The sequence below is a fragment of the Paroedura picta genome, chromosome 13 (genome assembly GCF_049243985.1).
Source record: "Paroedura picta isolate Pp20150507F chromosome 13, Ppicta_v3.0, whole genome shotgun sequence".
NCBI classification, from domain to species: domain Eukaryota; kingdom Metazoa; phylum Chordata; class Lepidosauria; order Squamata; family Gekkonidae; genus Paroedura; species Paroedura picta.
Window position 1 is genome coordinate 19,457,006 of NC_135381.1, and position 67,217 is coordinate 19,524,222.

The following is a 67,217-nucleotide window of genomic DNA, read 5'->3' on the forward strand; positions in this document are numbered from 1 at the left end:
CTTTCTGAAGATGGTTTACCTGAAGTGCCTTGTTTGTTGGATGGAGGGTGGTTCCTGAAGGATTCCCTTGCTAAAAATGGCATCATTCCGATTTGGAGAGGTGCTCTTAATCCAGCAGCAAATAAAGCAGAATGGTCACAATGCAACAAGAAGGCAGCTCCACAGCTTGGAAGGGGAAGGAGATGGTTTAAGGGAATGAGAACTTATTGCTTAGCCAAGCCTGCTAAACAAAAATCTCAGAGCCACATTTTTAAAAGTGGGACCTGCAGCCTACACAAATTATCTGGCACTGAGAAAACCTTCATGTGCCGGCCTGGCAAAATGCCCTCTTCTCATTAGAGGATTCTGCTGCCCCCTTATGTTAATGTTTAGCCTCCCCTACTGGACCCTGAGTTCCCATTGAGCTTTACTTTGTCTTCTTCGCTCCAAGAATGAGACACCTGATTTAAGAGGGAAAAAACTGTCTTGGGATGCTGAATTCCACATGCAGGACCGAGCCTGGTGCTTGCTGAATGCCCCTGCTCAAATGTCTTAGTAGCACAGATCTCACTGCACCAAGAAACAGCTCCAGTGTGATACAGATGGTTAGAGAGAGCCATGGAGGATGGACTTAGGGTTTGGTCCTGGAAGGCATGGCCCCCTCTAGCACTTCTGAAAAAAAATCTGTAGCCTAAGCTTTCCTTTCCCCAAGACCAGTCTAGCCAGCTTAGAGGGCCTTTCTCGTTTAGTACTGCTTCCCCTGGTGCATCTCTTCCCAAGCTTAGAAGTTCAGCAGTACTCGTGGCTGGGGCTGGTGCTGATGAATAGCAAGTTGTCCTTTCTGCCAAGCTTGTCACAATCAGAGATGTCCCTGAGCACAGCCCGTCCCTGCCCGCACCACACTTCTTGCAGCAGAGGCCAAAAGAACAGTGTGGAGGGTAGTGGCAAATGCATTTTAGTCAACAGGAAACCATCTTCAGAAAGGTCAGCTTACCCTGGACAGAACTGCCCTGTTGATAAAATTGAACCATGGCCCCTCCCCACTAGTCCAAGGCAGGTCGCTCCTGGCACAGTGAGCAGGCCCCAATTGCACCTCTGCAAAGTCAACAGAAGCAGGACCCTCCCTTAAAGCCATAGACACCATTGGTCAATGCATCCCAGTACTGTCTACCCCACGGGTGGGCAAACTGTGTTCCTCCAGATGACCATGGACTACAATTCCATGGTGGAAGGGGCTCATTGGAATTGTAGTCCATGGACATCTGGAGGGCCACAGTTTGCCCACCCCTGGTCTACTCTGACTGGCAGCACTACCCAAGACTGAACCTGAAGCTTTATGCATACAAAACAGGCACTCTGTGAAGACACCACTGCTCTTCCTACCTGCTGCTCCTCTGCTCCCCCAAGAACCAGACAGGACGGCAGATGGTTAAAAATACCCCCTCCTTTTTATTTGGAATTCTTTACTCTGTGCAGGTGATTGACAGGGCTTAAATACATTCTCAGCCAGAAACTCTCATCTTCCATCCTTACTTTTGCTAGGTAGGATACTGCCCTCTACTGAAGGGCAGCAGCAGGGGCGGGGCGGGGGACATAGTGCAGAAGGGTCCACCACAACCCCTTCTGAATACTTGGGCTGTGGGGCAGAAGCTATGAGGCTTCTGAATAAGCCACAGTGAATCCTTTTGCCTCTGCCCCCACATGCTCCCACAGCTGCGTCTCTTGGGGGCCCCAGAGCTCCACGTTCTACTACTCAGAGAGACCACCTCCTGGAAACCGATGCATGAGTTCTCTGTGTGTTTCACATGGCTCTGGCCTTACTGTTTATCCAGTGGAGCCGGGTACAAACGAGGCCTGACTCCTGCCCACACCAGGCTCTCCCACAAGACTGTGACCTCTGCCACCTTTCTGGAACTCCGCCCCACATCTACCAAGCCTGACCCCTGGTTATCCGGCTGCCTGTCACACAAAGACATTTCTTCTGTCACGGAACTTGCGGCCCCCTCAAAACCTTGCAGTGGACAAGGCCACTCCCTAAACGGCTGGATTTTGCCCAAGGACCTCTGGGGCCAGCAGTGTGAAAGCAGATCCCCTCTGTTTGACGTCTCAAGCCCCACTGTGCCCCTGGCCTACTCCCGGGTTTTTCCTCTTCTCCACTTGGGCCACACCCTGTTACAGTGAAGAAGCCACAGCACAGTCCAATCTGGGAAGAGGAGGAGGGCCTGGGAGGCAGCCCACCGGAGGTCAGAGAAAGTCACGGGCTGGCAAGGAAGCAGGAGAGGGTCAGGCTGGCGGGGGGAGGTTCGGACAAGCTGAGAAAGGGTGGAGATTTGGCACAGCGGGAGACGAGGGGCGTGGGATAGCATGGCCAGAGCAACGGGGACATTGGCAGAAGGGAGACAGGGTCCAGCTCATCCTCAGATCCAGGTTGCTCAGGTGAGACATACGGATATGAATGGTGGCAGAAGGACGTATCAAAAATACAAAAGGACCTTGTGGCCAGCTCTGGCCTGCTCCCACCCCGAGCTAAGTCTGCTGGTTTCTCAGTTTGGCACAGGTCGATGCTGGAGGGGCCCGCAGCACAGACATGGCTGGCATATGTGTATGCGTGTGTGTGTGTATGTGTGTGCATGTGTGCACGCGTGTGTCTGTCTCACTGGCTTTATCAAGAACACTTAGTTTAAAATCTTTACAAAGGACCAAACACGGGCATCTCCGTTAGTGTTTAAAGAACTAAAGATCTGCTTTAAAAAATCTCTTTTGGAAAGAAACAACAGACAGAAATTTTCTCCGCGACACGAAGAGCGGGGAGGAGGGGTAGTAGGGCGGGAAGGAGTTGGGGACCAGACAGCATCTGCTGGACCCAGCACCAAGTCCAGGCTCTCCTGAAGCCTTCACCATTACCTGCGGGGGGCACCTGGGCCAGATCACACCTGTCCAGAGCTCCCCCAGGCACGGTGCCAGCAATTCTCTCATGGTGACTTGGCCTGCAGGAGCAGTTTCCATGGCACTTTGATTGGTAAATCTCTAGTGATGATGAGGGAATGACAGGTGGATGACCACTGGGAGGGTGCCTGTTAGAGCCCCTGTCCCCATGCAGGATCAACACGGCTCCATTTGACCCCTGGGAACCTTCTACAGGAAAGAAGGCCTCAGAGGCTCTGGATCTCCTCCTGGGCAGGGCAGGGCGTGGCTGGGCTCAGGAGCAAAGGGTGGGTTGGCTCTTGGAGTGCAGTTAGCCTCCTTTGCCCTTGCTGGGCTGTACTCCGTTTGGCCAGGATGGGTCCCGCTGGCCCTTACTGGGCACTAGGAGAGTCGAAGCACTTGATACAAATGAAATCCTCAGAGAGCGAGCCGGAGGGACTTGCCACATCTGCTCCCCACAGCGCCAGGTCCAGTGAGCATGGAGTATGCGCATGGGAGTGCGGGGCGCTTGGGCAGCTATACCCGCGTTGTGGAGTGTGAGTGTGGGAGCCCAGTGTTGCTGAAGCTGGCAGCAAAGGTGTTGTAGGGGTGCAGGGTCTGCAGGCCCACCAGGGAGTTGGGGATCATGGTGATCGTGTTGGGCGTCATGAGGGGAATGTCATCCGGTGAGCGGCGCAGGGTGAGCGTGTAGTCGGGCAAGGTGGTGAGGCGGAGGGCGTCGTGGGGCGGCACGGTCTCACAGTCCCCATGGTGAGTCTGGTTAGCCTGCAGTGAGGGTATCTCCTCCTCCGGCGTGTGGCCAATGTCATTATTGGTGGTGGCACGCTGGGGGCTGGGCTGGCGGTGGGTGTCCTGTCGCCGTTTGTCCTTGCGGTAATAGAGCGCAGCGAAGGCCAAAACATTGAGGAAGAGCAGGGAGGCTCCCACGGCAATGGTGACGCTCAGCTCGGTGGAGTAGTCCCGGGGATTCTCGACCAGCAGGGTGCCCGCCCCGTCCTGCTCCGGATTCCACTTCTCCTGGGAGCCCTCGCTGGTGTAGGCAGTGGAGATGGCCGGCCGCTTGGTGCTCCAAGCTTTGCCGTTGGGCCGACGGGTGATGTGCGAGTTCTGGGTGGTGTCGGGCGGCGGCACCTTGGTGGTGGTGGAGGTGTAATGGAACATGTCGTGCAGGTTGTACAGGTGTGGGACCAGGTGTTTCCAGAAGGCGACCTTGGTGGCCCGGTAGTGGTCGCGCACCCGTGGCTTGAGGCCGATGTGCAGGTAGAGCTGGTCGCGGGGATTGTATTTGGACCACGCCACCTCTTCGAAGCGGTTGGCCTTCGTGTGGATGAATTTGGTGTCTTGGGGCACAGGCTTGTTTGGGTCCCTGAGGGAAAGAAACAGAGAAAGAAAACCATATGCAGCAATGCTGGATGGCCAGTATGGTGCAGTGCTGTGATGGCTGGCCCAGGCCCTGCGAGACCCAGGTTCGAATCCCCTCTTTGCCATGCAAGCGTGATGGATTTCTTTGGGCCCATCGCTCACTCTCAGCTTTGATGGATCTCAGCAAGCTGTTGTGAGGCTAAAACAGGGGAGTGGGAAATGATGTAGACCCCTTTGAGTCCCCACTGGGTATATAAGTGAAACAGTATATACCCAAATGGTTATTTGGAGGGAGAAGGCCAATGCCCAAGCAATCAAAATCCCTAAAGAAAGACAAGCATAAAAGCTGTGCCTATTCAGGGGAGCTGGAAGCAAAACAGACACTAGGTTTGTTGCAGCAGGTGTGGCTTTCAAAACAAAGTGAATTTGAATGACTGGCCCTATCTTTATTCTGAATTAGAAGAAGAAGAGTTGGTTCTTATATGCTGCTTTTCTCTACCCGAAGGAGGCTCAAAGCGGCTTCCAATTGCATTCCCTTTCCTCTCACCACAACAGACACCCTGTGGGGTGGGTAAGGCTGAGAGAGCCCTGATATCACTGCTCGGTCAGAAGTTTTTATCAGTGCCATGGCGAGCCCAAGGTCACCCAGCTGGCTGCATGTGGGGGAGTGCAGAATCGAACCCGGCATGCCAGATTAGAAGTCCGCACTCCTAACCACTACACCAAACTGGCTAAACTGATTATACACAAGTCTAGTTCTGGGAACAGACTGGGATGCCTGCATGCCTTATTTCAACCCCTGGAGTGGCTTTCCTGCGACCGCAATGCCAAATCTCATCAGCTGATCTTGTGATATATACCAAGGGAGAAGGTTCAGTTTTGCTGTGGCCCATCCCTTTAAAAAGACTTGGTGTGTGATTCTGCACAAGAGCTGGCGGTGGGGAACTGCTGGAGTGGGCAGCCTGCACACCATCAAAAAAAAGCCCCTTCTCATTCCACCTCCTAACTCTTCCTATGCTTGGATTCTGGCTAGCACAGGAGGGTCAGCATTCCCTGTGTGGTATTCTAGGTGAGCAGAACCCAGAAGAGCTGGAGGAAGTGAACCTACCCTGTCTTGGCAAAGTTAGTCCAGTAGGTCATGACCACGGCACTCAGCATGACGTCATTCTTGGAGAAGTTGCAGGGGAAGAGGTCGGTGGGGCCGATCATGGGAATCCCAAAGACGTAAGGCACCTCGTCCCCATGGGCAGCATCAGACCAGGCTGGCTTCATGATGCTCTGGCAGTGGTGATAAAAGGCGTAGAAGTAAGTGGGGGAGCCGTAACGGGCGTGGAGATCAGCGGTCACCACTGAGGGTTCCACCCACTGGTGGTCAGTGAAGAGAGCCACCAGGGTCTTGCGGCGTGTCTCGGGGTTGTCACGGTCAGCCCAGTCAGTGTACATGAACTTGATGGTCTCGCGCAGAGTGTCCTTGCCCTCAGGGTAGCCGTACAGGTTATCCACAAAGTTGGAAACGGAATAGTCGAAATCGCTGCCTGACACCCCGTTCTCTTGGTCTACTACGGACTCCACGAACTTGAGGCCCTCGCCCTGGTTAACGCCCAGCATAATGTCATAGTTGAGAAACTCTCCTTGCTCCATCAGAATCTCTGGGTCATCTGGGATGACGTCCCCATCGATGACGGGCCCGAAGGCCACATGGTAGCGTGCTGGCTGGATGTCCTGCTCCACGAGTTCCTTGGCGCTCTTCTTCCGCAAGCAGTCCACCATGTCCACGGTGTCCAGGACGTTGCAGCCCACCTTGTCAGCCAACATGCTGGTGTATTTCACAGGCTGGTAGTTCACAGCCCAGCTTGACAAAGCGGAGCCACTCTGAATAATGGCTCTCTGGAAAAGGCCTGCAGGGGAAACAAGGGCAAACAGCAGACGTGAGCAAGTGAGCTCTCCCATAGGCAAAGAAGAGCCTTAAGACACCTCATTTTTTAGCCTCTGTGAAAAAAAGTGAAGATAGACAGACTAGACTTGCCTTACTCCTGAACTTTCTGAGCACCCAGGAGAGATCCTCCTCCTGGAAAACCACTAACTCAGTAGGAGAGGAAAAGAAGGGAGAGAAAGGAAGAGGAAAAGAAAAGCCTGGAAGAGCCAGACTGTCCCCTCTTAGCAGGACCCAGCCAGTGCTGCCTTTGTCCCAGGCCTTGCGGGAGGCAGGGCATTCTGGGCCGGTGGGATTAGTGTATGCCTGCTCCTGTGTCCATTGATCCATCGCCAGCCACTCCTATGCTCTGGCAGAGCCAAATCCCATCCTCACCCAAGCCACCTGCCGCTGTGAACAGTCCAATGAGGGACGACTGGCACAAGCAGAGCACGTTCATGCAAGGCTGCTGGAGGCTGGCAGCCAAGGGGTTAAGCCTGTGCCACTTAACCCTGCGTATTCCAGTTAGCACAGCACTTACTTCCTGCCCAGCTGGGCCCCTGCTCTGTGCCAATGTGGGCTCGGAGAGCAACACATTCCCCTGTGGCACAAAGAAGCCTTTTTGCTGAAGGGAACATGAGAGGCAGGGGATGCTAGGTCTAGGAAGCGCGCCCACAAAGGCCTTGGGGCTGGCAGAGGAATGCTGGGCCCTGAGCCAAGGCCTCTTCCAGGCGGCTTGTCCTTGGAATACAAAAAGACCCCAGGAAACGTGGCCTCTGCAGCTGAGGCTGGAGGAAGGGGGCAGGGGGCACTGTTCCCGGGCAGCAAAAGGCCTAGGATCTTGGCCTCAGCGCTTTGCACAGAGGCTTCGCACATGCCGGGACCCATGGCTACTCCTACGCCACCCACCATCACAAAGGAAGGGAGGGAACCACCAACCTGTCTAGTTGCTTTCTGCACACACACACCCCCCAAGCCATCAGAGTCCTTGCTTAATGGTAGCAGGTACTCACCTATGTTGCTCTAGTTCACTTGTGAAAAGTGGCATGTTTTTTTTTGGGGGGGGGAGGAGTTAAAGTGAAAAGGATTGCTTTTCCAGGACCCCATCACTGATTTTCAGGGCATGCCTGAATCAGCTGATCCTGAGTAAGTTCATGCATCTGAAAAACATACCCGGTGCTTTCTGAGGTCTGTCATAGCTCTTCCTAGCTACTGTGATGAACAGTGGCCAAACACTGTACACCAAGAAGATCCTGTTTCAGCTCTTGTCTCAGACACTGAGACAAGACACTCACTTAAGCAAGCCGTTTTCCTAGTCTCCCTGCTACTTCCGGGTAGGGCTAACACCTCCAGCCTACTTTACAGGGCTGTTGTAAAAAGGAAGTCAGCAGGAGCCACCTGGTGCATGACAGGTGACCCACAGGCATCCAACACTTATTCCCTTACAGAACTTAATGTTGAGAGCCAACATAGGTTGTCTTTGGAACTGCCAAGAGAAAAGGTCCTCCCAGCCATCATCTGGACACCGTCGTTGCCAGTCAGGTATTATATGACTGATTAGCACCAGCTAAACCAAAAAAGGAACAAAACCCAACCTTAACAGGTAGGAACTCAAAAGTTGAGCTGAACAATAAAAATAATGTAAAACATTAATTATTTATTTAGTGCACAGTGCACAGTTAAAAACAGAATAAAAACTTCTTAAAAACTATACTGAACTAACAACACATAGGACCAAATGCGTTTCGACCCTTCCGGGTCTTCCTCAGTGGTCAAAATTATAATAATACACCACATAGCACTCTCTATAATGTGTAGCTTAATGGTTGAGTGGGATTTGTGAATTATGGCTCCAACCAATATGTATAAATTATATCCTTTTTGGAGACCAATACCTATGTTATGTCCCTAAAGTCACCACTCTTCGCTATCATTAAGTTCTGTACTTAGAGTGTATTCTCATGTGCGTCAGAAAAAGCTATTAGCACCAGCAACAGCAAACAGCCCAAGCATTCCAGCTTCACTTTCTTGCTTGCCCACCTATTTCTAGGATACGGGCTTCATCCCCTTTCTTGGTGCTTGTTTGCTGTGACTCATCTTGGGCCTTTGCCTGGCTGGATTCAGGCCTGACATTTTTGGGCCTTTCCGGCATGCACAACTTTAGATACACATATGGCACTCAGTTTCCTGTAAGCTTGCCCTTTCATTTTCAGGCTGTTAGAAATCCCCTTGTGCAGCCACCAGGGTCTCAGGGGATTCTTCTGGATTTGCATCAGAATCACACGTGGGCTTCTCTCTGAAACTGTTCCTTTGAAGAACTGCCAGCTGTCTCTGGATTCCCTCCCCTGCATTGTTTTTCTACACACAGGGCCCAGTTCGCCAGGTAACTTAAAGAGGTTCTAGGGAAGCCCTTGCTTCCAACCTCACTGTCATGGGAAAGTACAGAACATCATGCTATGCACACTCATGTGACATTCACCACTGCCATTTTATCTTCTCCCATGTATACTGGCTTCATTGGAGTGACAGCCGTGCTTCCTGATTACATTTTAATTATTTTGACTTTCGTATTTAGTATAAGGCATCTTTTGGGTGGTTTGTTTTGCTACCATCACAAAAATGACACATTCCAAAACGATCTCTTGGCCGACAAGTTGTCCAACTCTCTACCAGGTGAAGAACTCTTCCAAAAGGTTATGCTAATCCAGGGACAGCCGCACTGTCACTGTACTGGAGGTTCCTCTTGAATGCACCAATGAAAACGGTGATCTGGCATACCTTTTGATGGGGAGGGGGGGAGAGACTACAGCAGTCTAGCCGAACGCTTCTCTGAGCTAATGCTGCAGGCTTTGAGAATAATATTTCCTTGGTAGCCTTCCTCAGTGCTTTACTAAGCTACTGTTTGGAAAATTCTTTCCACGGTCCAACCTATAACTTTGTCTGCTAGCAACACCGTTTGCTGCAGATACCTACCACACTCCTGACTTGCCCACAGCCAGCCACTTTCTGGCAGCTGATGCACAGTGAAAATCTCCTGACTGCTTCGTAGAATGACACGTATAAGCAGGCTGCCCCAGGGTAACTGGAAGGCCTGTGCAAGCTCTCTGTTCACATTCAACAAAGTGGTAAGGGGAGAAACCAACACCTAGACGTTTTAAACTGGTCTGTATGTTCCCCACCCTTACAGCCCCTACTGTTTCCTCCACTACTGAACAATAAGTCGTTTTTTTCCAGTTCTTGACGTAGCTGTTTGGTATTTTCGTGACGGGCTTATTTTGCTTCACTGCTCACAGGGACCCTTGTCCCAAACAGGCTCAAGTCTGCACCCTCTTGGCCTTTGCAGTGGACAACAGGAGCTGTTTCTTCAGGGGCAACACCAGAAGCCAGGGTCTGTCCTTTAAAGCAGGGAGTGACAGGAGAATGTATTCCAGCTCTGCCACTTTTATTCTGCCCGCCCCGCTCTGCAAAGGCTTCCCCATGCTATTAGCAAACCCACAGCAGGCTGCCTTCTCCCAGGGCTTCTTCTCGTCTGCTGCCGCCTAGCTCAGAAGGCCTGTGTATTTCCTCTGCCTCTGGGGGCTTCCACACGGTATGTCTCTTCCTGCCAGGTTCATTACCAAGCAAACAAAGGGTGGATCCCCATTTTGAGCTACAAGCTCCCCTCCCCCTCCATGAATAGGTTGTACAACAGGCAAGGGAAGTAGCAGAGCCCCTCCTCCTGCTCACTGATTAACAAGCATCTATAGCAGGGGTAGTCAGCCTGTGGTCCTCCAGATGTCCATGGACTACAATTCCCATGAGCCCCTGCCAGCTGGCAGGGGCTCATGGGAATTGTAGTCCACGGACATCTGGAGGACCACAGGTTGACTATCCCTGATCTATAGGGCAGCTCTGGGCCAGGCCTCTGCTCTGCAGGCAGGAAAGCACTTGAAGCTTTAACACACCAGAGCAACCGAGAGAGAGAGAGAGAAAGAGAGGATGCAGTCCCGGATGGACTGAGCATATGCAGCATTTGTGCTCCCTCCTTTTCTCAGCGCACAAATGCGCCACTCCCACCCCAAGCATTCTAGATGATCCTTGATTAATATAGCCGTCTGCCCTTGCTGCACACTCATCTCATTAATTCAGTTTCCATTTATATATTCCAGCAACACACACACCACCAAAGATTCCCCGTAGTGAGAGACAAGTTCTTGGGTAAAGAGACAAGAATGTGCTCATCCTCCTCCCACTTACAAGCCTCCTGTCAGATTTAAGGCAGAGGCATTTCTGGAGCCGCCTAGCAATGAGCCAGTGCAGCCGTCTTGCTAGCTCAGCACTGTGACTGGCCACAGCTCTCTGGCAGAGGAAGGCCTCTTTCAGCCAGGCTACCCAAGAACCTCCTGATGGGGATGGATGGAACTCAGGTCTTCATGCACACAAGGAACTGGGAGAGGTTTCATGATGATGTCACCATCACTCCTTTGAATGGACCACTTTTTTGGGCAAGGATGTTATGTGAAGGTTAGTGTAAGGCAGTGGTCCCCAACCTTTTTATCACCGGGGACCGGTCAACGCTTGACAATTTTACTGAGGCCCAGAGGGGGGATAGTCTTTTGCTGAGGGACATTGCCGTTGCTGCCGCCTGAGCCCCTGTTCCACTTGCTTTCCCACCGGCCCCCCTGACTTCCCGCCACCCATTGGGGGGCGCTGCCAGCAGCAGCTGCGCAGTGCCATGCCAAGGGGGAGCCCCAGCCATGGCAGCTGCTAGAGAGCACCAAAGGTGAGCCAGTGGCAGAGTGGCAGGGCAGCCCCTGAGGCAGCAGCCGGGGAAGAGGACGAGGAGGAGCCGTGGCCCACTACCAACTGATCCAGGGACTGGTACCAGTCTCCGGACCGGGGGTTGGGGACCACCAGTGTAAGGGACCAGTCACAGGCAAGTAGCACAATAAAATCAGAGTCCAGTAGAACCTTTAAGACCAACTCGAAAGCTCACGCCCTGAATAAATCTTTGTTGGTTTTAAAGGTGCTACTGGACTCTGATTTTATTAGACAAAGGTGGGGTCTCCTTCAGCATGCAGGGGGGGCATCCATTAGAAAATTTTAAAAAATCTCTCCCCATCACTAGCGTGATGAGAACCAAGCAAGTTCATTGTCCTTGAAATTTTGGAAGCAGCTGGGAGGGGAGGGGAGGAACTGAGGGAGAAGCGAAAACTGGCTTGTTCAAGCTCTTGAGAGCATATAATATCCCAGAGAAGGTGGTTGGGGTAGGAGTGATAGGTTTCTAAATAATTTACCCCCTTAAGGTTAATATTTTAAATTTAAATTTGTAATTCAGATGTTGTTAACCCCCCCCCCCAAGCCTTTGGGTAAGGTAGGCTAGAAATATAATATAAATAACAGGAGCAACAATTTGTATGTCCTACTGCTAAGTCCTAGACCAGGGTTTTTCAAACTGCGGCCCTCCAGATGTTCATAGACTACAATTCCCATGAGCCCCTTCCAGTGAATGCTGGCAGTTTGACTACCCCTGGGCCGCAGTTTGACTACCCCTGTCCTAGACCCTGCCCATAAAACCCTGTAGTCCATAGCTCATGCCTCACACCCCTAATAACCAACATCCTGCATCCTCTCCTCTTATCTTCAGTTACACTGGATTTGAATCATTTCAGAGAAGCATCCAGTCACCCAAGGCAAAGAGAGAGGAGGAGAGTCTAGGCATCTTTCGCTCTATTTCCCTATGTCAGCTAATCCACCAATCTCAAGTACATCAATGAAGCCATGAAATTAACAACACTGGTGTATTAAAGGCCTCTGGTTTTGTCAATTTCAACCGCAAGGCAAAGGTTAAAACGCTACTCTTGAAGGGTGAGGAGGATGTTGCATTTTCTTAATTTTATTCAGCCTTTTAAAAAGAGTTCTACAATCTCTGATTCAGTAAAGAGGATAAATACTCAGCATTTACTGTGTTAAAGTGAACAAAGCTAATCAAGGCCGGGGTGGGGTGGGGCTATCTTCAATGAGGTAACTGACACTGTCCAATAGGGGCCACTGACCTTTGTACACAGTCCTGTAAGGTAAAGGTAAAGGTATCCCCTGCGCAAGCACCGAGTCATGTTTGACCTATGGGATGCCCTCTACCGTTTTCATAGCAGACTCAATATGGGGTGGTTTGCCAGTGCCTTCCCCAGTCATTACTCATTTTACCGACCTCGGAAGGATGGAAGGCTGAGTCAACCTTGAGCCGGCTGCTGGGATTGAACTCCCAGCCTCATGGGCCGAGCTTTCAGACTGCATGTCTGCTGCCTTGCCACTCTGCGCCACAAGAGGCTCTACACAGTCCAGTAGATTTGCTGAAACAGTTCCAGCAAGGAGAACAGAGGGTTTAGCTGGTTCCCATACTGTTCCTGATGACCAAGTCTTGAGTTCAGCTTGTCTCTTTCTGGTAGCACCAGAACTCACTATGTCTAGTTGGCTCAGAAAATTGGGTTCCCTCCATTCTCAAGAAGCATTTCTGCCCCCCCCTCCCCAAGCTGGGATTTATATGCAGGCCAGGGAACACATCCTTTAGTCTGGGTACAGCATGAGTTAGCTCTTCAGATCTTTTCTGTTATTATTATCTTTATACAGCTTTCGCTGAATTCAAATTTGGCTAAGGACTAAGTGGGTGGAGAGTGGGTGGGGCCAGTCTGGGTAAGGGGCCAATCGGAAGGTGCGAAGGCCCCTCACCAGGACAGACGGCAGTTCTAGCCAATCGGGTGAGGGCACAATCTAGGCCCTCACCAGGACAGGCCAGAAAGGCTTCTAGGCCCTCACCAGGACAGGCCAGAAAGCCACTGGGAAGCGGCAGGACACTGTGAGCAAAGACGGAGGCCTTCCCCTCAGGCCTAGAAGCCCACCCAGGGCCTCAAAGTGGAAGACCGCGCCGACGCTGGGGGGGAGGGGGGGAAGCAGGCCTTTCCTTCGGGCCTAGAAGCACGCGGGGTGGGTGTGGGGCTTTCAAAGCCTGTTCTCATGAACGGGCTTTGAATCTAGTTGTTAATAATCAAGCAGGTGCTTTGCTTCAGGCTTCTTTAGCGATGGATGTTGAACTTCCAGCGCCATTTGCAAAGTCACTTGGAATGGACGGATGTGACCTTCTGCTGTCAAGCACAAAGACCCAGAAGCATTTCATCGTGGGCCAGTCCTGCAGCTTGTATCCTTCGTTTTGAAAAATGCCTCTACACCAGATTTAACCCCTCTTGGCCTTTTGCCATTTCATGAGCAATCAAGTTGTTTCCCATCATTGCAACTGACTTCTCCCCTTAGGCTAGTTTCACAGCTGCCAGTTCTTAGTGCGATGCTTCTGTCCTTCTGGATACAGTTGTGGCTGCCCTATGCTTTGAGAATGTTTTGTGTTCCTTCAACTAATGTCTGATGGGAATTTTAACTTGTCCAACCATTCAAACCACCCTCATGCCTCATTTTATTTTTGTGTGCTTTGTTTCTTGCTACATAAAAAGCCATCTCCCTGTCTATCCATCCTTTCTTGGACTCCTCAGACTGGAGATGCACTATTTTGCATGTAGAGATTTGGCTTCAGTCTCCTAAAGATCTGTCCTTAATAAAGACATGCAAACTTTTTTTTAAAAGACATCTCAGAAATAGGGTGCCTTCAAGCTGTCACTCACTTTAGACAAAATAGAGGTTATGATATTTGGAAATGCTGGAGTTCCAACAGGAATGAAGATAATATCAGCCGACTATGGTTGAAGCTTTGAAGTCCTCTTGCATTCTTCATCATTATTTGAAATATATCAGTATATTCACACACCTTCCTTCTGTTATCTCTTATCTGTAAGTTATCCTCTGTTTCGGATGCAGCCAACCTAGCCATGTTAACTTGTGTCACACATGGATAGACTATTGCAATGTGCTCATAAAAGGGCTGTCCTTGAGAGCAACTTGGATGCTTTACTAGCGTAGGTTTTGTGAAACCCTGGGGTTTCTTGACTGCCCTGGAAGGGTTTCTTGAACAGCTGGGAGTTAATTAATTTAATATATTTTTGAAATTTGTTAAACGTTTATTGGATGATATGACCATATATGGACATTTTGACCCACCCACCTCCTCCCAAAATGGCCTATGATGGGCCTGGGGGTGGGAAGAGGGGGGGGCCCAGTTGGGCATGTATACAGCTATGCATCCTTACTATATTCTGTACAATATGGCCACTTCTGGGGTTTCTCAAAGCCTGAGGCGTGTTTCAGGGGTATCTCAATGGTACAAAGGTTGAGAAAGGCCAAGCTAGTGCATGCTGCAGTTTGCCTGCTTACAAATAGCATGGCATAATTTTTATTGGCCTATAAACATAATATAATAACAAAATACAAAAATCAATATAGTTAAGGGAATCGATTATAATTACAACATAAATTGAATCACGTATTAAAATGTAATAAATTCAGTTCACGATCTCTCATGGCCAGTAGCAGAAATCTTGCAGTAGTTTCAATTACTTCTGGATTTTGATGAGACATGAGGAAAACTATCTTAAAATCATCAGATTGCCATTTACTTAACACTGAGCTAAGAAATTTAAGACGAATATTAGAGTAAAAGAGCAATTCAAAAAGATGTGAGCTAGCAGTTCTATCTCTCGTTGTCCACACGGGCAATATCTTTCTAAATGTGGAGTGCCGTTAAATCTCCCTTGTAGAACGGCAAAAGGCAATACATTAAACCTTGAAAGGAAACAGACAAGATGAGGATAGCAAATCCTTTAATCAATTATGTGTCAATTCACAAAAGGAATTTTTCACTGTTCCTATTCTGTGTATCGCTCTATGCAATGTAACTTTGACCATATTTATTTATTTATTATATTTATATGCCGCCCTCTCTGAAGGCTCATAAACCTGTAACAGTATTGTAGGCTGTGGCCACGATCCCCGTTCTAAAGGTTTATGAACTTTATATGGTCAAGGTGATATTGATTTTTTCATCATTTTTATCACTCCAAACAGATTAGGAATGGTGAAAAATTCCTTTTGTGAAGTGTCATACAATTTATTAAAGGATTCACTATCGTCAGCTTGTCTGTTTCCTGACGGATCTCGTGACCTTGGATAAATACATTGAACTTTGCTAGCATGTAGGATCTTCACAAAACTAGAGGTAGTAAGTAATAAGTAGGCATTATGAACATTTTACACTGGTGTTAGAGATCTGGTGGCTATCAGTTTGCTTGGAAGGAAGGTGTCAGGGCCCAGCCTCGTCAGAGCTTTCTGCCAGCTGTTTTTACTTAGCATCTTGACCGCAGCTTCATCCACATGGCATTGCTGCCACTCTCATGGCACTACAGCTATCACTTGCTATGGGGTTTTCCTGTGTGTAACTAGGCAATCCACAACCACAAAATGGCTGCCTTAGGAGACAGGGCCAACCACAAACTGCCAGGGGGAGTTATGCAGACCTTTCATAATAACTCCTCAGCGTTTAAGGCAGAAACTCTGTTCATCACAATGCCTTCTAATCTGCACAGCTGACTGGACCTCCAGTGGCCAACCAGAAATCCTGCTGGGAGCTAGTCCATTTTTAAAAAACATATGGCATGCACAAAGAAAGGAGTTGGATGCCCCAATAGCACCCCCACGAGGGGTGGCAGGCTAGACTTCGATAGATGGCTGGTCTGACTCGGTATAAAGCAACTTCATACTATAATTTATGAAATAGTTCCTCTCTTGCCTCTCCCCTGCTTCCATATTGGGGTCTTTGAATTTTAAAATATACATCAAAAAGCAGAGAGTGTGTGTGGAGGGGAGGGTTTCCTGCCACTGCAGTGCCTTAAACAAGACGCCTTGATAATTTCATCTGCTGTTTGGAAGATAAACTCAGGCACTTCATGATCCCAGAACACAGTTAATCCACAGTACTTCATTATCTCCCCCCACCCTGGGGAGCACTTTTCACCAATTGATGTATGGCAAGAGCCTGGGTGCAGATGCAATCAAACACACAAAAATCATTAAAAACAAAACCTTGAATCTTGAAATTCCAGGAGGACAAAATGCATCCAAACGGCAAAGGCACACCAACAAGCGCTCTCTTTGTGTGTTTATATTACATGGCTTTTGGTTCAGAAAGGGTAGAGAAGCCCAGGATCTTGCAGGAGCGGGCAAGCCCTTTCCAGATGCCCTGGTAGGCACAGCACTGGCAGACTGAGGGGGAGGGCTCTTCTCTTACCTTCAGAGTGGTGCGATAGGGTGAGCAGGCTAACGCATGAGGCGCCAATGCCTGAGCCGAAGACCGTGATGCGCAAGGGGTCGCCACCAAAAAAGACGATGTTTTCACTGATCCAACGCAGCGCCTGGATCTGGTCGAGCAGCCCGTAGTTGCCCTTGGCAGCCTGGTCCCCAGTACTCAGGAACCCTGTGGGCAACCAGACAGTGATCATGGGAGAGACCACCAGCTCCAAGATGACCCAAGCCCACCCCTGACCTCACTCCTCCCACACAGGGCTTGGGGACAGTCCTTTTAAGAGAGCAGCAGCTCTCTACAAATGCTCTCAGGAGTGCCACTCATCCAGTTGGGACCCTAAAGCACCAGAAGGGTGGAGGCACGGAGGGCTCCCTCAACAGAGCGGTCAAGTCCTTTTAAGGTCCAAGGTGAAAGGAGGGACCCGGCTCAGGTCAGACTGACTTACGGAGCCAGCTGTGAGGCAAGAGGGGCCCCTCAGCCTTGGTGTGGAGCATGATGTCCAAGCCATACCACAGGCTTAGTTGGCTATTTTCCACACCTGCCCAGCCAGTTTGGTGTAGTGGTTAGGAGTGCAGACTTCTAATCTGGCATGCCAGGTTCGATTCTGCACTCCCCCACATGCAACCAGCTGGGTGACCTTGGGCTCGCCACGGCACTGATAAAACTGTTCTGACCAGGCAGTGATATCAGGGCTCTCTCAGCCTCACCCACCCCACAGGGTGACTGTTGTGGGGAGAGGAATGGGAAGGCGACTGTAAGCCGCTTTGAGCCTCCTTCAGATAGGGAAAAGCGGCATATAAGAACCAACTCTTCTTCTTCTTCTTCCATTTGTGACCACTGGGTCATCTTGACTGAGTCTCGAGAGCACACTCTGACATCTTGCTTAGCCCATATTCAAAAGGCTTGCAGTGGGTGAGCCATTTAAAGGGTGTTTGCGACAGGCAGGATAGAAAGCATCTGCCTGCAAGCAGGAGGCAGAATATACTTGGGATCCTCAGTGTGACTCCATAGGGACTTTTCTCCCCCCATCCCCCTGCCATTTTAGGAGTTTTGAGATACTTGATAATGTTTGGTACCTCATGCATTTTGAATTTATGCTTTGTTCCAAGTTCCTCTCAGTAATGTTTAGTAGAGTGGTATATAAATTTTTAAATGCATCAGGAAACTGAAGCCAGCCCTACCCTCCTTTGCAATGTATTTTTTTTTGGGGGGGGGATCAAAGCTCTTTTGGAGTTGGACCACTTCCTTGAATGTTGCCACTGCAGACTGATAGCCAATTGCCCCCCATTGCCAATTGCCCCCAAGCACAGCTAGGAACAGCCTGGCCAGAATAGCCACAGTCCCCTTCTGCCACTGGGGAAGCATCCCTTGCAGGCTGGGTTTTTTTCTTGGGGGGCCATTATTCCCCACTTTTCACTACCCATCACCCAAAGTGGCTTAAAAACACCTTTCTCTTCCTCTCCACACAACAGGCAACCTGTGAGGTAAATGGGGCTGAAAGAGCTCTAAAAGAACTGCTCTGCATTAACAGCCCTAAGAGAATTCTCATTAGACCATGGCCTCCCAGGGGGCTGCAAGTGGAGGAGTGGGGATCGAACCCAGTTCTCCAGACTAGAGACTGCCACTCTTAACCACAACACCATGCTGGCTCAGACCTGGACGGTAGGAAGGGAGGAAACAGATGGTCCTCCAGGATAGAACAGCAAGAGAACCCTTCAGTAAAGGGCATTGATACTGTCTGGGGTAGCAAAAGCCTGCCCTCCCGACCCACTGTGCAGGGCATCGTCCCAGAGAATAAGCAAAGCTGTCCCACGGGGCTTGCCTATCTGTTTCCAGAAGCAGTGGGGCCACACCCTTGTGGGGACATGGAATACTCCCATTGGTACAGCTCATTAGCGGCACTCGCCAGGCAGCGGAGGAAGAGGAGATGGGTAAACATGGTTATTCAATATTTAACCGCAGATCAATATTTGCTCTCCACTGTGCCAGGATGTGCAAGTGAAACAGAATTCCCAAGCAGGGACCGCAGCTATGCTGCTCGGCTGGGCTTTGGTATGCTGGAGATAAAGTGCAGGTTACAGGTATGCAAGAGCGAGGCCAGAAGAAACTCCAGCGAGAAAATGATCACATGCAGACTGGGGGTAGGATTAACACCCTTGGCCCAGCATGGGGCAGTTTTTGACTGGCACAGAAGTTTCTTCGTACATCAGCAAAGGCTAAAATCAAGAACCAGGAATGAGGCAAGGTGGGCCAGCCACTCTGCAGGCCAGCCAAGGTCTCTCTTCATAGAATTCTGGGTCAAAGCAGCTCCTCTACTTGCTTCCCGGCCGCCTTTTGCCACTGCAGGGTTGTTTGTGCAATTCGGCAGCCGAAGCAGCCATTCGCGTCTGGCACATCCAGTGTTGTGATGCTGGCTGCGCCGGGCGCGAAAAGCCGCTTCTGTTGCCGAATCGCACAACCCTACTTGGAGGTCTCCTGGAATTACAGCTCTGGACTATAAAGCCTTGAAAAATGCCTGCTTGGAGAATAGTCTCTGTGGCATTATGCCCCCTCAAGAGCTCCCCTCCCCAACCACAACCCCCAAATCTTCCCCAACCTGGAGTTGGCAGCCCGACACTGCGGGAACTCTGGCCCTGCACCCTTAGCCCCAATTGGTGTCTTTAACTCCATACCCAGCACTCCAACACGGTAGTTGAGGGTGATGACGATGACGTTGCCATAGCTGGCCAGCACACTGCCGTCAATCATGTTGCCCGTCCCTTCCATGTATGAGCCACCGTGGATGTACACCATTACCGGCTTGGCTCCGCTGTCTCGGATGTCTGCAAGGGGGAGAAGCTAGAGAGAGGACTCTGACAGAACTTCCTGGGTGCCTCCAGCCCGCTGGGGCCATATGTGGGCAATTCCTTGCAAAGGTTGGGGGAAGAGGTGCGGTCCAGCTCCACCCATAGCACACTCCCACACACTCCCTCACACACACACCACCCACCCAACAGAGACCCAAGGCCTTTGCTCAGCCTGGGAATTTCCAACCTCTTGGAGGTAAGCACAGCTCCCTCCCCACACAGCAAGGCAGCCAATGTGAAAAGACCCTGAGGGCTTGCAGGTGCCATGGGTCAGTCAACACCACCCTTTCCAAGCCAAGCCCAGTGGAAGAACACCCCCAGCACTGGTCAATGGAGACAAGATGGCACCTCGGGAAGTTTTTGCAATTATTGTCTCCTGAGTGGAGGTGCAAAGTGGCTGGAGAAACTGAGCAGGAAGATCCACCTCTTGTTCTGTCCCTCTAGAAGACTGCACAACCTTGAGATGCTTATCCCAACCACAGGCATAGAAAAATGTAGGGGGAGTGGGTTATGGGGAATGCAGAGACACAGCTCCTTCTTGCTGGAGATGCACTGGGAGGGTACGAACAGACAGGTATGCTGTAGGTCTCAGAGGTGGAAGGAAAGGGCTGAAGGGATTGGGCTACCTCCTTCTGCCAAGCAAAACTGCTTTTCTGCCCAGATTCCTGCCAGAAACAGGACCCTTTTGCGTTAGTGCCAGCTAGCTCCTGTCTTGCTCCACCTCTCTCTCTCTCGCTCTCTTTCTCCCTCTTAGTAGGTGTAGCCCCTGAAGAAATACATGCCCACCGAGAGCAGCCTGAACTGGGAGGTGTGAGGCTTCTGTGTGCTTCCCCCACCCCCAATAAGCAGTCCCTGCCCCACAGTATTAATCAGGCCCACTCCAGCAGCACTGCCTAGCCATGCTAAGTCCGTGCTTTCAAGGCCAAGGTGGACCAAGGTCATCAGATCCCATTGAAACAAAACTGTGCTCTGAAAGGCAGAGTGGGAAACAGCCAGGATCACAGAGCATCCCAAGGATGGACTTTCTATCCATAGGGAGAAAGTTCTTATCACCTTTTGCAGGTCAACCTAGGAAAGCCCAGTAAACCCTGAAGAAGTTGGGCAGCCAAAGGAGCCCATGTATACACCCATTCCTGACATGCACCCGTGTGAGTGCACCCAGACACCCATTCCTGACATACCCAGCATGTTAGCAAAGTAGTGTGGTGTGCATACATCTGCCCTTGCAAACAAGAACACCAGTTAAGTACCCTTGTCTTTATTGAAAGAATCAAAAAACGCTCAAGGTGGCAGGACTGGGGGAATCAGTTTCTCCTGGACAGCCAAGAGCCGGGAAATAATGTCAAAGCTCAATCGTCACCTCTCCTGACCACCAGCAACTCTTGAGGAGTCCAGACTCTGCCCTCTGTTCTGTATGCTAAACTGACAAGATGTCATTTGCTTTTAAGGTACAAAAGGCCTCTGCGGAGGGTGGTATATAAATTAAAATAAGCAAATAAACTAACAAACAAATGTGACAAAACCACAAGGAACTGCACTGCTCCCACAATGCTTGCTGCCAGTAATGTAGGCAGGTGGGGGATTTCAGCCAAAGATGCAAGCTCAACAGGCTCCCATCCACCATTATGGGCTTCCTTTCCTCTTCTGACCTTTCCATGGTACAGAATGCTTTCACCTGGCTTCCCTTCCCTTGGCTCTGGGATTCTAGGGAGGCAGAAGGACTTCTGCATTGACCTCTCAAACTCCAACAGGGCTTGGGAATACTTTAGGGGAGGGGTAGTCAACCTGTGGTCCTCCAGATGACCATGGACTACAATTCCCATGAGCCCCTGCCAGCGTTTGCTGGCAAGGGCTCGTGGGAATTGTAGTCCATGGACATCTGGAGGACCACAGGTTGACTACCCCTGCTTTAGGGATATGCTCCCGGGACAAACCAGCTTCCTTGCTGCTCCCTAATGAGAGTGGATCCATTTCAAGGAAGACAGCTAGGAGTTACAAAGGTTTATTCCTGGCATTTTTTGCATTCACAGTTTTTTGAACTGGGTCTGGATGGCATTTGACTAAGATTTTTAAACAACTCCAATAAGAAGTTGTTGATTTCCTAACCAAGACATGCAGCTAAAATAGCCTCCTCGACGATCCTGAAAAACTGTAAATAGGCAAATTTAATCCTACTTTTTTCAAAAAGGGGCTCCAAGGGGAAAGCGGGAAATTATAAGACAGTTATCCTAATGTTTGTCCCAGGTAATCTGGTGCAAACCATTATCAAAGAAAGAATTATTAATTATGCCAAAGAACAAGAGGGTAGAAGAAGCCAATTACACTAGGGATAATTGGGAAAGAGACTCAAAACAAAGTCTGTATTGTAATGCTATTGCAGAGCTCTAGAGCAGAAGATACATTTGGAATACTTGGGTACATTTCAGGTTTTCCCCCCTTCTGCAAAAGGACATGATGGACCCAATGCAGAAAACGGAAACCAAAGCAATTATGAGGAATGCCTTTATGGAGTATTTTAGTGCATATATTTTAAGATAGACAATGAAAGGGGAACATTACAGGTCTACACAATTATGCATCATGTGATAAAAGTGGGTGTTAATGATGTCTTTCCCAAAAACAAAAGAACATTTTCACACAATGCTTAATTACTCTACGGAATTCACTACGAGGATAAGTAGCAGTTGTGGCCTCATAGTCTTAAAAAAAAAAGGGATTAGCCAATTCTAAGCCAGATCTATGGTTGACTTTTCAGACATGTTGGATAAATGGAACTTCCCTGTTCAGAGGCAGTGTATCAGTTGCTGTAGAGAAAGGGCAAGGAAAGGCTTGTATTGCCTTCAGTCTTTGTGGGCCTTATGGGAACATCTGAGCATCCATTGTAGAAGCAGCAAACTCAATAAACTTTTGACCGATCCAAAAGGCTCTTCTTCAGCTCAGAGGAGGTTGCTTTTCAGATTAACAGGATGAGGTTTTTTATCCACCCTCCATGTAGCAGCTGATCAACCACTTCACACATTCCTGGCTGGAGCTCTCTTATTATGCAAACAGGAACCCCATCAGTTCAGAGAGATGCTCCCCTCTTATGATACTGTTGGAGGAAGGGGGATGAGTTATTTCCTGTTCTTTCCAGAGCAAGTTAACGCCTGGTGTGGGCAGTTCCATGGCATAAGGGGCAACAAATCCTTGATACCTGCTCATATAGTAGCTGCCTCTCATAGGTAAATGGAGTAACACTTTAAAAAAATCACAAATCCAAACTATTCCATGTGTGATTTCATTCTCTTAACAAGTTGGCCACTTCCCCAGTGCGTTTTCCAATCCTGAAACATCTCAAAGCTTAGCAGTAACCCACAGGTTAGGGGGAAGCCCTGGGGCTATCTTTGACCTCTCCAGTACCCCCAGCACTGCTCACTGTCCTGCTGAAGGACTTTCCTCTGCCACACCCCCTGCACAGGCACTCCTACACCAGCAGGACTGCAGCTGCACAGACCTGCCCATTCTCTTTATGAGACGGCATCTTTCCTCCTAGAGTTTTCCTCTGATGGATGGAATAATTGCTTTCCCTGCACACCTGCCTGTGGGAGAAAAAAGGGGTGCCTGACTGCCCCACCTCTCCTGATCAGCACTGCCTTGTTTATCTATGTGTGTGTGTGTGTGTGTGTGTGGGTGGGTGGGTGCAGTTGCCCCTCCAGCCAATAGCCCTGAGCAGCACTGGCCAATGCTGCCTCCAAAAGGGAAGATCCAAGGGGGTCAGGTTTGGCACCCAGGCACTGTTGCTCGATCCAGGGAGAGGCTAGAAAGCACAGTGTAGAGTGGCAGCAGCCCCCTCCTTTCCAGGGCTCAGCCTCGTTCCCAAGACTGACCAAGAGGGAGAAAGAGAGAGAGAGCACACAAGCAACAGGAAAGGCAGTGAGAGAGACATGTTGCTGGCAGCAGGTTCTGGGTGCTTCTTGCCTGAGCCTGGGCTGCCGCTGTCCCACATGCATGTCCCCTGCAAGCCAGCAACCCCCTGGACCATCCTGTGTATAGTGGGGAGGGTGGCAGGAAAGCCAGAGGGAGGAACTTCTTTAGTCCAAACGCTTTCTTTCTGAGAACTGGAGGGAAAGACCGAGCCACGAGCCCCTTTGCTTTGCTTTACTACCTGCTCCCCGTGCTACCAAAGATCCCAAGCGAGACAAGGCCAGCAAGCCCCTTAGTAAGTGACCATACCACAGCTCCGTGCCCCCTTCCCCCTCTCCCCACACCCATGGAAAAGGAGGGCGAGGCTCAACGAGGGTCACCGTCCCCTTCCCATGCAGCTGCTCAGGAGCACAAGGAGACAGAAAGACACAAAGAGCTGGGGACTTCCTGGGATGGCAGCAAATGGAGAGCGCGCATGAGAGAGCGTGAAAGAGCAGGTTCATGCAGCAACAGCCACCTGGCGCACACAAATACCTTCATCTTCATCCCCGTCATTATCCGCTAAGTCCTCGCCCTGTTTCTTAGCGCTGGAGCCTGAGGACCAAACATGAGGAGACAGAACAAAAAAAGAAAGAGAAGAAAGAAAAAACAAAAACAGGAAGAAAAAAAGAAAACAAAAGAGAATTCAAAAATAGCATGATTGCAGAGAAGGTGGGCACGTTACCTGGGCAGCGCTCTGGGATCCGCTAAGCATACACTTGCCCCACTGACCTCCAAAAGTAGCGGGGGGGGGGGACTGTCCACAGTGGCTTCCCTTCCCCCATTCCCAAGGGTTGCGGGTAGCATGAGCAAAAGGTGGGGGCAGCCCTTCTGTTTCATGGGGCCCATCGGGATAACAGGCCTGAGGGAGGGGGGAGCTAGAACCCCTGGAGATCTCCAGCAGCCAGCCTCTTCCTGTGGCAGGAACATCATGACTGGCAGCCAAGGCTAGGATGGCACCTTGACAATGCCAGCTGACAGCTCCCAAGAAACTGATGCTACGGAACTGACACAGTTGCCTTAGTGTAGGGAAGTAGCACAGAGAGGTGATTTGTGGGTGACGGGGAACACTGCCCTGTGGTCAGGCTGTGTACTCAAAGGTGACTGTTTACTTGCTCACGTGTGGGGGGAGAAGACCCTTGACTGCTCATTACTGCAGTGTTTGGACACTGAACATGCACAACTCCAGCCTCTATGTGCAGACCTCTCTGAGGTGTGCATGTGTGTATGCACATCAGTGTGAACATGCTCACATGCATGGGACCATGGTAGGCTATCCTAGAAAGGGACAGAGGGTCCAGCACCCCACCTCTCCAGGGTCTCTCTGTCCATTACCCTCATTATTCATCCCTTGGGTGTCTGTAATGCTCGGAATGGAGTGATTTGGGAGCAAAGGACCCATGAAACCTGTCCTCAAAGAAAAGCATTTAAGTTGCCATCCCTTCAAGGAAGGCAGACAAGTGACTGTTTGAAAGGATCAGGAAAGGGCAAGGCACTTCTCCAGACTGGCACCTGTCAAGTTAGGGGAGGGCTCTTAGCAAATTGATGCTTGCAATGCTAAGAATGGCTTTCAGGCTGGACTGCCTGTCTTCTGACCATTCTTCATATGCCCTAGAAAGCTGTGAGGAGCACTCATACAACCAAATCAGCCCAGCAGCGTCATTTCTGATTTTGGGGGGGGGATCACTTTTGATTGCATGCCTATAAGACTACCCCACACAGAGCCGATCCCTAACTTCCTTCTCCTGGGCAAGCCCATACTTTGTGGATGAAGACCCCCAAGGTGGTTCTGCCTGAACTGACAGTGCTCTCAGGAGACAGCAGAGAACGGACCCCTGGTCCTTTTCATCTGGTAGCAACGGCTTGCTTGAAAAATATATGCTGAAGGACCTTCAGTGTTGTTGTTACAGAAGAGCCATGAACAAGTACAGTCCACAAGACTTCTGCCCAGAAGAAACCTACTATTGTCACCTTCCAGGGACCCGTGACCTCCCCGTTTCCACCAGGGAGACAGCCAGCCAGACGGCAGTGCATGGCCTTGCTCTCTAGGTTTAAATATCCACACGAGAGCAGAGACCAGCACACCTCCCTGTCCACACACAGAGGTCATGGTGACTCCAACCCCACTGCCCTGGGTGAAGGAGGCCACCTATGCCAAACTGCATATAGGCTTTGAAGCAAACCATGATGATTCTTCAGGCTGCTGACAGTCAGGTCCAGACACAGGCCAGAGTCAATGACACTTTCCCTTTCCAGAAAGCTGCAGGAGATGGGCTCTCCATCTGTCCCCAAAGTCTGCCTGACTCATCCCACACAAGGGGACCTGCACAGGAGTGGTCACTAGGCAGGCACTGAGACTCCACAAAGTCGGAGGGAAGGAGATAGGCTGGGGTGAGAACAAAAGCTGCCTGGACCAAACAAAGCTCTCCTGTCTCTGCTCGCTTAGATTCCAGGCCTGCACGGTAACCATGGAGACCAAGGCAGACTCTATTTCCCATTCAGAAGCACAGAATTCCTCCCCCCTCCTCCTCTGTCCAGCCATTGCTGGGGAGAACCCTCTTCCCGCCTCTCCCTACCCCCACTCCAGGTCAGAACAGCAGAGGCAGCAGAGAAATCTACGGGAGGTGACAGCAGTGTGTTTCCCTCCCCCTCCTTCGCCATCCCTTCTCAAATCTCCACGCCCACCCACTAGCTGTGCCAGTGCATGGGTCTGTGTTGTAACTCCAGAAGAAGCCGAGGAAATGCAGGAATTAATTCTCAAAGCTCACCGTGTGCAGCAAGGAGAGAGAGAGAGAGAGCGCCACTCCAGGGGACTGGCATTTTGATGGGCTGACACTGCTGTGGTGCTGCTCCCCCCCCCCACTCAGCCACTCAGAACTGGGTTGAGAGGAGGAAGGGGGGGAGCAGCTGCAGCAGCAGAGGCAGACATGAAGGGCCCAGGCGTGCACAACCTGGGAAAGATGGACTGACACCACCAGAACTTTCCGATGTAGTTTGAGTGGTGACACACAAGGTGCTGGAAGAGCCAGAGGAAGAGATCAGACTTGTAAAGAGGTGTGACCCACACCTCTCATTGTATGGACCCAGGGCCTCAAGGTCTGATCATTCCCGTGACATCCAGAATTGCCTCTGCGTATACCCTCCTTGGGAGTGGGCAGAAAACCAGTTCACTGGCAAAGTCCTTTGCCAAGAGCTGTGGTCAACACCCTTGCTCTCCCCCAAGGCGAATGCTGCACAGCCAGAGGAGATAACCAATTGATTCCAGTGAATGTAACGTGTCCACACCCCTCCCACGTAACCAGAAGAAGGATATATGTGTGTTTGAATGCAGGTAGGGTAGGATGTGGTTCTCTGAACAGTCCTTCAGGATACTCTGGTTTTGGCATACACTGGTGGGTAAGCGCAACCAGAAAGCTCTTTAGTTGGCACAGGACTTCTTTGTTGTTGTTGTTGTTGTTGTTGTTGTTGTGTGTGTGTGTGTGTGTGTGTGTGTGTGTTTTTTTGGGGGGGGGCTTCAGCCTGCAGACTGATAAGCAAGACATGCAAATCTTTAAAGAAAAAAAAATCTTTCCAGAACAGAGCACATGAGAACAAAGAGTACAGGAAGCAAACTGGGCACCTTGGACAGACTCGTTCCCACCAGAAGCCTTCTGCCAGGTCCCACAATCAGAAAAGCTAGTTAGCCAAGATGCCAGAAATCTGTATCACATTTTCATCTTACTTTTCCTCCCAGCAGCTCGGCGTGGTTTATGCAGCTCTCCCTTCCTCTGTTCTGTCTTAACAACCACCCTGCGGCTGGTGGCGAATGTGTGACTGATCCAAGGTCAGCCAGAGAGCTTCTGTGAGCCCAATGAGGATATGAGGCCCAGTGCTTACTGCTACACTGGTCTGCGCTAGTTCCCAAGATGCTCCCTATCTAACCTGAAAACGGACCGGCACAAACCTTCCCTCCTTCACTAAGGTCTTCGCCCAATGCCTATTTTGCTATCCATCCTGAGTCTCGGTAGGAAAGGCGGAATATAAATGAAGTAAAGAAAGAAAGAAATCAAGGTAAAAGAAACCTGTTTCTTTCGTCCTCTGTTTCTGTGTGTGCATGCATTACACATATCTTGCCCTCAAGGAAATGAGGAAGCGAATGACTCTCTGGTGAGGCTTACAGAAGCATGGGGGAAGCACATCTCTCCTGTGTATGTGTGTGCATGAGAGAGAGAGAGCGCGCAAGAGCATACCTCCCCCCCTTCCTAATGACACACAAAGAAGCCATTTTGAAAGAATATGAACAGGCAAGCAAGCTATCCTGAGACAGCCCTATCCTGCCAAGAATTAAGGACAACTTAACATACTGGGTGCAATTGTAGGACACGATGTCATTTGGGGCCACCACATCTCTCTGCAAAACACACAGTTGCATACCATCTAACTATTCCCTGAAGAATCTAACTTCCAGTAGAAACACTTTCTTTTGAAGAGTGATCTCTTCTATATCTCTATAGATAAAGAAAAGCATTATTTGCAGCCACAGTGTCCCCTCAAGATAGAGAAGGAGGGGCTGCATTAATATGGATGCCTTCAGAACTTAAAAAAGAACCCGTTAGTAACTTCCAAGTCAAGTCTCCTCCCCCCATTCTATCTCAGTAGGAGCCAATGGATAATTAAACATTGACATAATAAATCATAATATGCTGATGAGTCGTCACTCCCCTCCCCTCGAAGTGTTCTCATGACCAGTCTGATCTTTGCAAAAACAATTAGCAGTGCAGAGTAATGATGACACCATCTCTCAAATCTAGGCTGAGATGGAGCATCACTGCACATGCACAGGGCACATGGGTAGCTGCCCCAAATTGTCCAGCAAGGGCACATGGGTAGCTGCCCCAAATTGTCCAGCAAGGGGATCATTGAGGTTATCTTTCTACTATGCACTCTCTGGTATCTGCATTAAGCCTATAGTATCCCTCCTCATTCAGCAGAGATGCTACAAGAGATGCCACGATGTACATTTAAGGACCCAAAAAGGGATGCTGTAATTATTCTGCAAAACCTATTTCCTGTACCTGCAAATCCAAGAGCAGTGACACTCAAGCTCAACTCTGTGCTGTGGCATCCCCTGAAGGAGACTTTTGAGGCACTTGCTCAGCTGTCCGGTCACAGCTGTTGGGCGTCTCCTCCACCCTGACTTGGTTGAAGGGTAATGGAAATATCCTGACAATATTTTTTACCCAAGCATTCTCCATCTGGAAGCCAGCACTCCATCATTAAAGCTGAGTTGAATGCTTGCCAAGTAGGAAGGAACAGGGTGTGCGAGCTATTCTGGAGCTCTGTGGATCCATGCCGATTTGGCAGGTGTTTAAGAGACCAAAGATCACTCTGAGGACTGGCACTGGGAGACTTGCAGCTCTTCCCCTCCTCACTTTCCACAGTGGGTAGAACGGGGCTTAAAGAGCCCTGGGAGTAGGACAAAGTCACTGGGGAGCCAGTTGCTGGCACCATACAAGACAGAATAGCCTCCCCAAAGACCATATGGGTCCCTACAGAGCCAACTCAGTGCTTGGAGGGAACCCCCAAGGAAAGGTAAGACAGAAAACAACTGGTACCGAAAACCAAGGGGCCCAGAAAAGAGAAACCAACAAAGGGGCAGCCAGCCAGCCAGCTTAGAATCAGCCAAAGAAAAGAGGAAGATGCTCATAGAAGCTCAGGACTGGCCAGTGGTGGGAACCGTGCTGTACATCTGTCTTGTAGTAAGAATGAAGAAGGGACCATTCAAAGAGTGGACAAGGAAGAGGCTCTGTCAGATGTGTACGTGAAACAAAGAAAAGGCAGGTGAGTGCAGCTCAGTGCATAGGTGTGTCAGGGGCAGGTATGCACACTGAAGGGTCTTGAGCCTACTGCTCTATGCAGAAGCAACGCCAGGGCAGAGATGGCACAAGAGACAGGCAGTTCCCATGGCAACAAGAGACAGCCATGTTCTGGCCATAAAGTATATGTGTGTGGGGGGGGGGGGTACCAGCAAGGCACCATTTTGTTCAGACAAATTTCAGCAGGCCCTTTAACAAAGTCTCAGCTGTTTTTTCACCTTTATGAGACCTCTTCAGGATGCCACCATAAAAATGGATTAGCAAAAATGGTTCCCCTGAACAACACTTAAAATGACCTCAGAAGATGGAAACGTGGCCCTGCCAGTGGTAAGGAGAATGGAAGAGGGACTTCACTTCTCTGACCATCCCAAACAGTCCAGGGATAACGGTGCCCAGCCCAGGAGGCTGGAGATCCTACAGCTTTTGCTGATCCTTGCCAGAGTGGGAAATTTCCCCTTGTACTGAAAAGGGAGCAACCCAGGACGCTCCCGAGAGGCTGGCTTGCTGGCCAGGCAGATTGGAAGGCAGAGATAGACAGACCCCGTAAGGAACCCCATTAGGAGGCCCTCCACCTCCCCCCCGGAGAACGAGGAGGGAGATGCTGCAGCAGCATGGGGCAGGCCAGGCCAGGCGCCCCTCGCTCCCACTCTCTCTCTTGCTTCTCTCTGTGCCCCTCTGCCAAGCCCCGGCTCGCTACCTACCTCCTTTCCTACATATTTTCTTGTTGGGCTTTCTGGCGCATTCCTTGGAAATCCGTTTTACTGTAAAATGAATAAAAGACTACAAAATAACAGGACGCTCCAGGATGGTGTGGGCATGCAATTCCATCCTCTTCCCCCACTTGCCCACCCATCCTCCCCACCCACCCCCGTCGTCCAGCCCCCAGCCACCCTTCCCACCCTTGGGACTGACCGCAGGGGAAGGAGGGAGGGAAGGGGACTATGGCCTTGGGAGGGCAATTCTGGAGCCAGGTGTGTGCTGGGAGGGGAGGGGAGTGCTGAGCAGGAAGCCCCCCCCACCTGGCCTCCGGGGGGGAAGGAGGGGAGGGGCAGGGGTTGCCAGCTCTCCCCAGTGCTGCTGTGCAGATCAGGGGACCCCTTTCCCCTCCCCCCTTGTGGTGAGTCTGGGAAGGCCTTCCTGCTGCTGCCACTTACCGTTCGGAGGGGATCCCCTGGAAAGGAAGCGTTAGAGAACTGTGTCCAGCCTCACCACAAAAGGGCCAGGTCCCACTGCGCTGTCATCCAGGTGGGCCCAGAGCTGTCCCATGCCATGACCGCCTCACTTACCAGGCACCAGGGAGAGCAGGAAGCCCTGCAACTCATCAATTGGGGGGGCGTGGCACTGCTGTCCCAGTACGAGAGAGCATGCTCCTCCCAGCCAGTCCCTGCCCCACCGACTAGCGGATGAATCTTCACAAAGGGGAGGGGAGGGAGACAGAGAGGGGAGAGGCAAGGAGAACCCCAAAGCAAACTCAAGGCAGAACCTGACCCTGGGTGCCCCCCCCCAACCAGTCACTCGCTGTGAAGGTCTGAGGTTGGCCAGAGAGCTTTCTCATCTTTTGCGACACAAGAGAGGAGCCCGTGATGATGCCATGGCAGGGGAGGGGCATAATGGGGAGAGGCAGCGAACATGAGAGAGAAAGAGTAGAGAGACAGAGAGAGAAAAGGAGAGGGGGAGAGGCAGCAGGAGGGCACAAGCAGAGTGACCAGAGAAGCATCTCCACAAACAGACGGCATGCGTCGGGCAGGGGAGGGCAACGCTGGCATGCTGCAACCGCGTGAGACCAACCACTGAGAGAAAGAGAGAGAGAGAGAAACATGTCCTGACAGCACCCCGCTGGGGACTCACCATCCTCCGTGGGGATGTAGATGTTGAGATACAGGCAGTCCTCATTTGGGTCTTGGATGTAGGTGGCCACAAAATCCAGGTTGGAGGTGAACCAGATGGGCAGCATGATCTCGGGCACAGCCGTGTGGATGTTCTGCGGACACACTGGGGAAAAGTGGGTGGCGTTCCGTATCCCCGACCAGGAGGGTGGTGGCTCCGGGGGCATGAACCGCTTCTCCCCAACAGGAGGCGCTGCATACGGCACCCCCAGGTACTGGTCCACAGGGCCCAGGATTTCGCTGGGTAGCGGTACCCGCACTCCACGGAGCTTCCCGTAGTGCGTGTTGACAGTGGGCGAATACACCTGGCTCTCCATCTGCACCACAGACGAGGCAAAGCTGAGAATCCACAGGGCCAGGCGCACTTCCCAGCCGGTAGCTGCCTCAGGCACTTGCAAAGAGGGGAAGAGGGGCGGGCATTGGAGGATTGACCGCCACATGGTCTGGGAAGGACAGCCCTGGCAGCCAGGCCTTAAGCAGACTCCTGGGGCTCACAGAACCCCCATGGTGGAGAGGGATCGTTGTCTGCAAGGGGAGCTGGGAGGCAGAGCAGTCCTAGGGGTGACGGGGAGTCTTCTCTTTAGCACCTCTGGGCTACCCACAACAGCTCCCTTGTAGAAGGAGCAGCTCTTCCGAGACTGGCAGCTCTGCAGGAGAGGGAGAGAAGAGAGATAAAAGGGGGCAGGGTTAGGAGTGATGGGTTTGCTGGGGCAGCATCCCCTCCACCAGCCAAACTAAGCCATAGTACAGAAGTCCTGAGAACATTAACACAGCCCAAGGAACCCATGGTAGATAGAACCAGTCAAGGTGCTGCATGCCACTCGCATATGGGCTGCTCCACCACCACTTTGCCTTTGAGCAGGGTGGCCAAACTGTGGCTTTCCAGATGTCTATGGACTACAATTACCATGTGCCCCTGCCTTGGCTGCTCTCCGAAGTAGCCAAATCAATGTAGCCCAAGAAATGAGGAAGTGGACAGTTAGGGCACAACCTAACTGACACAGACCTAAGTGGCTTGAACAGGGACCTCCTCCCCAAAGGAATGTTGGGAATTGTAGTTCTGGAGCAGGGATCTGTCTGATCAGCACCCCCCAATCACAGAAACTACTACTGAGAAAGGACTAAGGGGCTGCAGTCTTGTGAAGGCTGATAAGTCTCAGACTCAGAGATTGGTTAGTGGCCCTGCATGTTAGTGACCCACTGGCATTTCACCTGCTGCTGCTAAAAGCAAGAAACAAAACAGGATGGGAACTGTCACCTAGGGATGCCAGCCTCCAGGTGAGGCCTGAGGATTGCTTGGAATTACAGCTCATCTCCAGACTTCCAAGATCAGTTTCCCCTGCTGAAAATCAGTGTTTTGGAGTTTGCACTTAATGGCATTGCACGCCATTGAGGTCCCGGCCCTCCCCAGTCTCCATCCTTGAATCTCTGGGATTTTTCCAACCTAGATCTGGTAACTCTATCTCCCCCACCCCCGTAACCTTATCCCCCAGGGAGGACCTGGAAACCCTCCTGTCAGCCCAGTCCAGCAGATATCTACAGAATACAGAAGGAGAAGAGTTGGTTTTTACACCCTGTTTTTCACTGCTCAAAGGAGTTTCAAAACAGCTTCTAATTTCCTTTCCTTCCTCTGTCCACAACAGATATCCTATGAGGGAGGTTAGACTGAGAGAGCTCTGACAGGACTGCTCGGTCAGAAGAGCACTGTCAGGACGGTCACCCATGGTGACCCCAATGGCTGCATGTGGGGGAGGAGCAGGGAATCAAACCCGGCTCACCAGATGATAAGTTGTCGCTCTTAACCACTACGCCATGCTGGAAATCTGCCTGGAAATTACTACTGTGGTCTGCAGGGCATTACATATGGTTTTGCAAGCATTGTACTTGGGATATTCTTGGCTGGTGATTTGGAGAGAAGTGCTTAGTTACTGTTAGCCTTGTTTCGTATGTTACAGAGCTAATTCTGTTTAAGCTCCCTAAGGAAGATCTAAACTAAGCCACCCAAGCCAGAATCTAAGGGGTCTGGAAGTATCAAAGGGAGGCTCCTCCTGAGAAGAAAATGAACAAAGCAGCTGCTCTGAGCTAGACAATTTGACACAAAAGCAGACCCTGGCAGACCCTAGCAGTTTCTCACCCAGCTCTTACTTTGCTTGCAAGTTTTACAGAGGGAAATCTCACTTACCAGCTGATTGAATCAATATTTACCAGGCCAGCATCCTGGTGTGTTTTTTTCAAATAGAACATGCGGGTTTTGTTGTCAGTGCAGACTACACAATGGAAGTACCTGGCTTCTTGCATTCAGATGGCTAAAGACAATCAGCATTTTTCTCCCTCACCAGGTACCAGTCTGGCAAGCCCCCATCTAGGTCCCCCCTCTCATTATATGAAGTGGTCGCCAGCATTCTGAGCCAGCCCAAATCCGAGGTTTGCAATTTCCATTTTCCACATAGATTATGAATTCCATTTTAAAGCTTTCTGAGTGCATGAGAAGGACCATCATGTGTCTTTTAGCATTAAAGCTACCCAGTTTGGAGGCACAAATTAAGAGAAATGATATATTTTAGACACTTCAGATTGGAGCTTTCACAATGCATGTGGCTCTTCAACAGACAATGCATGTGTCTCTGGGATCATTGTAAACCCCCACCCCCAGTCTATAATGTGGGACACATTCCAGAAGCCCTGCACTAATTTCTTACTCTAGAAAACAAGTTTTTAATAGCTGCCTGTTTAAATTTTAAACAGCTTGGTGTAGCAGTTAAGAGTGGCGGCCTCTAATCTGGAAAGCTGGGTTGGATCCCCTACTCCTCCTCTACATGCAGCCAGCTGGGTGACCGTGGGCTAGTCACAGTCCTGTTAGAGCTGTTCTCATATAGCAGTCCTGTCAGTCCCACCTACCTCATGGGGGGTCTCTTGGGAAAGGGAAGGGAAGACAATTGTAAGCTACTTTCAAACTCCTTCAGGGAGTGAAAAGTGGGGTCTGAAACCAACTTTCTTTTTTTATTTTCATTTTAAAAAAGGTAAAGTTATCCCCGGTGCAAGCACCGGGTCATGTCTGACCCTTGGGGTGACGCCCTCTAGCGTTTTCATGGCAGACTCAATACAGGGTGGTTTGCCAGTGCCTTCCCCAGTCATTACCATTTACCCCCCAGCAAGCTGGGTACTCAAGTAGTGCTATTCTTGGAGACTGGAAGGAACTTGATTTTCTGTTAGATTTATCTGACAGTTGTCTTCTTTTTCACACTGTGTTTGCTAATACTTTGCAGATTTTATAGAATACTGGCCTGCCTTTCAGGGATGTTAAAAAGTTTACCAAGGCATTGGGTGTGCTTTGAGCATCTGTATAAATGCTACTTTCCATTGCTCTCCCCCCCCCCACACACACACATTGGTTGTTATGAAGGAAGATTTTCCTGCCCCACAAAGACCAACGGCAGTCTGCAGAGAATTCCTCACTTTCCATCAGTGACACACAGCCTCCTGGCGGAAGTGCTTGCCCCTTATGGGCACATTGGCCTCCTCGACAGCTGAGAAGCAAGGGAACCAGGTCACTGTGACACACAGAAGGAAGGTGATGCCAGAAGACACAGGAGGTGGCCCTCATATGTCTGTGGCAGCCCAAGGCATAGCAAGAGGGAGCCTCTCTGACTTGCAACGGGCTGGTGCAAGTGAGCATCTAGGGGGGGGGGAGGATGTATGGAGCAGCCAGCTAGACCACTTAGACCAGGGGTAGTCAACCTGTGGTCCTCCAGATGTCCATGGACTACAATTCCCATGAGCCCCTGCCCTCTCCTTACCCAGAGTCCTTCAGCAGCACCTCATTTTTACTTATGCTGGAAAGGCAAACCCTTCCCTTCAATGGAAGTCCTGCAAGGACGGAGTTGGAGAGAAGCAGTGCAGGCAAACTGAGCCTCCTGCATACTGGGCAAGATGGGGCTCCATCCAATGGTAGCTGTGGCAGAGAGCCCTCCCACCCCTCTGCTTCCCCTGTGGCAAAGCGGAGACTGAAAACCCACTCATGCAGGACTGACTCCAACTGGGACAGCTCTGAGATGTGGGTGGGAGGGAACCTTCGCTCCCCTGGAAGGAGGCAAGTGGTTCTGGGGAGGTGCTCAGGAGGGCTGTGCTGAGCTGGCTTCCAAATTACTGGAGCATGAAACAAGGGCTTGCTGCAGAGGCAGCTCTAGGAAAGCTATACTTACTCACATCCCAAGCAGCTCACGTGAAATGAAGAAGAGGCGGCGGGATGCAAGGGGAAGAGAGGCAAGGACTGAAGGGCATACACAGAAGCCTCTGCAGCCAGGGGAGAATTTTTCTCCCAGCCAAGACTGTGCTAGCAGAGCTTGCAGGAAACCCAGAATAATGCCGGGAAAGGATGTACCACCTTCTTGGCTGCCATGAGGTTGGCCAGAGAAGCGAACAGAGCTGAGAGAGCACACAGATTGCTGCTTGGAATACCTGCACAGGGCTTGGGCCCATCCAAATGGCATGGCTGCAGCAGTCTCAAACCCTCACACCAGCAGGTCCCTTTTCCTGGAAAGGCCTCCCATGGGCCCACCTCTGGCTCTGAGCTGCAACGAGAATTCCAGACACAGCTCAGAGCGTGGAAGCAGAAGGGGTGATGAGCCACCAGATGCCAGCCAGCAACTCCAGCCAAGGGAAAGGGAGCTGGGCCAGCAGGGCACCAGGCAGCACAAGACCCATGATTGTTCCACTAACTGGGCTAGACTTGCTCTTTCCCAGCAAACTACAGTTTGTGGTTTGAGTGTGCAGGAAAAGTCATTTCCCGACAACGGGACTATGCCGTCTGGGTGGGTTAGTGATGGCTGCACCGTCTAGTCCAAGAAACCGCAGCGTCTGGAGAAGCCCTAAAATGTGGCATTGTCTGCAAATTTTACTACTTCACAGCCATTACTTAGTCTGTGAAGGGGGGCAGGGAAGGAAGAAGTTGACTGTGATGGCCCCGTGCAAGAAGAACCGGCTGTTCAAGCCAGCCCTTTGATTAATATCTTGGTGGCAGCAGTTGATAAACCACAGAAGGTTGTTCATCTTTTAATGCTGCTTTTCCTTAATGTTTCAAAATTAACTTCTCACTTGGCATAGAGTTCCTATAGGAGCAGCAATGCTTTCATGGGCTTCCTCATCCCACGTAGCACCAGGGGTCACAACCTAGTCTGGTGTTGCGATGCTCAGGTAGAAATGAGGAGACAATTTCCCACTGAGTCATGAAGCCCACTGCCATGACCTTGGCCCTCACAGTGCTGTTGTGAAGGTAGCCTTAAGGTGGAAGGAACCATCCATTCCACCTGGAGCTACTTGGTGGACGTGCAGGACTAAAATGTAAGGCAGGGATTCCCAACCGGGAGTCCATGGACACCCAGAGAAGCACGCCTGGCCTCGATCACGGCCAAGGCCTTTTCGGTCCTGGCCCCTACCTGGTGGAACAAGCTCCCAGTCAAACTGTGAGCCATGCGGGAGCTTCTGGCATTCCACCATTCCGTAGGGCCTGCTAAATGGAGCTCTTCCGCCAGGTTGAGGCCAGGATGGTGAGAAATATTGGGTCCCCCCCTAGCACCTAGGCCAGGTAATATCAATGCCCTCCTTTTCCCACCCCTAATATTAGATGTTGGGGGGGGCGATGGGTGATTGTGTAATACCGCCATGTTTCTGTGCTGCTGTTTGTTTTACATCCTGTATTTTAATGGGGTTTTTACTGCGGTTTTAGCTAAGGATAATTGTAACCCACCATGAGCCAGTCTTGGGAGTGGCTGGAAATAAGTTTAATAATAACAACAACCACAACCACCAAGAGGGTCCTTGGGCACTCCAGAGGGGGTCTGTGGCCTTTCTCCTCCTGCTTTAATGACCTCAGTCACAAGCTAGGGAACTGGCAGCTTCCATTTCTCCCCCTCCCGAGCATGAGTTTTCTAGTGGTTTCTGTGCCTGAGAGATGGACAGACCCTGCATGCTTACTCCGTGCTTAAACCACCTCCCGCCTCTCCTGCCCAGTCCCTGAGCCTGCCTGTTAACACAGGTGGTGATGTCATTTCTGTGGGTGTGGCCAACTGACATCACTTCCAGGGCTCCTTGAAACATGAACAATTATTTCAGGGGCTGAAAAAGGCTGATGTGAGGTTTTGCTCTTCCAACTACAGCTGAAAGGAGCAGCCAAGCTCAAGGCAGAAACTCTCTTCTCCTGCTAGATTCAAGTGGGTAGCTATGTTGGTCTCAAGCAACACAACAAAATTTGAGTCCAATAGCACCTTTAAGACCATTCAAGGTGTGAGCATTCATGTGCATACTGTTGGTCTCTTCTTCTGTGTTCACATTAATCTGAGAGACTCCCAAGAAAGATTAAGGAGGCAGCATCAGGTTGGCTGTCCTCAGTCAAGTCAAACCGGGCACGCTGGCACGCCAACATGCAAAACAGCCTATTTGAAAAAATGCTGAATCCCAGATCTTTGGTGAGCTCAGGATGGCTAAAGCAAAGTGCCGAGGAATAAGTCTCCTCTGGAGTTCCTATGTTTACATTACAAAAGCAGCAGATGGCAAATTTAAACATTGCCAGCCATTTGTATGAAATGATGCAGCTTGTTGCCAGGGCTGGCCACAGTGGAAAACAGCCTTCAGGAAACAATCATTTTGTGCCTTCATTATATTTATATCCTGCCTCTCTTTTCCCAAAGAAAAATACAACCTATATGGGTGGTTCTCAACCTAGGGGTCGCAACCCCATTTGGGGTCACCTGGCCCCTTTGTCGGGGTCCCTTGGTTGGTTGCCGCGGCAGTGGTCAGCAGCGGCTGCAAGCGGCAGTGATGGGCAGCAGCGGGGCAATGGTGGTGGGCGGCAGCAGCAAAGCAATCGCAATAGCCACCTCCACGCTGCCCAACCGTTGTGCACATGCACACATGCGTGCACATGCTCCTATGCGCATGCTACCCGTGTACGTGCACACACAGCCCACACACGCCATCACCGCCACCCCACCGCTGCCACAGTAGGGGTCGCGGCATGGGAGTGGTTGCTATATGGTGCTATATGGTGTAGTGGTTGGACTAGGATCTGGGAGACCTGGCTCTGAATTTGTACTCTACTTCAGACTTTCAATGGCAAGTTACTCTCTCCCAACCTGACCTACCTTGCAGGGTTGTTGGGTGGATAAAATGGAGGAGAGGAGGACAATGTTGTAAGCTGCTTTGGGTTCCTATTGGGGAGAAAAGTGGGGCATAAGTACTTAAGCAAAAAAATATTAAATTCAAGGTGGTGAACAAAAGATACATGTGAAATACCAATAGGTGAATGCAATTAAGTGGAGGGGGCTTTCTGCCTCTCCCTCCTTTACCTGCAGATGAATGACTGTGACATCTGGTCTAGGCAAGTTAGTAGAAGAGCTCTCTGTCCTCCTGCTAAACCTGCAGAATTCACTTTGATGGCCAGTGATGGCACCTTTGTGTCACCTGGGGGCCGGTTTATGCAGCTTTAATCTCAGGGTTACTCTATGAGGGCAAAGAGGTCTGATGCACACAGAGCTGTCAAGGCCTGGTCAGTGTGTTTGCATGTAAGCTGTAAACAGATCAGAGGCCCAGAAAGAAGCAGCCAGGCAGGCCAAAGGGAAGTGAGGAACTGGAATGCCGGCTTGCATGAAAAGACACAATGGGATGGGAGACGGGGGGGGGGGGGCTGGGACAGGCACTTCGTGCAGCCCGCAGGGTGTGAGAGCACTCTGTTAAGTTTCCATGGCAGAGTGGGAGTTTGAACCTGGCTCCCCAAGATCCTAGTCCAACACTCTAAGCACAATGGCATGCTGGCATGACAAAATCATCATGTTAAAACCCCATTTGCACCAGCTTATGGCATCCAACTGGTGCACTGGACCCCTGCCTCAGCCCTCATGGAGGCAAATGGTCCTCATTGGTGGCAGCATCAGGGCATTCCTCTGGCTTTTCTCAGCTCCACGAGGCAGGATTGCAGAGAATCCTGCCCTTGTCTCCAAGCCTTGGCACTGGCACATAGCGGGCAGCTGCTCCTCTGCCTCTGCACCAGGCCCTGCCAGGAACAAGCCCAGGCTGGGAGGCAGCAACAGCTACACGGAGGACTCTCTCTTCTGCTGCTGGGTGGCTGAACGGCTGAATGGCTTGGAGGGAGTCGCTCAGAAAAAGCTCGCCTCAGACACCATCCTGGCTCAAAATAACCTGAAAAGATGACCTCCTACACATTACACTGTCACACCTGGGTAGCCCCGCCCTCTGTCCTGTGGTGGCCTGCAGAACAGGTGCCTCATGTTGCTAGGGGCAGCCAGAGGCGTTCTTCCTCCCTAAAATAATCCTGGGGACCCTGCACCAAGCATGCCAGAGAAATACAGGTGGGGAGTGAGCAGGAAAGCCACAATCAACCTGAGGATTTTTGACACCCTTGGAAAATGACTTTGCCACACACACCCAGTATTGCAGGGAAGCCCCCACACCATCTGCTTGCCACACACTGCAGGGAAGCCACACCCCTCACTCACACTGGTTTCACTGGGGCTCGCTGCAGAGCCATCACCACCCAACAGGGAGGATTGGGAGGCAATGGCAAAGTGCACAGACCTGCACACACCCAATAAAGGGAGAACAAGCAGGTTTGCAGTGGGCTGCTAACTGGGGCTGGGGTCACCGCTGTTTGCTGTGGCAAACCCTGACACGGTGCATGGATGGGGCAGCAGTAAGGTCAGTTTTGGCACCCTTCACTCCTGGTGCCCTAGTGTCTGCTGCCCCCAAGGGCATAGCCTGCCTCAATCCAAAGGGCTGGATGGAAACTGTATTGTGCAGGGCCACCAGCAACACTTTCATGCTGCACCCTCAGGAAAAACCTTCTTGGTTCCCAGTTGTGATGGTACTGCTGACAATCTAGCCTGAGGCATACATGGGCAGAACCTCCAGGAAGAACATTCCATCTCCTCTGGGGGATGATGTGTGAAGCAGCTGAGTAGACCAGGGCTCTGGCCCAGTATGTCCGACAAAGACTGTGGCGAGCATGTTGCAGAAACGCAAGCAAGAACTCACCATTCCCTCAGAGACACTGGGAGCACAACCAGCTAACATGCCAACCTCTATCAATTTTTTTGGATAAAAAATTTATTTGGGAATATCTGGAAGAGCTGGCTATTTATACTGCACCTTACAAACCTGGCTTACAAACACCTTTCCCTTCCTCTCCACAACAGACATGCTGTGAGATAGGCAGAGCTGAGAGAGTTCTGATAGAACTGTTCTGTGAGAACAGCTCTAAGAGAACTGTGAGAAGCCCAAGGTCATCCAGTTGGCTGCATGTGGAGGAATGGGACCTCAAACCTGGTTCTCCTGGGGCATCATGAGGTAGGTTATAGGAGAGGTCTAAAAGCACAACCACCTAGAATTCTCCACTTTCAAACAGAAAAGCAAGCTTCTAGCTCTTAGGGTCTGCAGAGGAAAAAGTCCCAACACAACAGCCTTGTAGGGTTCTGCCATCTTAAGTGTGGGATTCTTCTCCACTGCCCCCATTCCACCCCAGCATTAACCCACCAAATCCAGACTGCAAGTGGCAGAAGCAGAAAGCAGGCACAAACAAAGAGCCCAAAGGGCTACACAACCAGAGTTGACTCAAAGGAGCGAGTGCATGCCACAGTCTTCAATAAACACAAAGAAAAGTTCAGCATTGCTTGGCTAAGTCACCAGAGAGGGGAAGGGAACCGTTAAACCTTGAGTGCACCACAAAACATATCTACCAAGTCCAGCCAAGAGGAAATTTTATTAGAACAACCACCCAGCAGCCGAGGATATGATTCATGCTGTACCTGTTCCAAGATACTTTCAATCCAGCTTGTATCCATCTGCCCCTAGGATGGGTATCGTCACAGATTTGGAGGAGTCAGCACTGCATGCATCACTGCTAGAGCCACATTAGAAAACCAGAGCCATATTGTCCCCAATTAAAGGAAAACAATAATTACTCACACTGCCCCATTGCCTTTATAGCTGTAAAGAGCAATCCACACAGTCCGCCCTCAATACCTATGGAGACTACAGGAAAACTATCACTAACGGGTGAGATGCTTGTCCAGGGGTCCAAGTTGCACCATCTCAGACTCCAGATGGGCACTTCCATGAATGTATGCTGCTTCATCCATGTAATCCAGGGGTAGTCAACCTGTGGTCCTCCAGATGCCCATGGACTACAATTCCCATGAGCCCCTGCCAGCGTTTGCTAACAGGGGCTTATGGGAATTGTAGTCCATGAACATCTGGAGGACCACAGGTTGAATAGTAAAGGTAAAGGTAAAGGTATCCCCTGTGCAAGCACTGGGTCATGTCTGACCCTTGGGGTGATGCCCTCTAACGTTTTCATGGCAGACTCAATACGGGGTGGTTTGCCAGTGCCTACTCCAGTCATTACTGTTTACCCCCCAGCAAGCTGGGTACTCATTTTACTGATCTCGGAAGGATGGAAGGCTGAGTCAGCCTTGAGCTGGATACTGGGATTGAACTCCCAGCCTCATGGGCAGAGCTTCAGACCTCATGTCCGCTGCCTTACCACTCTGCGCCACAAGAGGCTCTTTCACAGGTTGAATACCCCTGATGTAATCCATCTCCTCTAAGATAGAAAAGTAGGAGGTGAAGAAGGAGGATTCCAATCTGGTCTTCTCCCTGAGACTCTACTTTTCTATCTGGGAGGGGCCTGACAAAGAGTTCAGTCATGTGTATCCTGCTCACTAGCAATCCGAACAGCCAGAGCCCAGATAAAAGCTTATAGGATCTGAACTGCTGCCTACAAGAATGTACTAAGCATTTAGTCGAAAAGCTCAGGACGGAGCTACTGTGTTAAGGTTCAGCTTCCCTGCATAGTGAACAGGTGGTAGCTGTCCTTTCAGCACCACACCATCTCGTCTGCCCCAGAAAACACAAAGGAAGCTCTGTACAGGAATCTCTGTGTAGAAGAGGTTGCGTAGCCCTGGTGTGTGTGTTTCTTTAACTACCATCATTCCAACCCATATTTTGAACCAAGAGAATTAGCATTTCTGTGGCAGGCTGAATCATGCAAATCAGGCATCTTTTGCATTTATTTGCTCCATGAAATTTATCCAGTTCCTAGTAAATTTCAGAAATAAGCAGAGAGATGCAACAGATTACTAAAGCTGGAGCCCCATTCCCTAGAAAGACTGAAGAAAAGGCTCCCATCTGGAAGCATTGCAAATTATCCTGCACATTCCCATCTTGTTTATGCATCTGGATCGGCCCATTGATCAGGAGGGAGAACCTCGCAGGGCTCCCAAAAGATTTACCATACAAAGGATCATGGAGAACACCAGCTGTGATTTCTAAAGCTCTTGCCAGTAGAGGAGAATGAAAACACCACAGAGGCCCCTAATGATGCGGGGAGAAACTGCAAAGAACCATTGTCAGACTCCAGAACTCTGAGGCTCAAATCCAGTGCCTTTACCTTCCAGGACCTGGGGAGAGGCAACTACTCAATCATCTTCATGTATCACCCAGTCTGGTTACTGCAGCCCTTGAACAAAGAGTGCGTATATGTTAAGGCCTTGGCTGGACCATCATGGAACCAGAAGTTATAATTTCTGGTCACTCTAGATGCTCAACGGAACCTTCCCAGAGGCTCCCTACAGAAGCCGCTGTTCTTGCATGATGTCAGGCTTCTGGGGAGTTGTTCATCCAGAAGGCAGACAAATGGCATTGTGCATGCAGCCAGCAACCTGCCCAGATTCCATGTAAGAGGCTCAGCAAGATTCCTGTTCCTCACCAGGCACAGGTTGTCTACAAATTGAATTTCACACTTGTGTGACCTTGAACTAAACACGGATGGGCCTTGGGAGTGGGAACTGCACCTTCCCAAGAGGAACCTGTCTACATGCTTCCTCCCTAGCTCTACTGTCAGCCTGATATACCGGCCACTCGTGCCCTCTCCTCTTGCACAACCACCAACTGCAGGTCAGGACCCTCCCCAAGCCTTCCAATGGGGAAGAGTGGACGACAAGTTCTTTGTGCAAAAGTTGTCTCATATAAAGTGAAGAGTTCTTCCTAGTGTGATGCTAGGCTATAGTCCAAAGATCCAACAGAATGGGGGATAGGAAGTACCAAACCTTCGGATCTGGGCCCAAGGGGTATCCAGCAGACAGAACAATGAGAGCCAGGCAATGTGGACAAAATCCAAAATGACCACTGCCAAAGCAAAAGCAGGACTGAGCAGGGACATTTTATAGCCTTGCCAGGCCAAGAGACACATAGGCTGCCAGAGTGAGCAAGGTGACCTTGAGATCTGAGAGGACATCATTGTCCTGGGAAACCCTTCATTTTAAATCCTTGAACATAGATCCATAGGTTCATGGCTTTTGCCATTCCGGTTCCTGGGACGCAGAAGGCCTTTTCTTTCACCCTCTCTATGGACTACTACAGGTTCTGGGTGGCATATGCAGGTTCTAATGGGCATGGGAACCCTACAGCAACTGTTATCTTTTATTCACAATGAGGCATGGATGCACATAAGGCTGACAAAAATAATGGGCAAACAGGCCCCTAGACTCACTGAAGGCTCATTGTCCTGGTACCTATCCTAGCCCTTTCTCGTGCCTTGAAGATGTCAACCCTGATTGCTCCTCTGAACCAAGACAATTATCTCTGACATCTGGATAGCTGCCAGCCTCAGGCCCCCACTCAGGTAGGATTTTGCTTGTTCATTTCAAACAACAGAAGAGCCTTCACTCCAGTTGAATCACCATCATCAATATGGAACTTCCAGCCAAAGGCTCCTTCCCATTTCACCAATGGTTGCTTCTTTTCCTTCTCCAGCCCTCTTGCAAGAGTCTGCTACAAGCACCAACATCCATATAATTTGTTGTTGCAGCATTCCAGCTGAATGTATGACTAGACCTCACATCTGAATGAAGGGGGTGGAAGGAAACAAGCAAATGATTACAATCTGTGATATACTCTATGCTCACAGCCTTGCCTTATGCGGGGACATAGGGAAATTTCACATACTGCATGTTCATGTCTCAGTAACGACAACAACCAAGTGATTATCTGCACATGCAAATCCCAAACATCAAATATAAAATAACCATGTCAAACATCAGGACTTGTGATCTGCAGAAAATGAGGCAAAGCAGAGATACTCCAAATAACAAAGTTCTCAGACTGAGGAGCCAAGCTAAAGTAAGCAGCTTTATACGGCTAGGTGGATCCGTGTTGACCCCCTTGAATCACCTGACCACTGCAGAGCTGGTAACTGCAATACCACCTTCAGCCATCTACAGTGATGGTGCTAAAGAGCAATAACGAACAAGCCAGCAGGAACCTCCTCTGGCAAATTTCCAGAGAGTGACACGCCAAGTCCCTGCTGCACAGATTCACAGATTCACAGGTCTCACACCAACCAACACAGTCCACTGAGAGCCATTAAGGAGAAGTACAGGCATGTGCAGAGCTGTCATTCAGTTACCAGCTTAACAATATAGCAAGGACTCTGGCCTGGTCACATTCCAAGTGAAACCTGGCACAGGCAAGTCTCTCAAATTTGATCCCACCCCCTGAAGCTCAAATAACTTGTTTTTGGCATTACATTAAAAAAGCATTGGCCTCCCAGATAGCCTCCAGTCATATTTTACATCTCAGGCAGTGTTGCTGTGCCACAGTCCATGTCTCTCCTTCAGCCTCCACGGCACTCCTCAGCATTTTATTCCAAGCTCTGCCAGAAGTGGGGCAGGCATGCTAACAAACAGGTTAAAAGATTGTGTGCATTTATGCATGCCTCGGAGAAGTCACTGTATGCTTTGGAGAGGTCAGTGACTTTTTATCATGCAGAACATGAACGTTATCTAGCTGGTTTTCCCCCCTTTCTTCATATAAGGCCCAGTTTATTTGTTGTGTTCAGTATGTCCAGGTTGATTTAAAACACTTCTGCTTAGCATTTATACAACACATTCTTCATGTTCAAGTACTCCTTTAATCCCTACATCACTCCTACAGTGTCGGCCAGAATTAGAATTGCAGATAGGGCACTGAGGCTGAGGGACAGAGAGAGAGTAGCTAGGCTAAGGGTATTGCAAGTTTGTACTGGAGAGAGATTTGAGTCAGGGACTTCCAGCAGGTGCACCACTTAATGCCATAGCAGTATTCCTGTGGAGGGCCATTTATGGGCTTATCAACTTTCCCCAGAAGCTTGTTTTTTGGAACGCATGTCCTGGTTTCTGCACACAGCTGCTGCCACATGGAGCAATTTAAAGGTGCCTCTTCCACATGGTGCCCCAACCAGTCCTGCCCTTTCTAAGAGAGAAGCTAAGCTCTCAGGCTGAATACTTTGCAAACATTCAGGCCATAGCCCAAATCAGCAGTCAGGAAGAATATATGGAAGGAAGCTTTGCCTATCTGGAGAGCACGCCCGAGAAAGGAATACTAATGCTCATTATATCCAACCTTCAGATATTTAAACTAGCACCAATAGCTCTTCCTGGTACATACCACTCCAGGCTGCAAAAGGGCTCAAATAGAAGCTTGCAATCAAGGTGTGAACTGGCTCAAAATGCATTCTCCTGCTACAGGCTTCAGACCTATGCACATGGCTGCTCCAGTCCCAGATTCATCTCTGCCCATTATGACACCATCCGGGAGGAAGCAGAGACACCAAGCCCCAACAAGAGACACACTAGAAGCTCTCTGAGCTCTCACCTGCCCTTGTTGCTCACACTGAGAGCCCCTGCTGTGGTCAGCGGAGAAACGCAATAAGGGAGAGGTGGAAGCCAGGCAAGCCTGCTAGGGAGGTCAGGTGGGCACACCTGGCTGCCTCATTGCAGCTATGGCACCAGCATGCCTGCATCATTGGCCAATTGTAGGATCTTTTGCTTTGATTCTCCAGAAAACCCTCTATTTTCCTGACAACATAATGAGAGGCAAGGCCAAAACTACAGACAGTACGGGATACCAGCACATACCCCATTCACCCAGAACATTTTGAGCAGCATCTAAAAGCCTCACTTGGCTACTGAAACTTAATGTCCATTTTAGAAAACAGCAAGTAGTAAGGAGCACTGGAATACATCTGAGCAGGTACAGAGTGCCTTCCCTTCATCTTTGAGAATGCAGTGCCAGTGCTCCATGTGTGTGGGGAGGACAAGAGGGATTCCAGGCCACAGGAAACCTTTCAAATAAAAGTCTAACTAAACTAAATGCTAGGATATCAGTGGCTGAATCCTCCGGGGGATCTTCAAATGCTAATATAGGTCTCAGGGGGACCTGATTCGGATCAAAGCCATGCAAGGGGGAAAAGGGAGACTTAATTCCCCTCTTGTGTTTTGTTGCTATAATTATCAATTGCAAGGAAAAAGACAGGCTGCCTGTCTTTTTCCTCCTTAAGAGCCCTGCGGAAGTGGTTCAGTGAAACTGTAAGGGGAAGAGGGAATTCAAGTCCCTCTTTCCTCTCCATGTTGTCTCATTCTGAGGCTCTGTGTGGCTGACACTGGCCTGTTAAAATCCTTAGGAGGAACCCAAGACTACAAAGTTACCGGACTATAAAAATGTGTACTGGTTTGCTTACATTGCCTGTTTGAGCCCTGTTAAAAAGATAGAAGAAAGAATACAAAACTAAGCAATCTTTTTCCATTTAGAAGTGCTCTCTACCCTGGTCTCCTGGAGCTGATTCACACTCACCATTAATAACAAGCCAGTAAGTTGGCTATGAAGATGCCCAACTGCAGAGCATCGTTTTCACTCAGGATGGGCTAGACCCTCTTATACTCCAAATGGATCACTGACTGGCAGGGCTTGAATACAGGACATGGGAGATGTCACCAGCATAATTAGTGGAGGACACTTCTGTACTCTCCTATCAAATGCTCAGCTTCAACTGCCTCCCAGAAAAACAACTATCTGAAAAATGACTTCCTGCTGATAACCAAATGGGCTTCCTGCCTGGGATGCCAACACTTAGTGATGAGCACAGTCAGTGAGATTACAGAAGCAGACAAAAAGAATTGCAATAAACCAGCAAAACCAAGGAATCTTCCCAAATAGCATCAGCATCAGCATTTTATACCATGAAACAAACAACTTGTAGACATGTGCAGATGTCCGTTATGCTGTTGACCTTTGCCTTCCTTTATGCCTATGTAAGTATCTTTGGTGAAGCATGCATTTCTTTTCTTTTTCTTATAAGCACATTTCTCCTGTTATTCTGGTGAGCCCAATTCCCTTCCCCCCCCAGTGGTTGCTTTGTCTAAATGGATATGTTCTGAGACATGTCCATTTTGTCACATCTTATTTTGCACATTTGCTTGCTTAAGCAGGACACAATACCAACTTAGCATACAATAACAACTATGGATACATAGCTATGCATAACTCTTCAAATGAGCCCTGACCTCTTGCAAATGTCATTAACCTTGCCCATTACTGCTATCAACCAGATGCCTCCTGGTTCTTGCTTGCTTGAACTACTTGCTTCCATTAAATATCCTTATAGTCCATACCATGAAACTCACTGCTGTGCCTGCTCAAGGGTAGTGCCCCAACCTTACATTAAAACAGTTTCTTAATGAGCCACTGGAGGAGATGCATCGGAGCCACTAGAGTTCCTGGGAAACTTCAGTAGTCCAACCCAGTTAAGGGAGAAACCACAATTTTGTCACATACACCCACCCTTCCTGATACTCCTGGGATATCAGGCTTCAAAGTGTGAAGGTAACTGTGGTCTTCTCCACTGTCTATACAACTTTGCATTCCATGGAAGGCTGTAGATGAGGGGAAGAAGACACACCGCCCTTCCTCCATCCCAGAATTTGCCATTCCAAAGGCCTGGAGTGGCTGTAGGTGTTGCTTCCTTTATTTGCTTTATTCATATAATAATTATATGGAATAAATGGGGAAGAGCTGTCTGAACTCGAATGTATAAAGCTGCTTTCAGCATTGACTGGCAGCAACTCTAAAGACTAAGATCCTTCGCATCATCTGCTACTTGATCCTCTTAACTGGAGATGCTGAGGACTGGACCTGGGACCTTGTGGACACCAAGAAGAAGCTCCACTACTGAGCCAAGGGCCATGTGCTGTAAATGGATAGTTTCAGAAGGTAGTCATGTTGGATTCCAATAGAACAGCTCCATTAACATCTCAGAGACTGAACAAGATTTAGGGAGTGTGAGGCTTTGAGAGAAACCCGACCCAGACTCACCCAGACTGCTGCAAAGAGCATTCGGGCCTCTAAAGAGCAGCTAAGGCCCAACCAGGCCAGGGGCCTGCAACTAGGGTGGTCATCCACTTCCCAGATACAAGGATTTCTATGGTGGCCTTGCCTCCAGAGAGCCTTCAGGCTGAAGAAGCATTTTTCATCCTAAACCAGAATGGAGGATTGAGATCAAGTTTCTAGCCCGTTAGCAGAAGTGAGGCAGCAAGGTCAGCATGTGCACTGTTTGAGAGGCAGTTTTTGGACCATTACCTGGCAAAATGGGCCAGGCAAAAGCATCTCTAGCATAGCTAGTCTAGCCTTCCCTCATTTTTTTAGAGGAGAACAAAGCAATCCTCTTAACAGGCCTGAACAGTTCAAACACCCAAGGGTTCAGCTGGAAGAGTTGCACTTTCCACAACTCCAGTGCGGGAGTGTCAATCCTTGTGTCACGTCACCATGGGAATGAGCCCTGAAGCTATGCATCCAGTTCCCCGAGGGCCAGGCTACAAGCAACCCTGGCTGGATCCCGGCCGGGACGACATGCCCCCCTGCTGTGAAGACACTTGGGGCCTGGTGCTCCCCTGCCCAGCCTTGGCCTTGACTGAGCGGCCATCCTTGTGTCCCCCCCAGCCTACCTGGTAGGCCAGGACAACCAAGCCAAGCCCACCCATCAGGTGCTCCTTCGGGTGGCCCCGGGAAGCCCCTTTTCAGCCAGGGCAGCACAGCCTTCAGGGATGGTGGTGGGCATCAGGTCTACCTGGGGCCCCGGGAAGCCTCCCTCGCTGACAGCCGGCGCCACAGGGGAGGCCGGGCTCCTCGGGCAAGGGCAAAGGCCGCTCCTCCTGCCTCTGCCAAGCCCCAGCCGCCCGAGGCTGCTCGCCGGTGTGCCCGGCCTTCCCCCGGCCACCGAAGGCCCCGGAGCGCCCCGAGAAGCCCGCCTGGCCCGGAGGATGCCACCCTGATGGCCACGCGGCCGGGCGAGGCGGGCGGCAGGCAGGCAGGGAGGGCGGGCGGGAGGCAGCTCCGGGCCGGCCGGGCCCGCAGGACGCGCGACGATGCCCGCTGCCGGGGCTGGCCAAGGAGAAGCCGGGAAGGAGGGGCGCGCCGGGGACGCGCAGGGAGGAGGCCCCACCCACCCCCGCCCCCCGCCCCCGCCCCCGCCCCGCCCCGGGGGAGAGTGGAGAGGGCGCCCCGAGCGCCAGCCAACAGCCCCCCCCCCCCGCGCCTGCTAGCCCCCCCTGAGCGCCCGCGCCCCCCACGCGCGGCCCTCCAGCCAGCCCCGGGCGGAGAGGGGGGGAAGCGTGCGCGCGCCTGACCGGCCAGAGGCGGCTCCCCTCCGGGAAAGACCCCCCCCCCATCTCAGCCTCCGTTTTGTGCCTTTTCTAAAATGGGGGGGGGGCGCTGCGTGCCATCCTCCTCCGCACCGTCTCCATGGCAACGCCACCGAAACCGGTCGCCGCGGCGGCCCCCCCCGCCGCGCCTCCTCGTCCTCGTCCTCCTCCTCCTCCGCCGCCCCCGCACGCGCGCCCAGCCAGACGCTCAGGGCCGCGGGGGGGGGGGGGTCTTGCTGCAGCCGGAGGGAGGAGGGGCGGCCCCGGGGGCTCCCCGCCGGCGGTGGCGGGAGGGGGCGGCGTCTGTCCGGCCGCCCGTCTGTCCGGCCGTGGCTCGCTCGCTCTGTCTGTCTGTCTGTCTGTCGGTCCGTCCGCGCCAGGCGCCCGCCCTCCGCCGCCCACTCACCTGGCCGCGAGGCGCTGCAGCAGCGGGGGCCCCGTGGCAGCCATGCCGGGCACCAGCCAGACCCGTGGCGGCGGCGGCGGGGGAGAGCCGGGGGAGGCGAGCGAGATCCCGCAGCCGTCAGAGCCGCCCCGCCGAGCCCCGGAGTCCCCGCCCCGCGCGCAGCCCCGCCTGCTCTTGGTCGGCTGGCCGACCCGGGATCGAGCACGGCGCGTGCACGGCCGGAGGGGGGGGGAGGATGGGCAGCCCGTAACCCCTTCGCCGCCTCCCCCCAGCGAGCGCCGTCCCCCATCCCTTCCCGAAGCGCACGGTCGGCGGAGGGGCGGGGCGGGGCTGGGGGTCAAGCTTGGTGGCGGCCACGGCCGGGGGGAGTCACGGCTTCCCCGGCCCCAGCGAGGATCCACGGCCGCCTCCCGCCTCCATCCCATGTCCGCCACCCCTGCAGCTCACCTGTGGCTCTGTGTCTGGCAGGTGAACCTGGAGAGAGCAGGAGTGTCTCCATCACCCCGCCTCCCCACTTCTTTCTCAACTGACCCCCCCTCCACTTGGGCCTCTATCCCACCCCCAACACTATACACCCTCCCTCTGCCAATGCCCTCCTTACATATGCATCCCCCCCACCCCCAGCCAGAGAGGAATGGCAGCAGGCACACTCAGGACCACTGGTGGTGCCCTCCCCCTGCCTGGAAGCTGCCTTGCCACAGCAGCGTCCCTGGGAAGCCATCCCCTGTTTGGCTCACCTTTGCTTTATGCCTCCCTGCCCTATGCTGCCCCAGAGAGAAGCACCAGGAAACCCAAAGCCCAGTGTCCATTCAGCTCCAGCCTTAGCTCCACAGCAGGGGACCTCGCCACGGCACTGAGAAGACTGTTCTGACTGAGCAGGAATATCAGGGCTCTCTCAACCTCACCCACCTCACAGGGTGTCTGTTGTGGGGAGAGGAAAGGGAAGGTGGCTGTAAGCTGCTTTCGGGTAGAGAAAAGCGACATATAAGAACCAACTCTTCTTCTTCTTCTTCTTCTTCTTCTTCTTCTTCTTCTTCTTCTTCTTCTTCTTCTTCTTCTTCTTCTTCTTCTTCTTCTTCTTCTTCTTCTTCTTCTTCTTCTTCTTCTTCTTCTTCTTCTTCTTCTTCTTCTTCTTCTTCTTCTTCTTCTTCTTCTTCTTCTTCTTCTTCTTCAGGGAGGGCCCCCAACACCCATATCCCAAGCAAATGTCTCATTTGCCAAGCCCCATTCTCATGTGTTACTGCAAAGCTTGTGGCATTTACAGTTGCTGTCTGAGCTAGCCAGCCGAGGTATTCATAGGTGCTGTCAGAGACCCACAGTCCCTTTAGCTGTCCCAGCCCCTGAGGCCCCCTACTCACTCCTTGCAGAGCTGGAGATGAACAATGGACCTTCCTTCCCACTTGCCACTGGTGAAGAATGGCGGATGTAGCGCTTTCCCCCTCTGGTGGCTGGAAAGTGGGCAGAGAGTGGCTTGCCAAGGGACACCTCTGCCCTGATGTCCCTGCGGTGCATTCCTAGCCACTCAACCAGCCTCTTAACTATTTTGCTATTGATTCCAAACAAAAATGTGGACTTTCCTGTGGCAAGGAAAAGATCCAGAGACCTCCTGAATCCCCTTGCCTTGTTCCAGAGACACACCAATTCTGAGCCCAGGCAGGCCTTAGCCAAGTGGCAGGAGGAGCACAGAGGACTCTATCATTCCATGCAGATGATTTATGAGGCAGAGGGGTGTATGTTAATGCAGGGGTAGTCAATCTGTGGTCCTCCAGATGTCCATGGACTACAATTCTTATGAGCCCCTGCCAGCAAACGCTGGCAGGGGCTCATGGGAATTGTAGTCCATGGACATCTGGAGGACCACAGGTTGACTTAATGCTTTAGATGACTGTAACAGGGATGAAATTAAGGACAGAAAAGGCACAAACAACCTTGATGACATCACCCCCTTTACAGATCAAGGTCTCCTTCAAGAGAAAACAAGTGTTTTTAAACCAAATGCTTGGAACAGCCAGAGCAATGGATGCTAAAATCCTGACACTGGGGCAGCACAAAGCAATGTCCAAATCCATAAGACACCCCTCAGTTGCTGAAAGTAACATGGGAGGGGGTTTGGCAGGGCAGAAAGGAACTGTACTCAGCACCCAAAGAAAGGTACAGGAGGTGATCTGTGGGAAGGGTCTCTAGGGTCAAAGTGTGGCGGATCCTAACTGCTTAAAGTTGCAATTTCAAGTCAGCAAGAAAGATGAGTCAGTGTCAAGATAGTGAACATGGCCTAAAGTCGCTAACCCAAGAAGATTCACTCTACCAACATCAGCATCTAGCTGCTGTTTCTGGTAACAACCAATTAACCTTCTCTTGTCCATTTCCTGCTCTGTGGATTGAGTTTATTTGGGCTGCATGTGAAGCTGTGCTCTGTGATCCACAGTAGAAAAGTGCAAGTTTCTGCCAGCAGCTGCGTTGGAAGCAATTGACTCTCTGGAGCAAAAGGTTTGCAGTCTTTTGGCCTGATGAGCCTTCCTACATCTGAGAAATGCGGAAGAGTCCACAAGTAAAATAAAGAATAAGTAGACTTCTTCATTCTCTCCTTCTCCATCTTACCATAGATCTGAAAGCAGCCAAACGGGAGAGAGAGTTAGACAGTATATATAGAATCATAGTATCATAGAGTTGGAAGGGACCTGCAGAGTCATCTAGTCCAACCCCCTGCACAATGCAGGAACTCACAACCACCTACCCACCCATAGAGCCCCAGTTTCATGCCCAAGTGATCCCCTCATGAAAAATCTCCAGAATCCAGCCTGGCCTGGAGGAAATTCAACTACCGTCCCACAGTGGCAATCAGCAATTCTCTAGGTATGCAAAGAAGGGCCACAAAAGATATGCACGGACGCATCCCTTCCTCCCCACCCACTCACAATCTGCCTAAATTCACAAAATCCAAAACTGTTTCTAAGTTCTCAAAGCCAAACAAAAACAAGGGAGTTTGCAGTACTCCAGGACAGTTTCACTCCTTTGGGGGCAAATCGCCACCCTCAGAAACCAAAGCTTTAGATAAAGCAACCTGCAAATCTTGAAAGGGATGAACAGATGCCCATAATATCTTATACATAAAAAATCTAATAAATAAACAAGGCAGCCTTTTGACTGTGGAGGAACACTTGAAATATTTTTCAGGCTTTGAGGCAGCCCAGAAGTGGTGACGTGCCCCTTCAGGGAAGTGGGCAGAGAAATAAGATGCAGAAGCCGGTCAATCGATCGATAGACTAGGCCTGCAGAGCAGCTGGGGAAGTGGTCTCCAGTGTTGTCTAGCAATGTCAGTTGCCTCCTGAACTTCTGGAAAGGCTGTTTAACCTCTGGGGAGCTGTCTTGTAACCCCTGCCATAAGGCTTCACTATGAACAATTGGATAACACAGTAGGGCACTCAAAAAAAAGTTCTGCCAAGCCAGAGCTGGCATAAATGGTCCCTTTTTTACAAGACTGCACTGCAGGCACTGCAGGCATGGGTCTATCCCACCAGCCTCCCCCATGCAAGAGAAGGGTCCTGCACAGCTTTAGAAACCTGAATAGGGTTATTTATTAGGATCCCCTACTTTTCACCTCAATGGGGACCCAAAGAAGCTTATAACCCCATTTCCCTCTCCCCCATCCTTGCAACAGCTATGTGGGGTAGGTTAGTCTGAGGAACACGGACGGGTCCAAGGGCACCCAGTGAGCTCCCCTGGCAGCAGTGTGGGTGTTATAAATAACTTTTGGTATACCCAAGCCAATCAGGCACACCCCTGTATAGCTGGAGTGTTTAAACCCCAGCTGTTACCAAAAATAAAACTCAAAGGCAGTGAGAGACAGACATCAAGGTTTTCTTCATCATATTGAAATGCATTTTTATATGAGGAGCAGGAATACTTCATATTGCCAGCTCAGCAAGTAAAAATCAAACATCTAATTTTATACTCTATTCCATCTGTCAAGTCCCTTCCCATTTCTCCTATTGGTTAGGAAACTTTAGGTCACAATCTTTCCAACCGCCTACTCTTCCACCACTTAATAATACAGGGGTGTGAATAAATTTCTTCAAAATGGCAACATGGGGAGGAGATTCTAATATGAATTAGCTCATCACACAAACTCAGTTAAGCATTCTCTGATAACCTTTTTCACTTGTAACTGGGAATCTCCCAAATTACTGTGTCCCCTTTTTAATGGCCAGTTCTGACTAGCCTTTGTCTTTTGTTGATCATTTGTCTAATACCTGTTTGAGAGTTTTGCTTATAATTTGTGTAATACCTGCTTCCTATTTTTCCACAGGGGCTGTCTGTTTGTGGTTTGAATGGTCCTTGGTTAGCACATTCTGTCTTAGAAGTTAAGCACGAGGGGTTAGAATGTATTTTTGCTTCAACCTATCTGGCTCCATGCTGTGTGTTAAACATCTATTTTTCCCTAACAGAATAATGTAGATTATATTTGATAGCAATTTAACAACGTAAAGTGATCATTTGTGTTATAGTTTGTTTTTTCAGAAGGGCTGCAGCCTCTTACACTGTAAAAAAAATAGATTTATCTAATTCTCAAGGCGAAAGCATAACTCCAGCAATTTGCTATAGCTGTGGTTTTTGAATGTCTTGCAACAAGTTAGCTGGTACAGTTGAAAATATTTTCTAGCTGTGTATGCAGTTTTCAGGAAAAAGGAAATAAAGCATTTTGCTTGATCTACTAGGCATTCCAATGTTAGATTATTATATTTCATCCAGCTATCCATTTGTTAATGCATTCATAGACATCACAAGCAGAGTGAAGTTTATACTCTCTTCCTTAACGTGGGGATCCAGAGGGTTCAATGGGGATCCAGAGGGCTCACATCCTGGTTCAATCCTCTAACCCAGGGGTAGTCAAACTGCGGCCCTCCAGATGTCCATGGACTACAATTCCCAGGAGCCCCTGCCAGCGAACGCTGGCAGGGGCTCCTGGGAATTGTAGTCCATGGACATCTGGAGGGCCGCAGTTTGATTACCCCTGCTCTAACCACTTGGTTAGCACCTGAAGCCTTTCCTGACCAGAGATCCAGGGCATTTCAGAGTAACCTCCACCCCCTTTTGGATCTTAGCACCATTCTTTGCTCCAGGGTTGCCCATCAGGGCAATTCCTGTGCTGTTTTGGTGTTTTCTGCTCTTTGTTAAATGAGGTATTCATTTTCAGAGCAGCTCTTGTTATGAGAGCATCTTTTCTGGTCCTTCCCTCCTACAATAGGAATCACAGAGCCCGAGGAATCTTTCCTGGCCGCAAGTGGACTCTCTTCTCTTGCAGGTTGTATCTAAAGGCAGTAGAACATCACCGTCTCACTTGGAAGCCACCAGAAAGCTGTTCTACATGGCAGCATACAAAATGGGGGCCTAACACATGTACCTGGCCATGAACACTGCCCCCTAAGCCATACGTGGCTGCTCTGTGCAAATGTGAGGTATGTGCTGGCCTGGAATGTATTTGTTGGAAATTATTGGGGCAACATCTATGTGTACCTGCTATGTGGAACAGCGCTACATGGAAATGCTCTTAGGTAGCCTCCCTCTGGGTGATGCAATGTTTAAAATGGCCCAGAGCATATAATCTCAGACATGTCTCAGAAGAGGAAGACATGGGTCTATCAAAGCTTCTCCTGGAGGTCTGGTGGCAGACTGGCTGCTTAAGTGCATTCATGTGGCTCAAAGCACCCAGCTCCAAGACCTCTGTTTCTGCTGGTTGCCTTCCTCCTTCCCCAAGAGGACATGCCTGGGCAAGGTCTCTGCAGAGCCTCCTTCCTTCTCAGTCCATGGGACTGGATAGGAAAAGGCAGGAAGGCAGTGCCTTTCTTCCCTCCCCTCGTAAGCCATAGCTTCCATGGCAGGATTTGGGGAGGACCCTTGCTCTTTCTTTCTGACCTGATGGTTTGCACTGACTTCTGCCATCTGCTGAGTCCCTGCTAGTGCTAAATACCATCAAGGCAGCCTCTGCTGTTCTGCTAGCCCAAGCTGGCTGCCCTGGGTAGGCCAGGTCTCACCTCTTTGCACTTGGCAAATAGATTCTGCCTGAGCAGCTGCAGCAGCATTTGCCGCCTCTACCAGACCAGCCCTGAAAGCAAACCCCAAGTCCCTTGCGATGTATGCTACCTGGCTATTGATACTGTGTCCTCTGAAACTGAGGCCGCTCTGCTGTAACAGAGGCCAGTGCTCCCTCAGGGACAGAAAGCCGTTCTCAGACATCAGCCACGGCATACATTTAGTGCTCTCTCTTTCACAGGTAGGCAAAACCAGGAGGAGCTCAGAAAAGAGGCCTCTCCAATCCTTTGCAACCATCTGCAACCTGTCCAAGTTGGGGCAACCTGTCAGAAGGCTGCATTAGCAGATGGATCATGCCCAACACACAGGAGTAAGCCCATCTTGTCACTTCTGCAGTGCTGGGCAGAGATCTTCTGGAATATGATGTGCACGTGAGACTTGACAAATTGTAGAGCAGAGAGAGATGGCAGAGATATTCTGAGTGTATAACTCTACATGGAAAGAAAGGAACCAGCTTGGTTTACTTTACCAAAATGAAAATATGGAGGAGAGAATTGGCAAGTCTCTAATGCTGCTGCGAAGCATTTCTGCAATGCTCTCAGTGATCAAGGCCATTCAGACACATTATCTCAGAATCCATATCACAGTCTAGTAAGGTTGGCCAGTATTATTGTCCCCATATTACAGTCAGAGAGTGGGGAGAGAGTGGCCTGCCATAAGGTCACCAAGGAGGTGTCAGGCAGCGGCAAGATTCAAACCAGGGACTTCCCAGAGCCTCTATGCTGTGCCTCTATCTCCCCTCAAAAGATAAAATAAATCAAAATAAAGACCACCTGGGCACCATTGCACATACCCCTCCAACAATGGACAACTCAAATGAGGTTGAGTGTTGGTTTGAAAGTCCCAACTTCATGAAATGGATTTGAAACTGCAGTTGTCAGATTCCGTACCTGTCTGTGGTGCTGTCCGAGGTGCTGGAGCATCCTTCTTTCCCTTTGGCTCAAGGTGCTCCTCTTTAACCCTTCTCAAAGGGTGTCTGCTGTGGGGAGAGGGAGGGTAGGCGATTGTAAGCTGTTGTGAGACTCTTTTGGGTAGTCAAAACTGGGGTACAAAAATGCAGCTCTTCTCTCCTCCTCCTCCTCCTCTCCGCAATTGTTACCTGGCTTCTTTTGCTCATAACCATCAGGGTATGGATAGCAGTCATGTGGACACAATACATACATAGGAGTAAATTCCAGTGGATTCCAAGAGAGCTGTTTTTTCAGTGAACCTTCCCAGGGTTAGGGTAGTGTGCTGGGCCTCGTTGCTTGGAGGAGAGTGTCACAGAAAGGCTCCTCTGGGTAAATCTAGCACTTGTTAACTACTGTTTCTATACTCAGCTACTCCCAGAAGTGGATATTTCAGTCTCTTCTTTTGGATGCTGTGGTTGACACTTCACCACTTTCCTTAAAACCAAGCACAGGCACAGAATTTTCCTCTGGCCATTGTTCATGTGTTGACCCACTATAACCACTAAAATGCGAGATTGAGCTGGCTTTCCCAGGAGTGTGTTTTGCGATTTGGTTTGATCTAAGTGCAGACTAGAGATACTGCTGTGCTGGCCCCAGAGAATAAAGAAAGGAATTTTTAAAAAGGGATCCTGAAAGCATTGGAGGCACTCCTGGGTTATTCAAAAGCAGATGCAATCAGAGCAAAGAAGGCAATCAATAGGGATCAGACAGGCACAGCCCTACGTGTTTTTACAATTTGCTCTGATCACGATGTTCATATTCTGCCCTGTATCTGATGAAGAAAATGACATGCAGCTTGAAAGTTTGGCAAAATGTTTCAACAACCAGAGCCAGTATAATAAAAAGAGCCATTTTGCTTCCTCTTTCTCAGATGTGATAGGCTTTATTCTGTTCTTCATTATTCTCTGTCAAAACAAAGACTCTATGAAGCTCAAGAGGGACAGGAAGAAGCGCAATGCTAAATCTTAGTGAATTACATTTCTGGGCAATGCAGTAGTACTCACCTTACAGATTCTGATGTATTGTCCCACGCAACATCACATAGCTCACCTACAGCAGAACTACACTGGAAGTCCACTGCAAGACAGAATGCCATGGTGGATGCAATGCTGGACTAGGATCCTGAAGGACCTGGGTTCAAATGACCGCTTCTGTCATGGAAACTGCTATTATTTTGGCTAAGGGTGGTTCGATAATCAAGCTGACCATTTTGTGCCTTGGCAGATATTTGTGGGCTTATTAGCTGCTATTATTGCTTACGTAGCTTTAACTGAGAAGGTAGTGGAAAATGCTACCAAGTCACAGCTGACTTAACGGCAACCCTGTAGGGCAGGCTTTCTCAACCAGGGTTTTATGAAACCCTGGGGTTTCTTGTTGGCCCTCGAAGAGTTTCCCAAATGGGTGGGAGAATAGATAGATAGATAGATAGATAGATAGATAGATAGATAGATAGATAGATAGATAGATAGATAGATAGATAGATAGATAGATAGATAGATAGATAGATAGATAGATAGATCTTCTTCTTCCTCTTCTTCCTCGTATTCTTCTTCCCCTCCCTCAGTTTCTCATATGTGCCCAGCAGGACCCTGATATGTGCTACTCTATTTGAACCTCACATAGTTGTGTCTGAGACTTCTTACCGGCCTGCTTGGGGAAGGCACTGAAAACCACTTTCTTCCTGGTGGTTCCCAGAGGAGAGGCAGTTTGTGTATGCAGGTGGGCTCACGCTCCAGCCTGAACCCCGGGGAGGCTGCCCTCAGCGAGCTAGAGCAATTCATCCTGATTAGCGGCTGCTATTTGAAGGGATAATTGTTACATAATTATTCTGAGCGCTCAGAACCACCGCACGTATCTAGTCCCCAGGCTCTTCTCCCCTGCTCTCCCTGAAGCAAGAAAGGGAAATTCTACACAGTGCAAGGGAAGTTCCTAGACAGGCAATGCAGACTGTGCGACTGACGATGTAGCTAGGCCAGGGAGGCCATTTCTGGCTGCTGCTGCTTCGAAACCAAGCTCCTGGAAGGGTGAACATGAAACAGCCATTAAGGGGTCCTTCCCAAGCAGAACCTACTTGTCTGGATCACTACCAGGAAGAAGAGGGTAGAATCTGAAGCAAGATGGCAGAGCCCACCTTGATATCCAGAAGACCTGGAAATCAAATTTTCCAAAGAACATTAAGAGAGCTGCCCACAAGGACCTACAGAGACCCTTCATTCCACAAAGCAAAAATCTAGGACGGGGCTCCAGAATCCCAGTCACCCACTCCCACACATCTCTGCCATCCTCCCCTCCAAGGATTAGCTTTTGTCCTGTGGCAGATGGGAGGGTGCCATTCCTGGTCACTGCAAGCAGGCAGCCTGAGCTTTGGATGAGACAGGTGTGAGGGATGGCAATGGGACTTGGCTCATTTTGTCTCTTCCTTGTTCTATTGGAGGGGGGCAGGACATGGGTGGTTGGTCCCCCCAATATGAAGCATGGGGAAACTGCATTTGTTGCCCATTGGCTAAAATCACCCCTGCTGAAATGCCATTCTCGTCTGTAACAGAAGGCAAGTCTGTAGTTCAACTGGCAGAGGTAAGAAGAACAGGTAGTCTGCAGCAAGAAGGACTCCAAGAGACATCGCCCTTTTATGCACTTTTTATGTGGGTCACACCACATACCCATACCTTACTATGTGTTCTGCAACACCAATTGGGCTTGCTTGATCATTATATGTATCGGTGAGCAGTAGTTTTGAAGTGCTCAGTACTTTGGATCGTGATGGTGCATTGCCTCTTGAAAATTCTTCTAAAGCAGATTTAATTGAATCACTCATAATCCAAGTTCACCTCCTGTTCCCCAAACCCATTTCTTTTGACACCAGTGCTTCAAAACAGTCATGTGTGCAGCCTCTCCTGGAGAGCAAGAAAGCATCACAAAATGTGAGGCAGGGCTGGGATGTTAAATGTGTATCCACGGTGGGCCCAGGAAAGTATATTCAGAGTGTTTTGCCCCAGCACACACCAGTTGATTTATTGCTTATTTTTTTTAATTTCTAGGCTGCCATTCCAGTTAAAAATACTTAATGCAGCTTACCGTAAAATTATAAAACATAATGTCTTAGAAACAAAACCACAAAAAAATTGTTCAATAATTAGATAGATAATGATACCTAGATTTTTTCTTCCCAAATGGGGAGTAAAGTGGCATACAATATCACAATTCCTTCCTCCATTTCATTTTCACAGCCACCACCTTGGGAGGTAGGTTAGACTGGCCCAGAGTCTCCCATTCCATGGTAGAACAAGGATTTAAGCCTGGTTCTTCCAGATCTTAATCTTATACTCTAATGCCATGGTTTCCAGTTATTTCTGTAATGATAGCTACTTCTGAAAAGAGAAAAGTATCCCAGGCTGCTCTCTCTCACCATGTTGCCAGCTTTGTTCTGTCTTAGAAACAGATCTTTGACTAGGAAAAGTATTAGACATGAAAGTGTCAGTATCAGGTACAATGAAAAATCCCAGAGCAGATCTGTTCCTGTGTCCTTTAGGGGCTGCACAAGGTACTCCACTGTGGCCATTGAGCTCCTGGTAGCTCACAAGCTACCTACTAGAGGCTGCTGCTCTAACTATGCTTCATGCTGGTAAAGCAATAACAAAACATTAAATCTAAGGTGCGTTGTATTTCAAAAACCCTCAAGGGTTTTCTGGGAGGAAAATGTTTTTAATGACTGCTGGAAGTTCTGAACTGATGCCAAACACATTTCCTAGAATAGGGAGTTCCAAGGGATGACAGGAAAGGAGAACAAAAGAGAGCAGGAGAAGCAGCAGTAAGGCGATGCTAGATCCAAACACAATCCTATGGTTGTCAAGATGGCCTAACGGGGTCAATAGCCTATTAAGACATCTATGGCTATATGATGATCTCTATGCAAGTATCTGATTCCTTGGAATTAGGGGTTTTGCTATACTCTCAAAACCATTTGATTTTTTGAGAAAAACTGGAAAACAATCCTTAGTAAAGAATAGGGACTTTGGGAAAGGAACTCTGATTTTGTGCTATAAAACATCTGAATTGCACCAATCTGCTGGCAGATTTGAGAATAAAGCTTGTTCATGCCTAGAGAGTCACTGGGCAATTTGTGGGGGGAAACTAACAGTTCACGATGAATATCATGGCTTCTGATAACACATATACATAACAGAAAGTTAGAACTTAACATTTTACTAACTGAACTTTGTCCATTGTGGCATAATGTCACTTCCCAGACAAAATCCCGACTCTCTGCTGCGACCTTGCCACCAGTTTTGGACAATTTTGGCCGTCCTTGGAGAGAACACTGAGTTACTTCAGATGACGCTCATAGCTGAAGTGGACAGGATGCTAACTGCAATGAGGCCAACCACTTCCCACTAGACTCATGCCCATCGTGGCTCCTAAAAACAAGGGGCATAAGAATAGGGGCCACCCTCTGGGAAATAATCAACCTCTCTCTCTCAATGGGAGAATTCCAGAATGGATTAAAAGAGGCAGTGGTATCCCTGTTGCTCAAAAAACCATCCCTGGACCTGCAGAAGCCTGACAACTACCGCCCCGTCTCACACTTAGCATTCCTGGAGAAGTTAGTTGAAAAGGCTGCTGCGGACCAAATATCAGCATTCCTGGAGGTAACTTCAGCCCTTGACCCATTTCATTCAGGTTTCTGGCCTGGCCATGGGGTGGAAAAGGTGCTAGTCGCACTGACGGATGACCTCCGTCGCCAGCTAGGTCAAGGTGGGTCAGCGCTGCTTATACTGTTAGGTCTATCAGCAGCATTTGACACTGTAGATCACAAGCTCCTAGCTCACTGCCTTGCCAACGCTGGGATACGGGGGCAGCCCTCAAATAGCTGATCTCCTTCCTCCGGGGTCGTGGACAAAGGGTTGAAATAGGAGAGTACCCAACCGTCATCAGCTCACATTTGGGGTTATATCCAGAGAGGTGCAAACTTAAATGGACTCCAGGGAATGGTAGAGGACAGGAAGGCCTGAAGGATCATTGTCCATGGGGTCGCGATGGGTCAGACACGACTTCGCACCTAACAACAACAACAACAACAACAACAACAACAACAACAACCTCTTGTCTCAGAACTAAGATTTTCTTCTTTGGTTAATTCTGCACTCAACTAAAGGCAGCTTTTCCATTGGTACAGAAATAAACCAGTCATTCCAGGAGCATTGCCTAACATGGATCGAATGTTAGGAACTGTATAAATGCAAAGTTATCAAAGACATAAAAGGGCTGACTTGGACGGTGATGATAGGGGAGAGACGCTCATATTGTTGAGCTTGCCTCCAGCCCTTCATCTCTCGCTGATGAGTCAGTTCCATCTTCAGTCTTTGATGTGGTGCCCAGCCCTGCTTGCTGTGCCGCTGCCACCTCTACCACCCGTCTTCCACGGCCGGTGCCCCCCTCAGGAGTACAGGACTGGCCTCGGAAGACACGTGGTGGCCGTGGAGCCAGTGGGGCTCAGTGCTGGCCCTGCCCAGCCATTGCCACCTCTGCTGCCCATCTTCCACACATGGCCCCACACTCCTCCCAGAATCAGTGATTCTCAGAAATGTTTATCATTATTATTACAATCCAAGATCAGCAGTCAAGAATACCAATACATAATACACATTGAATGCATAATACAGATATTCTGTAAAAAAAATGTACAATTAAGAGAAATAATAAAATTATTACATTTTCTGCTTTGTTGAGCATGCCAGAGAGCAGAATCAGCAGGATAGTCAGGAGGAAGAAGCAAGGTATACAAACCAGTTTGGTGCAGTGGTTAGGAGAGCGGACTTCTAATCTGGCATGCCAGGTTTGATTCTGCGCTCCCCCGCATGCAACCAGCTGGATGACCTTGGGCTCACCACAGCACTGATAAAACTGTTCTGACCGAGCAGTGATATCAGGGCTCTCTCAGCCTCACCCACCCCACAGGGTGTCTGTTGTGGGGAGAGGAAAGGGAAGGCAACTGTAAGCCGCTTTGAGCCTCCTTCAGGTAGAGAAAAGCGGCATATAAGAACCAACTCTTCTTCTTCTTCTTACCTAGATGTCTGGGCAGAACTGGGGTAATGCACGTGTCCTGAACGTCCTGGTAAAACCAGCAATGTAGGAGGACGTTTGTTTCTACCATTCCAGATGGACAGCGGCAGAGGCGATGTACATATGAGATAAGTGCATCTTCAAGAAAGAATATTAAAACAGGCCAGAGTGAAAGCTCTGTGGTGTTTGGGGAATTCTAATGTATAGAGATGATTTGATGGACTGAAATTTTTGTTGCAGTTCCCGACTGCCAGAGCAGAATGGCCCTGATCCGTTGAACTGAAGGGCAGTGTCCTCTAGACTCTGTTGTTTAGTGCTCTGGGTTTTGAGTACCCAAGATGCAGTAGGGCTGTGAGGAACAACCCAAATGGTTGCAGTTTGTCCTCTTTGCTTCTCACCTACCTTGAGTGAAAATTGTCTGAGAGGATTAATGAAGTTAATCCAGGTGTGTGTGTGTTTAACTTGAGCCAGAAGCATATAGCTTGGAACCAGGCACTCACTTCAAGTGGAAACATCCCTGTTTCTAGTTTAAACAGGGTACTGGGTACACAACAAGGTACTCCAAATAAGCATCTGAGGGAATTGGTTTGTACTGCTTCTGATTTACAGACATGTCTGTAAACCATACATGAACTGAGTCACCACTTTCAATCCATGTGGATTGTGTGAACCCCTTTATGTGTAGAAGAATCCTATAGTTGCTGTAACCAGTCTGTCAGTGAATGGGAAAGCTGGGCTGTCCATGCTCCAGATGGTTAGAGGAACCCTATGCCTAGATATCTGGACATTTTAACTTGTTGGTTCTCATGGCCATCAATCTGCCACCTGTTTATAAAGCTTTTAGAGGAAAAAAAACAAGAATTTTGGTCTTTAAAAGAAAGATTGATTGTTAAATGCTCCTTTTTGCAATAAGCCATAAATGCACAGAGGGCAGATTAAGTTAATGGAAGTCAGGATTGGATAAGGTTTGCACCCTGGGGTTTATATAGAATTTAAATAATAAGGGAGCAAGGATACATCCTTGCTTCACACCCCTCCTGTGTAGAACCATGTGACCTTGAAGGGTTGTCTCTCACGGACAAATAGTTGCTCTCATCTAATGTGCATAAAAAGGCAAGCAGCCCACGGTCTATTGTGGAAGCTTCTAGTTTCAGCCATAATCTGTCACATGGGACACCATGATCAGATATTATCGAATGCCATCTTATAATCCACAAAAGCATGTAAAGTGTCCTCTGTGGCACACTTTTCTACCAAATGATGCTGTATCAGACACCGATCCATCGTGGAGTGACCACTTCTGTTCCTCAGCTAAGATGTTGTCCCTATTGAGCCAGTCCCAAAACTTCCAGCATAGGTGTTTGGCATAAAGTTTACCCCCACACTAAGCAGATTTATTGAGAGGCCATTAAAAGGGTCTGATTTCACCCTGTTTTTATGTATTGGAATGATGGCCAGTCCTCAGTCTCTGGGGTGCTGTACAGTTTGGTCCAGTTTAAAACAAATGGTGCCCCTTACAACGCAAGTTGGAGATCAATTAAAAAAAAACAGTGTGCTAATCTAATCCCCCCCCCCCCCCAAAAAAAAACTGGCAGTGGAGAAGTGCTTCTGTCTTCAGGCTCCTGGAATCCCTCCTTCTGCACTATTCCATAGCAGCTGGTCATCTGTAGTCCTCCTGGCCCCCATCTGTCCTGAAAGCTCACAGGCCTGGCCTAGCAGCATCATAACTGCCTCCTTTCCAAGAGCTCAAAAGCCCCTGCTGATTGCTGAGGTACCTGGGCAAGCAGGGGAAAAAGCTTGGGCATTCCTGCTGGCTTCAGGACAAGCAGCATTGAGCAGTGACTTGGAGGAGTTGGGAGTCAAGAAGGAGAAGCTGGGCTCTGTCAGTCTGGATTAATTCAGAAGCTGGCTGCAGTGAACAGGGAAGAGATCAGCCTGTGCTGACAGCTGAGCTGCCAGAGCCTGGCCGTCAACCCAGGCAGGAGGTTGGATTGCTCAGTATTGTTCAATTGGGCCTAGGCCTAAAATTAGGGTTAGGGCTTCTGTTGGAGGCATGGGATGGGATGAACATGGAATTTCTTAAATGCATGGATTGTGCAACATGCTAGATACTGTGGAGAGGTGGTGGGCAGAAAGAGCATGACATCCCACACCAGAGGGAAGAAGGGCACCTGATAACCACTTACCTTCATGGCAAGGCATTCATCTGAATGAATCCGAGCTTATCCGAGTCCCACTGGTAATCCTTCCCATGCGACTACCACAGCATGAGAGATAAGGATATGGGCATGTCGCATCCCCTTCTGCTGGAAAGAGAGATTTTGCCAGCTGGGGTCTGGCCAACTCAGGAGGCAGCTTTTAGCCAGTATGGATTAGCCAGCAGGCAATAGTTAGCCTAGATTAGCTCTTGCGGGTTAGTTAAATCCTGATTAGTTCAGGGGGGTCACTGAAAGCCGACTTAGCTCCTGAATTAAGCTGTGTAGACATACCAGTTAGGGATGAAAAGGGCAACAAGGAGCGACTGAGCTCTGATCGATCCTGAAATCTGCTTGGTATGAGGGGTGTGACCATCTCTTCACATAGCTTTTTGATGTGGAACATCTACTTGGAAGACTGGCAGAGGTGGCAGCGTAGTGCCCCGGATCCACAAAAGTAAGGAGGGGAAGAGAGTGGGGAGTGGGGAAATGGGGGTAGAGGGAGTCTGGGTCTTGGGGGAGCGGGAGAGTGGGCAGGGGACAAGGACGTTCCACATAAGGGGTAAGAATCCTTGTCGGTAGATTTTTTTTTCTAATGAACAGAACGGCATGGGACTCCACACCAAACAGGTAATGTGGCTTCTGAAAGCATGTTAAGACCTGGACTGTTTCCAATAATTTTTCCTGAGAACTCAGGGGAGAATGTGTCCTGTTGCAATGAAAATGCCTTGTGAGATTAGATTTTTTTTTTAAACCTGCTAGGAGATGGCTTTGGAGGAGGTAGGGTTATTAAGCCCTATTGCTCATGAGATACCTTGTGGTTAGACTGAACTTCTTCCCTGTGTGACTGAGCTCTACCCACTCGACTGAGGTCAGCTCCTGGCTTTTATACCAGGGCTAGTCAACCTGTGGTCCTCCAGAATGTCCCTGAACTACAATTCCCATGAGCCCCTGCCAGCAAATGCTGGCAGGGGCTCATGGGAATTGTAGTTCAGGGACATTCTGGAGGACCACAAGTTGACTACCCCTGTTTTATACCATCCAACTTTGGACTACATTGGTATCAGAAACCACCACCACCACCATCAATGCAGCTGAGCAGCTCCAGACTCTAATAGCAGCTGGGCTGCTGAGATGCTTGCTGATATTTAGGTCTCTTTGCCCAGGCCAGTTTTAAGTGTGGCTGGCAGAAAACTAATTGGATTCTTTGGACTAGAAGAGCGTGCTAGTGTGCTTGGTTCTGTGCCCTCGTAAACCTCACTCAACCTATCCATTTGCACATAAATATATTTATAAAGATACCATTAAGTCTCCGGTGCTGTTTCTCCAAGGGGAACTCACCTAAAATAAGTTGCCCTGAATTTCCTTTGTTCCGGGAAGGATGAGTGCAAAACACTCTGCTCCTCTGTCAAAAGTTGAAAGGTGTATTCTCTCCATTTCCTTGTCTGCTTGGCAACAGCTTCTGCTCAGCCTTTGGAGGAATTGGCAGGGACCAAAAAGCACTTAGGAGGTTCTCATGAAGCTTCCAGGCTTCTTATTCCAAGGCCGGTTGCTCCTCCTATAGATTCATGCCTATTTTGTTTGGATCCCCATGGCAGCAGGAACAAGCAATCGCAGAGAAGGGAAGGGGGAGTGGGGTTTGATCCTAACAGAAAAGGATGTTCTTGGACCCAGAAAATGATTGAAAACAACGGGTGGGTTATCCATAGGATATAGACCTGCACACAGCTGCCTCCTCTCATTAGTGGAGGAATAAATCTCCATCAGCTCTGATCAGGTTCATGGGCCCAGCCAGACTGCACATAATTCACAAAAAGGATGACCCTGAACTCGAAAGCCATAGCACACTTGGGGCTGGCGTGTTACTGGGAGTTAAATGGCAACTAGACCATGCTGGGAAAACCACTCAGTAGATCTAATCAGCCCACCTGCGTGCTAATTACAACAGCCATCCAGCTGATTGCAGGGATAACGTGGGCAGCAGGAAGAAGTCAACTGCCTTGTGCCCTGTGCCCAAGTCTGACCCAGTGTGGTGCGGCTTATCTTTTTAGCCTCAAAGTCATTTAATT

At 49.9% G+C, this 67,217-nt stretch overlaps 1 protein-coding gene across 10 annotated transcripts; it reads right to left on the bottom strand.

Annotated features, from left to right (window-relative positions):
- Positions 1 to 1,408: 1,408 nt before the first annotated feature.
- Positions 1,409 to 50,318, bottom strand: NLGN3 (neuroligin 3). Of its 10 annotated transcripts, none has more exons than XM_077307435.1 (9): positions 49,854 to 49,999; positions 38,066 to 38,131; positions 30,889 to 31,573; positions 29,742 to 29,801; positions 23,681 to 23,740; positions 19,070 to 19,219; positions 16,383 to 16,568; positions 5,375 to 6,164; positions 1,409 to 4,270 (listed from the first exon to the last, which is right to left on the bottom strand). In XM_077307435.1, exons 3-9 carry the CDS (start codon positions 31,364 to 31,366, stop codon positions 3,421 to 3,423), a joined length of 2,574 nt encoding a protein of 857 aa, XP_077163550.1. In that variant the 5' UTR covers positions 31,367 to 31,573; positions 38,066 to 38,131; positions 49,854 to 49,999; the 3' UTR covers positions 1,409 to 3,420. The 10 variants fall into 10 exon arrangements, with proteins under 10 accessions (XP_077163550.1, XP_077163552.1, XP_077163557.1 ...); XM_077307437.1 differs by lacking the exon at positions 49,854 to 49,999 and adding an exon at positions 49,541 to 49,763; XM_077307442.1 differs by lacking the exons at positions 38,066 to 38,131; positions 49,854 to 49,999 and adding an exon at positions 50,301 to 50,318.
- Positions 50,319 to 67,217: the final 16,899 nt, after the last annotated feature.

Bases quoted from the DNA above. Each gene is read 5' to 3' on its own strand.
- NLGN3 (XM_077307442.1), bottom strand. From the start codon at position 31,366: ATGTGGCGGTCAATCCTCCAATGCCCGCCCCTCTTCCCCTCTTTGCAA. The intron at 29,802-30,888 runs GTGAGTCCCCAG...TTCATTTTACAG, and splicing joins CTACATCCCCACGGAGGATG to TAAAACGGATTTCCAAGGAA. The intron at 16,569-19,069 runs GTATGGAGTTAA...GGTTGCCCACAG, and splicing joins CTACCGTGTTGGAGTGCTGG to GGTTCCTGAGTACTGGGGAC.